A 72,089-nucleotide genomic window follows, 5' to 3' on the forward strand; every position below is an offset into this window, starting at 1 on the left:
TAGGCTTCAGCAGTATGTGAACCGAGAACTACCGGAAGTACAAGCTGGGTTTCAAAGAGACAGAGGAACTAGAGATCAAATCACCAACATTCGCTGGATCATGGAGAAAGTAAGAGAATTCCAGAAAAACGTCTATTTCTGCTTCATTGACTACGCTAAAGCCTTTGATTGTGTGGATCACAACAAACTGTGGCAAATTCTTAAAGACATGGGAGTACCAGACCACCTTACCTGTCTCCTGAGAAACCTATACGAGGGACAAGAAGCAACAGTAAGAACTGGACATGGAATAACCAATTGGTTCAAAATTGGGAAAGGAGTACGACAAGGCTGTATATTGTCGCCCTGCTTATTTAATTTATATGCAGAGTACATCATGAGAAACGCCGGCTTGGATGAATCACAGGTCGGAATTAAGATTGCTGGGAGAATTATCAGCAACTTCAGATACGCAGACGATACCACCCTAATGGCAGAAAGCGAAGAGGATCTAAAGAGCCTCTTGTTGAGGGTTAAAGTGGAGAATGCAAAAGCTGGTTTGAAACTCATTAAAAAAACTAAGATCATGGCATCTGGCCCCATCACTTCCTGGCATATATAAGGGGAAGAAATGGAAGAAGTGACAGATTTTATTTTCTTGGGCTCCGAGATCACCGCAGATGGTGACTGTAGCCATGAAATTAAAAGACGCTTGCTCCTTGGGAGGAAAGCTATGGCAAACCTAGTCAGCACAGTAAGAAGCAGAGACATCACCTTGCCGACAAAGGTTTGTATAATCAAAGCTATGGTTTTCCCAGTAGCAACGTATGGCTGTGAGAGCTGGACTATAAGGAAGCCTGAGCACCGAAGAATTGATGCTTTCGAACTGTGGTGCTGGAGAAGACTCTTACGAGTCCCCTGGACTGCAAGGAGGTCAACTCGGTCAATCCTAAAGGAAATCAACCCTGAGTGCTCATTGGAAGGACAGATACTGAAGCTGAAGCTCAAATATTTTGGCCACCTAATGCAAAGAGATAACTCACTGGGAAAGACCCTGATGCTGGGAAAGATTGAAGGCAAAAGGAGAAGGGGATGGCAGAGGATGAGATGGCTAGATAGCATCAGCAATGCAATGAATATGAACTTGAGCACACTCCGGGAGAGAGCAGAGGACAGGAAGGCCTTGGCGTGCTATGGTCCATGGGGTCACGAAGAGTCGGACATGATTTAATGACTGAACAACAACAATTGGATTTGACTGAAGCCTGAGCTGAATTGGGCCTCTTCAGACCATTTCTGGTGTTTCCTGATGTGAAGTGGGCTTTACTCCAAAGTGAACAGAACCAAAGGCGGACCCGGGACAAGTGTTCATTTGCAATTTGACTTGGGAAAGGCTCAAGTTGCTCATCAACGTTAGGGAATATTCCCCCCTCTAAAGGCTGCATCCCCTTGGTAGTTGGGCGAGTGTGTGTGTGCATAGACTGGTGGTGGGCAGGGTCAAAAGCCAAATACACATACACACATGAGATTCTGTGTGCTGCTCAGCACTTTTCTCAACATCAGATAAGCAGCAGGAAGAAGGAGACTGCAGGAAGCGGAGGTAAAAACCTCACTTTCACCACAATCTCTCCCCTGCTGTTCAGCTGATCACTAGAAAACAGCTGAGCAGGGAAAGGGGGATGCCATGGCTCCCTTTCTCCCCCTCCCCACCCGTTTTCCCACTGCTCCGTTGTACAGTGGGAGAGGAGAGATCACAGGGAGGGAGGTTTAATTGACCCTCCAATGTGATTTTTCCCCAACCCACTCCTTAGCTGAAGGGGGAGACTGCAGGAAGGGGAGGTGCCTGACTGGGGAAGCACTGTGGGCCACATCTGGCCCACCATCTAGGGCAGGCAACTTGTGGCCCTCCAGATGTTTTCACCTACAACTCGCATTGGCCCTAGCCAGCATAGCCAATGGTGATGAATGATGTGAGTTGTTGCCCAACCCTGGTCTAGGGGTTCCCCACCCCTGCCTAAATGTTTGACAAACAGGAATAGTTACCATGGGTAAAAATAGACTGCTTCTGTCTTCCTCTGACAACATGCATATCCCTTTCACAGCTACCTTACTGCACATGATAATTGTCCTGGGGCAACTATTTGATATTAATACTACCTTGCACACCTAAACTCATGACATACAAGTATTTTTCAGTAAGATCACAATACACTTAGCACTGGAGTCCTGTGCAGGTGTTTGTCCACACATGCAAGGGCCAGATCTGTATTTGGGGTTGCAGTGGGAAGGACATGCAAGCCCCACCCCCAAAATCCCAGGGCCTGTGGGCTCCTCTAAAGACTTCTGTACATTTAGCGCTAATGTCTAAATGAGGCTTGTAAGTACTTACTAGCCCTCACCAGACCATAGTGCTACATCCACATAGGTCTCTAGAAGAGCTGGGCTTTGGGGGTGGGACTTTCATGCATATCCCTGGCCCCACCATCCATCCAGTTAGCTGGCTGAACATCTGCATAAGGCATAGGTGTTAACAGTCCTCACTTTTTCTTCTAAAAACATAGATAATGCATGAACTTTAAACATGTGTGACCTGTCTTGTCTTTCATTAATAATATTTTCTATGTTCAGTCTCTCAGAGAAAGGAACAGGGTTCCCTTCACTGTGCACCAACTTCAGAAGTACTCTTTTCCACCTATATGCCAACAATTAAATCAATATGCAGCAGTAGTTTATGGGCATCAAAAACTAAACAGCTTATTAAGAGGTGTAAACAATATATCAATAACCAAGGAAAGAGTTAAAAGGAAATAAGCTTTTGCCTCTTGAGAGAACTAATATTTTCATTTTGGCCTTACATCAATCCCAACTGCAATCTTGAGTGGAGAAGAATACTCTCATTCATTGAATCGCTCCCATTTATTAGCCTCTTAAAGTTTTCCATGATGAGTTTCAGGACTTTTCTTTCTTCTTTAAAAAAGCATTCAATGGTTTTCCTTTGAAATAATGTATATTACCATGAGGTCTAAAATGTGCCTGTGCCATTACATCAATGTTTCCATTCTCAAACTCCATTTGTAGAGGTATATAGCTTTCCTGCAAAGGAAGTGTGTACTGTCAGTTGGCAGCACATTTCGGATTTACTCAGTGGCGTGTTAAAATTTATAAAGCTCTTGCCCCACCCACCTCTGAGAGAAAACCACGCTGAATAGAATCTGTCTGAGCCACAACCTCCACAGCAACCTGATATTTAATTAGGAAGCTTCCCACCTAAAAATTGTTAAGAGCAGACAAAACAAACACATAATGCCTACCCACAGTAAATATTTTCAAAACTTCCCTTTAATACTAGCTGTATGTGCCATGGGCAGACATACTTTGAGGCTAAAGTTAACCTGATACATCTATTTACAGATATCCCACATTGGACATGATGAATGTGCAGGCCTGCATGGCAGCTTGAAGCTCATGTAATGGCTGGCCTTTTCCCCATGCAGGGTTGGCTAGTGTTGCCCCATTTATCCTCCACTCTTTATTTATATTTATTTATTTCATTTCTATACCACTTCACCATACTTTTCCTAACCACTTCACCATACTATAAAAGCTGTGCCCTTTCCTGCAAGTGATTGACTATGAACGATTTGCAGTAATGGAAGGTGTAGCCTGTTCTACTCAAATTAAGGTGTTGCCACTTTGGCCATCCAGAAAACTTGGCTGGATATCTGTTTGTTCTATAGTAGGAGTGCCGCGGGGAACCTCTTTCCGTCTGAGGGCCAAATTCAATTTTGGAGAAGTTCTTGGGGGGACGCATTCCAGTGGTGGGTAGGGCCAAAGGCAAAGGGGGTGGGGCCATTTTTTATTTTTGGTTAGGGGCTAAAAACAACATCCCAGCTTATTTTAACTTAAAGCTGTCAGTGCCAGTAACTCAGCCATAGAAGAGGCATTTCAACTTTTTAGAATGGGGGGAAACTGCAGAAAAGGTGGGAAACCACCAAAAGATTGTTGGTTGAGGGAAAGGGGGTGGGACCAGGGGAGGGGTATGTGGCCATCTGGGAAAACTGGGAAGACCAGATTGGGAGCCCAGGAGGGCTGAATATGGCCCCTGGGCCTGAGATCCTCACCTTTGTTTTACAGGAAGCTTTCTGGTCTTGGGGGTTTGGCTCTAGCACCTGCAGCATTAGATTTTGAGCTTGTACCCCCCCCCCCCGCCGAGTTCTCTGCAGAGAGTGCTGAGAGGTAGTCAGGGCCTTGTTATATGTTACTTCTTATGGCCTTCTTGAGGCCATAAATGGAGAATGGGGGAAACCCTTCCCAAATACTCATCTTCATACCAGCTGAAGGACGAGATGCAAACCCCACACTTGTGATTTCCAGATTTTAACACGTTACATTTTTACTTCAGCCATGCAATTGACTCATCCGCCAAAAGTGAATTCTTTACTATCTAGCATGGCAGATGGTACTTTAACCTGGCATTTATTATTTCTTCATTTATTTGATTTGTACCCTACCTTTCTATCAAGAAAATGGCACTCAAGGTGGTTTACAATCATAGAAGCTATTAAAATGTTAACATAAAAACTTGGCTAAAACAAGAATAAAGCAAATACATCAAAAACACAATTAAAAACACAACAATAACAGAATGAAAACAGCACCCAACCCAGCAGACCAATTTACACACAGAAGTCATGCTTAAATAAAAACGTATTTGCCCGCTGGCAGAAAGACAGCAGAGAAAGAGCTAACCTAGCCTTCTTTGGCAGGGAGTTCCACAGCCTGGGTACAGCCACCAAGAAGTCCCTCTCTTGCATTACCACCAAATATACCTATGAAGGTGGTGGTACCAAAAGAAAGGCCCTCCTGAAGATCTTAAAACTCAGGCAGGTTCATATGCGAGAAGGTGGTCTTTCAGGTAGAGTGGTCCCAAGCCATACAGAACTTTATAGGTCATAAGCAACACTTTGTGCCTGGAGTTGTGCCTGGAAAGAGACTGGTAGCCAGTGAAGCTGTTGTAACAAGAGAGTCACATGCTCCCTGTAACACACACTTCAGATAAGGCATTCTAATTAGTTAACAAATGCAAAGTGAGATTACGTGTGTGTGTGTGTGTGTGTGTGAGAGAGAGAGAGAGAGAGAGAGTGAGAGCAAGGGATTTTCCAAAAGAATCTGCATTTGTTTCCCTTTTTGTTTGGATGGCACTATTCCAGTGTGTTTGAGAAGATGCCATATATGAGAGCCACACTTCACAGTGGGTTAAAACCAGATTCAACCCAAATTAAGCCATTTCAGGAATCAAATGAGGAGTGGGACTTGTATCTGCTCACAAAAAAGGGTTGATACTATATTTTCTCTATGTTATTGCTTTCCTGCCTTTATTACCTTTTTCTGCAACTATCCCCGAATATTAGAAAAAATATGAATATGCTTGATTCTGCACACACAAAAAGGACCCTTGTATTTTTTATTTTATGGATACAGAGAAAGCATTTGATCCAATTGAGTAGAAATTCATGAGAGAAAAAAATGGATGTAGTTCTTAGTTTTGTAATTGAGTAAGGAGTCGATGGGGTAAGCACCATGGTCTTACTCAATGGTCTTACAGGCCCCTTCCAACCCTACTATTCTATGAGTCTTTATAATGCCCCTACATCCAAGATTTTAATAAACAATTACTATGCAGAGAGGTGTCAGACAAGGATATACCCTTTCACCATTTCTTTTTTATTTTAGTATAGAGTCTATGGAATAATAGATTATGTTGAATAGGGATATAAGAGTTTTTAAAGTCAATATGAGATGAAAATTATGTTGTAAGCTCGTGACATGGTACTTACAAGACCTAATACAATTGGTTCTTAAATTACTGGGTACAATAAATAAATTTAGGGAGCAATCCTATGGCTGCTAGAACTGACCTCCCCCCACTTCCACGTTGCTTCGAAGGCAGCCCCATCCTCCATGCTTGCAAGAGGAGCATGGTGCGGCCAGAAAGGGGCATGGCTGGGGGTGTTCCAGGGTGGGGAGAGCGTAGCTGCCTGCATGACACATCCTATGTGTCATATAGGGCAGAGGGAGATACGGAGGGCAGAGGGAGATACGGAGGGGGGAGACAGTCACACTCTAAAGGCAGAGTGTGTAACAATAGGGTGCTGACTGTCCCTAAACTGTCCCCCAATTCAAATAGCCTGGATGGCCCTGGCAACAGACCCCCTGGGTTGAAACTGCTGCTGCTGAATGCCAGGTCAGTGAATGGTAAAACAACTGCTATCCAGGACTTGATCTTGGATGAGCGCACTGACCTGGCTTGTATTACAGAGACCTGGCTGGACAAAGCTGGGGGGGTTAATCTCTCTCAGCTCTGCCCTCCTGGGTTCTCTGTTCAGCAGCAGGCAAGACCTGGGGAGCGGGGAGGTGGAGTGGCAGTTGTCTATCGTGATTCGATCCCCCTTACCAGGTGCCCTATCCCGCAGTCTGTTGGGTTCAAGTGTGTGTATTTGAAGGTGTGTGCCCAGGACAGAATAGGGATTCTGTTGGTGTACTGTCCACCCCGCTGCTCAACAGTCTCCCTTCCTGAGCTAAACGGGGTAGTCTCAGGTTTGGTGTTGGAGCCCCCTCGGCTTGTTGTGCTGGGGGATTTCAATATCCATGCTGAGGCTGCCCTGTCAGGAGCGGCTCAGGACTTCATGTCCGCCATGACAACCATGGGTCTGTCCCAGAAGGTAACTGGCCCCACCCATGCTGCTGGGCACACTCTGGACCTCATTTTCTGTGCTGGATGGGGTGATAGTGATCTGAGAGTGGAGGAACTCTCTATAGTTCTGTTGTCATGGACAGATCACTACCTGGTGGGGTTTAGACTTGCTGGCACTCGGAACCTCTGCAGGGGGGGAGGTCTGATTAAGATGGTCTGCCCAGGAGGCTGATGGATCCAAATGGTTTCCTGACGGCTCTTGGGGATTTTCCTGTTGGCTCGGCAGGCGATTCTGTCGAAGCCCTGGCCGATCTCTGGAATGGAGAAATGACCCGGGCCGTGGACACAATCGCTCCTGAGCGCCCTCTCTCACAAAGTGGAGCTGCACCAGCACCCTGGTTTTCTAGGGAGCTGGCAGTGATGAAATGAGTGAGAAGATGACTGGAGCAACGTTGGCAGAAAACTCGGAGTGAATCCGATCGAACATGGGCTAGAGCTTATTTGAAGGCCTACTCTGTGGCAATACGGGCAGCAAAGAAAATATTTTTTTCTGCCACTATTGCATCTGCAAAGAGCCATCCAGTGGAGCTGTTTCGAGTGGTTAGGGGTCTTTTACACGCTAGCCCGCAAGAGGATAATTTAAACCCCTCGACAGCCCGCTGTGAACAATTTACTCAGCACTTTGCAGAAAATCGCTTGGATCTGCTCTGACTTGGACGCTATAGTTCATACAGACCCAGAGGATGTAACTTTGGCCCCTGCTTGTCCAGTGTTGTTGGATACTTTTCAATTTGTACAGCCTGAGGATGTGGACAGGATCCTTGAAGAGGTGAGAGCCACCACGTGGTCCTTGCCCTTCCTGGCTCATAAAAGCAGCCAGAGGTGGACTGGCTGACTGGATAGTGGTTAATGCCTCCCTTAGGCAAGGCAGAATTCCAGCCTGCTTGAAGGAGGCAGTGGTGAGACCTTTGTTAAAAAAGCCCTCCCTGAACCCCACTATATTGGATAATTATCGGCCAGTCTCCAATATTCCATTTCTGGGCAAGATATTGGGGTGCGTGGTGGCCTCCCAACTCCAGAGATTCTTGGATGAGACAGATTATCTAGATCCATTTCAATCTGGCTTCAGACCCGGTTATGGGACAGAAACAGCTTTGGTCGCCTTGGTGGATGACCTACGCCGGGAACTAGACAGGGGGAATGTGTCCCTGTTGGTTCTGCTGGACCTCTCAGCGACTTTCGATACCATCAACCATGGTATCCTTCTGGGCCACCTCGCTGGGATGGGACTTAGAGGTACTGTTTTACAGTGGCTCCATTCCTTCTCGGAGGGGCGGACCCAGAAGGTGGTGCTGGGGGACTTCTGTTCGACTCCCTGGCCACTGGCTTGTGGAGTCCCTCAGGGTTCTGTTTTTCGCTGATGACACCCAGCTCTACTTTTCCTTTCCATCTAATTCCAAGGAAGCTGTTGGGGCGCTGAACCGGTGTCTGTCCTCAGTAATGGACTGGATGAGGGCAAACAAATTGAAGCTTAATCCAGGCAAGACAGAGGTGCTCCTGGTCAGTCGAAAGGTAGATCAGGGAATAGGGATACAGCTTGTGCTGGATGGGGTTACACTCCCCCTGAAGACACAGGTTCGCAGCTTGGCTGTACTTCTGGATTCAGCCCTGAGCCTGTATGCCCAGGTTTCAGCAGTGGCCAGGAGTGCATTTGCACAGTTAAAGCTACTGAGCCAGCTGTGCCCATTCCTTGAAATGTCTGACTTGGCCACAGTGACACATGCCTTAGTTACATCCCGTTTGGATTACTGTAACGCGCTCTACGTGGGGCTGCCTCAGAAGAGTGTTCGGAAACTTCAGCTGGTTCAAAGAACTGTGGCCAGACTGCTGACTGGGGCTGGTTACAGGGAGCATACAACTCCCCTGTTAAAACACCTTCACTGGCTCCCAATCTGTTTCCAGGCACAATTCAAAGTGCTGGTTATGTCCTATAAAGCCCTATACGGCTCGGGTCCAGGTTATCTGAAAGACCGTATTCTCCCTTATGAGCCTACTCGTGCCCTGAGATCTTCAGGGGAAGCCCTTCTCGCCATCCCACCATCATCACAGGCACGCCTGGTGGGAATGTGGGAGAGGGCCTTCTCAGTGGCTGCCCCAAGGCTCTGGAACTCCCTTCCCAGGGAGGCAAGAGTCCTTGATATGTTTTCGCAGGCATGCCAAAACTTTTTTGTTCCAGCAGGCCTTTGGGGGTAACTAGTCTGGACCTGGAAAAATGCGATGTATGGATACCATTTTTGTTGTTCTGGTTGTCTTTTAATGTTTTAATATCTTTACAATTTTAATATTGATGATTTAATTATATTTTTAACTTTTATACAGTTGTATTTATATTTCTATTTATAGGTTTTAATTGTAGCAGTTTTAACATTGTAAGGCCACCTTGAGTCCCAGTATTGGGAAAAAGGCAGGATATAAATAAATATAATAATAATAATAATAATATGTGTCATACAGTAGCCTCCTTCCCCGATCTGTGCTCCTGCGGTTAGACAGCCACAATCGGCTGTCTAGCAGAAAAAGCAAGGCAGGAGGAGCATGGAGGGAATGATCCCCTCCGTGCTTCTCCGCCCTGGCTTTGGATAGGCAGTCACCTCCAAGTTCGGAGGCGGCCGCCTATCTAGATAGGATTGCACCCTTAGTCAGGTTTGTGGCTATAAAATTAGGAAAAACAGTTATTATCTATTAACATGAATTATTATCCCCTTCCCGTAGAGCTGTAGAAACTATGACAACTTCCAAATGTAAAGAAATTTGAACATGATATTTAGGAATAAGATTGTTGTATGACTCTATGACCCTCATAGAGGACAACTGTATGCCTATGCTAGAAAAGGCAAAATGTGATATGGGCAAATGGGCAAAACTTCCAATTTCATGGCTAGGGCAAATGGCTAAATGGAAATGAAAATACTACCAAGACTAATCTTGTTATTTCTGTCATTGCCATAAAAGGTACGGTCCAGATATCACAAAAGGTGCTGAACAAATGTTAGTCGCAACTTAATAAATTCATTTGGAATTACAAAGTCCCCAGAATAAAAGCAAAACTTTTGCAAAATGGTGGGTTACCATTTCCTATTTTTTTTCAATGAGGCTTACTCCTCAGAAAGTCAGTAGATAGCTTCTGGGTTCCCGTTGTAATTTTTTTGTTTGTTTTAAATCTCCACACAGCATCGTTGTTGTACACTCATTCCTGCAATGCCCTTCCCCACCCCTCTTCCTGATTCTCAGGTAGGCAGAGTGTTATTGATTTTAAGAGCTGATGGCCCCCAAATGACCCCTAATCCTGCCAGGACCATTAGTATTACTATTAGCACTGCTCCTGTTCAGTCATTCACAATATTGCTTTTCCGGAGGCGTGTTGTTGCACACCTTCACATTACTTCACCAGGGCTTAGGGGCGCTGCCGCCACCAGAGGGAGAGAGAGGGGTGGGAGGGAGGATATTTGCATGTCTACTAGGAAGTAACTCCTCCATTGCATGCAAGTGAGGCGGGGTGGGGGGGAACCTGTTGATTCAAAGCTGCGTGGCGGGGGGGAGAGCAGAGGGCTAAAAAATGGAGATGCGCAAGTAGTGCTTTATTGATTTTGAGCTGATGGTTTGAATGTGCACATATAGGGGATCATCCCTAACACACACACCCTTCTCATCCATTTCACTTGACTGAGCATAGAAAGAAGAACAGGGGGAAAGTAACTTGGTGTCTTCTATTGACTTAACAAGGCACAGGAGTGTGGAGAGCCGGGGGCAGGGGAGAATGTTGTCTGTCCACATACCCACAGCAATTTAATTAATTCAAGTACTTTAATTCACCCTGATTTCTTAGTTTCGAGAGAGGGAACATGCGAGGGGAGGTGTTCACTAAACATGCCTACTCAGAAGTAAGTCATTCACATCCATTGTACTTGACTCAGCAGGGAAAGGAGACCAGGGACAGAGAGCAGGCCTCTGCTCATTTGGTGCCCCGCATCTATGCAATTCATGACCTTGTTCTACTCGCCCACCCAACCCCAACCTAATGTGGCTTCCCATACCATTTGCCCAGTGCAAGCAGTTCTACATCGCTTTACTGGCTACCATGTGCTGCTAGAGAAGCAAACCCGAATGGATTAAACTGGAAGCAGATCATGAAGCATCTCCATGTTAATGGGGCCCTGGATTATATAATTACTACTAAAGTTGATTATGTGTGATGTGTCTGACAGCAATAAAATGAAATGTGGATTTAAAAAGAAAAGTACCTTATCACAGCCACCTGTGTCAGCTCTAGGCTTTTGAGGGCCCTTGGATAAAACACCCTCCATGGGCCCCTACCCTCTAACCCCCATTGTCACCAGCTTCTATTATTCTTTGCACACACGCGTGTGCACGCACATGCACGCACGCATGCACACATATATATTTCAAATCTCAACTTCGGGACAAATGATATGAACACAGGTTCAGATCTCAGTCAAACTGGAATTTCTTGAATTCTGTGAATTCAAATTTCTTGAATTCTTGAATTCACAAACATACAGGTTTGTGTCAACCTGTAATTTAGCTGAGCAAAATGAAATATTCCCCCTCTTGAAAAATCTCTGTGCTACAGCCTGAAAAGCATGTTAATAAACACAGGATTGATAGGAAAGCAACTACCGTTTCGTGGGGGGGGGGTGCCTGATTTGTACGACAGTGTATGCCTATGACAATTCTGCTTTTATATGCATTAAGCTAGTAACTTGAGCTGTTGCCAAAGAACATAATTGGACTTCAGCTCCAAGTAACCAGGTGAAATGCAAGGAATTTGAACAGTAACTGCTCTGCATATGTACAATTCAATAGCAGGGTTGTATAGGTCAGGCTTGCTTTTCCACTATGAAAAGGGAGAGACTGTTTCAAGTACAATATCATCATTGAAATTATAAGAAGATCTGGAGTGGCCGCAAGGCACTGACGATGTACAGAACAGTCCATGCCTACATTGAAACTAAGAAGTGCTCATTACTTTCCAGTATGTGCCATATTTATAGCTCCCTGGACTTCTGTGGCAGCACCTCAAACAAACATGAATCTACATAGCCATAAGAGGCTAGACAAGATACAAGTTCTCCCAAACCAGGCTGTGTGCCTTAAGAGTGTCACAGAAAGTGAAATATTCACTGATACAGGCAGTGTCAAAGAAGGATCCCAGAGTGCACATAGGATTGCAGCCTATTGTTGTTCAGTCGTTAAGTCGTGTCCAACTCTTCATGACCCCATGGACCATAGCACGCCAGGCCTTCCTATCCTCCGCTCTCTCCCGGAGTGTGCTCAAGTTCATATTCATTGCATTGCTGATGCTATCTAGCCATCTCATCCTCTGCCGTCCCCTTCTCCTTTTGCCTTCAATCTTTCCCAGCATCAGGGTCTTTTCCAGTGAGTTTTCTCTTCGCATTAGGTGGCCAAAATATTTGAGCTTCAGCTTCAGTATCTGTCCTTCCAATGAGCACTCAGGGTTGATTTCCTTTAGGATTGACTGATTTGACCTCCTTGCAGTCCAGGGGACTCGTAAGAGTCTTCTCCAACACCACAATTCGAAAGCATCAATTCTTCAGCGCTCAGCCTTCCTTATAGTCCAGCTCTCACAGCCATAGGTTACTACTGGGAAAACCATAGCTTTGATTATACAAACCTTTGTCAGCAAGGTGATGTCTCTGCTTCTTACTATGCTGTCTAGGTTTGTCATAGCTTTCCTCCCAAGGAGCAAGTGTCTTTTAATTTCATGGCTACAGTCACCGTCTGCGGTGATCTTGGAGCCCAAGAAAATAACATCTGTCACTGCTTCCACTTCTTCCCCTTCTATATGCCAGGAAGTGATGGGGCCAGATGCCATGATCTTAGCTTTTTAATGTTGTGTTTCAAACCAGCTTTTGCACTCTCCTCTTTCACCCTCAACAAGAGGCTCTTTAGATCCTCTTCGCTTTCTGCCATTAGGGTGGTATCATCTGCGTATCTGAGGTTGTTGATAATTCTCCCGCCAATCTTAATTCCGACCTGTGATTTATCCAACCTGGCGTTTCTCATGATGTACTCTGCATATAAGTTAAATAAGCAGGGCGACAATATACAGCCTTGTCGTACTCCTTTCCCAATTTTGAACCAATCGGTTGTTCCATGTCTGGTTCTTACTGTTGTTTCTTGACCCTCGTACAGGTATTGCAGCCTGAGACCTACACAAATGTCTATAGCACACGACTGCACACTTGGTTATTTGTTGAAAGAAAGCATAGATAAAAAGGTCCAAGCATGCATGGCCCTTAATCCCATTGTGTTATACCATTTCTTCAGTATTTTAGGCAATTGAAATTCACTGCCCCAAATCTGGCATCCTTCCCAATTAAATGGGCTTCCTGCTTATTACGAACATTCTATGAGAGGATTTAATTTAAATTTACATTTACTGAGGATTTCTGAAGAGATGATTTGTACTTACACAGAACATTTTTTTTAAGGGATAATGCAAATACACATGGATATCTGGTGGAATATTGATATTTTCAGTTACGCTAGTGTTTAGCGACCGGGCTTTGCCTTAATGATGCAACTAACTTAAGTCTCATTGATTTGAATGGGTCTGCTCTAAGTATGGTTGACCTGGTTCAGACAACACGACAACCCACCATGGATAATCAGCTATGGTGGGTTCTCGTGTCATCCGAACCCAGCATGTTTTCAGCAGGGTGGTTTATTTTTCTCCAACAGGCCACCCAGAGAACCCATGGTTTATTCTAGGGTTGGTCATACTCATGGTGGCTTGTTGTGTAGTCCAAACCTGGCAGGGCAAGTTCATCATGGGATGTTGAAAAGGGCTACACAGTCTCTCAGCAAGAGTGGCCAAACACCGTGCCATTCCTCATCAGTGATCTTACTTGCTGAACTCCGCCTAGCAACAGACTGTGCTGCTGCAGCTTCTGTCTTCCCTCCCTCCTTCCTTGGCATTCTACCCCTGTCCCCAACCTGGTTTTGCTGCTTTACTTGTCAGCCACCTTTTTTCTCTTTCCCTTGTGAGCCAGCTGTGTACTCTATACAGTGACCTTGAAGGAGCCCGCAGTTCTGCCAGATTGTATCTGTGTTGTGCCCTGCCTCTACACACCTACATCAAAGTTGCTGAAAGACTCCAGGAAAATACATTCTAATTTTTTAACTGAAGTAACTTATGCTGTACTTTGACCCTTCATATTGTACAATTTATTGAAATGATCTAGTTTGTAATTCATGGTTCAGACATGGTAATGAGGAGATTAATTCCAGTTTTAAAAAAAATTGGGCTTGACTCTGTACAACTTGCTTTCAGCATTAGGTACCTCACTCTCAGCATTACCTTTGGAGTACGGAAATCAGAGTAGTTCACAGAACCCCTGCATACGAAATCTTCAGAGAAACAGTATATATTCTGGACGAGCTCTACCTGTCTGACGTCATAAAGGTACGGGATAAGAGGAAGAGCATGCAGGGGTTCCATGAACTGGGTTTCCTTCAGGTGGGGGGGGGCACTGGATTCTTCACAGGTCCACATTTGAGCTCTGCTGGGGAGAGGTGAGGAGTACTACAACTGATTTTTTTTTTTTGTATTACACGGTGCTCCAGGCACTTGTGGACTCTCAGGCAGATTTATGGTTGTGTATGCTGGGGTTTCAGGGAGAAACCATGACACTGCTATATTCTGGAATTCACTGTTGGCAGGTAAGCTAGCCACAGGGTCATTCTTCACCAGCCCCGCTGCCACAGTGAATGGACTCTCCATGAAGCCCTTCATTCTTGGTGACCAGACTTTTGAGCTTCAGCCATGGTTCGTGGCACTGAACCGTGCTCCTAAAATGGCCAAACAGAAAACTTTTAACTATTACCACAGCCATGCTAGACTCCCTGTAGAGTGTGCTTTTGGTTGCTTAAAATCATGGAGGTGCTCCCTTTACACTGCTACCACTGGATGTGGAGAAAGACCTTGTACCAGATGTCATTGTTGCTTGCTGCGTCCTGCACAACACAAATCAAGGGGGAAGTGTTTCTTCAGGACAACCCACAGCTTCCAGAACCAGGGGCTGAGAACGACGCTGTTGCCATTGATGGTTGCCCAAATCAACCCACACTGCTTCCACTGAATCCACCATCTGAGACTGTGACACATTGTGAAGCTCAAGAAATCTGCACAGCTATCAATGAGTGGATCTAGAACCATTACCCATGTGTGTACCATGCATAAGTATTGCACAGCAGATCTAAAGGACTATTCACTGTAGAAGTGCCTGTCCCGCCTGCAACTGTTATACTTGATAGAATAATGTAGGTATCCCTCCCCACACCCCACATCCCTTGAATCCATTGTAGTCATATAAGCATCCTTCCCCATTACTATACCTGTTGCAAGCTGGGGCCGTATACGTTTTTCCCCTCTCCCATTCATCCACTTGAAAGCATTCCCCACGTAACCTCCCCCCCCACCACTGCATTAGTCTATTAGTGCCTTGTTTTTCAGAGAGAATTGTGCCTCAGTCACCAGCTTCATTGGTTATCCCAATATCCAATTTTAAAACCAACCACCCCATCAGTATTGCTTTAGGTAAGCACTCCCATGCCACGGTGTAGAAGTCAGACTCTAAACAGTGCTTTCCAAAAACAATATAGATTTTTAGTTAGGAATGTTTTCACAGTACAAAGATATAACACGCTTCTAATCATGATTTCACAATAAAGATTTTTAAGGAGTTGTACAGCCCGGTCTGCTACGTGCTTCATAGGAAACAACAGCTATAAAAACCAGTGAACCAGTCCACGGTGGAAACAAGAGTGGTTTGGGTGGTAAAACTAGGCTGATAGCATGGGAGGGGTGGTGTAGAAGGAGAGGATGGAGGCTTCAGTCAAACCATTTTTTGAGCATTCGGACTGCGGTTTAGTTGGGGTAAACTTGGCAGTGTGAGCAAAATAAGATTCCCTGGTCTTGATGGGAATCCCAGGAGGAGTGGGGGTGGCAGCAAGCAGGTGAGGCAGGAGACTGATCCAAAACCGCTTCTTGGCAATTCGAAGAATGGCAGGGAATGGGGGGGGGGGAGGTGAAAAAGCATCGCTTCTGTGACTGACAGCAAGCAGAGGTGGGAGCAAAGGCAGGAGGGTGAGCAAAAGTGGCTTCTCTGAGGAGCGGAGGAGGGGCAAAGAGGAAGCCCAAATGAAAACTGCATCTTGGGGAATCCGAGATTGGCAGGGGAGGAGGGGGAGAAGGATGGTGGGCACTAGCTGTTTCTACAAGTGTCAGAGAATGGAGGGGGGATGCGAGGGAGGGACGATGACTGAAACCCGCCTCTTGGGCAAGCGAAGACAGGAGCACGCTAACCCTGAACAAAGTGCCAGACAAAAATAAAAAACACAAGAGGGCTTGTCAGGGCTTACAGTTTTTATTGGGTAAACAAGTATAGGCAAGTATCAATCTGCCAAGGGGCGGAGGAGGGATTGGAAAGCTTTCCATCAGGAGCCAGCAAAGTGAAAACATGCCCAGAGCGCTCAGCAGACCAATTGCAAAAAGGCTGCGGACATAGTGAGGGAGCAAAGGACTGCAGGATACGAGCTGTGCTGCAAAGGCCCCTGGGATACATGCAGAGAGCAGGCAGGAGGAGTAAGTTGGAAACAAGCTGATCATCTGTCAGCACCACTAAGGGTTGTTCAGTGAAAAAATAACCCATCGGGGGTTATTCCCAGGGTGGTGCATTAAGTCTGGATCCCACCCAATGTCTGCATTTTTATTTGATTTTTGCCACCTGAACTGCAGCTGTTCACACATGTGGCACAATGGAGGGATAGAATAGATTGTACCGCTGTGGTTGGGGAGGCGGGATATTATTTTTGAATGCTCCTGCATTAAAAAAAAAAACAATCAGAACGCTTCCACATTAGGGGGGCAGGCCCTAACCCAGCCCCCTTTGCCTCAATGGTGTCTTTCTCTATAGAGGCAGTTTCTCAAGTAGGGGAACATTTAAAAATGTGATTGTCACCTACAGTCCAAAACAGTGAAGTCCATTCTACCATCTCATTCTACTGCATGTGCAGACCAGGCTGAGTCCTGTTATGAAAGTCTATTTTCCATCAAATGATTATCCAATTAGAATTTAAGGGCATTTCAATGTGCAGTTTCAATCTATACCAGCAGCAGGCAACTTTTTGGGGCCTGTGGGCACAATTTTAGAAACTGTTGTGGACACCATCACAAAATGGCTGCCATCAGAGGCATGGTTTGTCATAAAGGACAAGTAACCTGCCAAAATGTAACCTGTATACAAGACAGAATTGGCATCTGAGCCCCAGCACACAAGAGGATGGCCATGTGTCCTGCTTTGCGGAGAACAGTCCTCTGTTTAAAGTGTTGCCAAAGGACAGTGTCCTATTTGAAGGAGCCCTCTGTTTTGAAGGGCAGTCTAGTCCAAAGCCTATTTAAAGATAAAGAACCATAAGAAGGGAGAGCAGGGGCACTGAAGTTGCTCATCAAAAGTAAGCACCTAGACAACAGCTTACTGAGCAAACACACAGGTCCCCTGGTCCCAGTATGGGCAGATGTATTGTATTTCTATTTAAATTATAGTAACTATTTCTAAATTTGCATCTGTACATATAAATTAGCATAAGCAAGTATTATGCAAATCTATGTCCTCTTCTGGTGAAGCACGTCCTCTTTTCTGGTAATGCTTAAGTGAACACCCTGGCGCTAAGCAACTCCTTTGACTCCACAGTTCAAAGTCCTTTTTTCTTTCCCTTCTATTTCTTGGTGACTGGGTGTGCTGCAAAGCACTGGTCTGCAGCCACCCATCACCTTCTTTTCCTATGAATGTCTCCGAGCCCCAGGTGTGACCAAGAGACATTCATGGGAATGAGGTTGACAGCTGGAGGCCCTCACTTTGCTTTGAAGTGATCCCTACTGCTGGTAAGAAAATTTGATAATTAAATTATCAAATTTAATTTGGGCACCAAGAAGTGAATCTGGGGTCACACTGGTGCCTGTAGGCACCATGTTGCCTACCCCTGGCGTACACACATTCTGTATGTTGTAGACTGCCCCTCATTTCAACCTTTGATAATTTACTGGGAATCCCTTATTTCAGGCAGCTGTATACAGATCAAACTTACTACCATGGTTTGCTTATGGTCCTTTACTTTTCAAATTTGATCTGGCAGATTGTATCAGTTCAAGGTAGTGGAGAAATCTCTTTCTCTTTCTAATGAACTCTGCAGCCATTTAGTGGTCATTTCAATTCCTCCTTAAACATCTGCTGATGTGACCTCTAAATCCCAACACCGTTAACTTCAGTTAACAGGATTTTCGATTTAAAGTTCTTTACTGGGCAGAAATATCGTTCTGTATATTTATCTTGTTAAAATGGGTGACTAATTTAACAGCCAGAAGTCTACAATATATAGACCTATCTGAATTGTTTCTTTAAAAGTACCTTTTATTGATTTAATCATGAGAGAAGTAAAGATCTTAAAAGTTACATCTGTTTGCGGCACTGGGTCAGTGATTTCATCCCGTGCTACATTTTTTCATGTCAGTTTAATGTTCCTGTGGCCAGTACATGAACACCAGAGTTGATCAGAAAGTTGGACTAAAGCCAGTGACCAAACTAACACCACTGTTCCCTGCTGATTGCTTTATGGTTTGCCTGCAGCTGCAAAGGAAGTAAACCTCCAAATGCAAATATGACTCATGTGAGAAATTTGGAAAAACAGACGACTTGACTTCTGTAGTAGTAGTTAAAAGTGGCATGAAGGTCAACACATCCTTAAAGGTTTTTCTGTTTCCTTACATTTGTCTTTGCCTGAGTAAGCACTTGCATTAAGAGAGGAACAGCATGTATTTGCTGTATGTGTCCAAACTGAGTATATAGGTTGGACCCAATGGTGCCATTTTGCCAGCTGGCAGGACTGATTTTCATTCCCCCCCAAAAAAAATCTGCTCTAGAGTATTGGGGGATGGCCCCAGAGCAGATTTGGGGGGCACACAGAGGATTGCAGGGGTGAGGAGAGTCCAGTGATCCAGCTGTATTTTTTTATATGACAGTGCAGGCACCATAATCCTCTCCTCCACTACATTCCACATGGCTGTCTAGGAAATTGCTTTATTTACTATTTATTAATATTTATATACCATTTAATATTAAAAATCTCCAGGTTTTCCACTGTAGTAACTTCCTCCCCCTTGCAAATAGTATAGCATGTATCTGAAATCCCCCATGCACCCCACTGTCAATTTTAACCTGAAGCCACTGCAGAGTCTCTCTCCCCTAATGACCAAGACCGAGACAGGTTTCAAAATTACACGTATGTTCAGCATAACTTCGGGAGTTAAATAATTTATTTGCTCTGAAAAAGTGGATGGGTGATGCAAATGGGGTGAGAAGGTAGAGGACATTTTCCCTGGCCCCTGGTACCGTCTTGTTTGTGTACTTGAACATTAGTACCACAGTTAAGAAACAGATTCATAGAGTCTAGCTCTATACAGCCTAGGTTAAAATATTTATTATACCCAATCAACAGTAACGTGAAACATTTTTTAAAATATAGATTTGAGCACTTAAACTGAAATAAAATGGCATATTACTAAACCATCACTATCAGCATCTTGTTAAAGATATTATACTCATTTAACCTTAAACAATGTTACCACTCATTCTTAGATGAGGCCATTTTCAATATTTTTCTCTTTCAGTGTGGGAATCTGGACTAGGGATGTATGGATTTTGTAAAAACTATTCTGTCTGCACTTTGTGGATTGTCAGGTGCCTTTCACTCTCTCATCTGCTCATTGGCACAACTGGATTTTTTTTCCTATTTCCTGAACTTGCACAAATTCACATTTACACAAATCTGCAAATCCCCCCCATTTGCCCCCCCCCCTCATTTTCATGCTTTAGCCTACCGGGGGAAATGCGCATTTTCAGCCAGTGTTTTTTTTAATGTATTTTTCTACAACTACATTTGTAGAAATTCTAAAAAGTAAAAAGTGGTCCGCAAGTCTACAAAATCCGTGCAACTCGGGAAGAGCTGATCCGCTGCAGAATCCACAGGTCAGATTCATTGAAATGCAAGCTCATTTGATCTTGTTGCAAATTTCTCTGACATCCCTAATCTGGGCTTCAGAGTCCAGCTAGGCTTCAGAGTCCAAAGGGCTTAAAGCTCAAAATCCATTGATATTGTAGAAGATCCATATTGAAAAAAACATGTCAGTATTGATTTTAGTTGCATGCGATTCTTACTGTCAAGAGGGTTGGGCATAGTTAGTTTTTTAATGAAAACTAACAATCAAACATCTGCCAGCTTTAAACATGACTTCCTCCCCAACTTATGTGTTTCATTTTCACTAATGTGAAGCTTACAGAGAAGACCTCTTCTCTGTTCCATTACTGATTAGCATATTTAAAGCTGCAATTAATCACTGGGCTGAAACTGAAGACTGCTCTGCTAGCCAAGTGATTAATTAAAGCTTTAAATATACCTACCAAATTAAAGGTTTACACCCTGATGCTAGCCTCACTTACCGGGATGAAGTTCCACTGTGGACCCCTACCCCCACGGGCCGCACTCTGCAGAGCACCCCGGCACTCTGCCAGGGGTCAGGGAAGAAACCCCCTAGCAATTTGCCACTGATTTTCACTGGCAAACTGCTAAGGAAGACTGAAAAGGCCAAATCTTGCTTGTTTTCAAACTAGATTTGGCCACTTTAGGCTTCCTTAGCAGTTTCCCACTGAAATTGGTGGCAAACCAGCAATGTTTTTGCTGCTGGTAAGGTTCTGGAGATGCAAAGGTTTACCAGAAAATCTTCAAAAAGGGCAACAAAGCAAGGGTGGGCAACTTGTGGCCTTCCAGATGTTTTGACCTATAACTCCTATGATCCTTTATGACTGGCTATGGTGGCTAGGGCTGATGGGAGCCGTAGGCAGGGCAAGGTATTTGGACAGCCACAAGTTACCAACCCCCAATATAAGTACTGGGAGAAAACCTATGGAAATGCAGTTCCACAGGAGTGCAGTTCCTGTGCGCAAAAGAAGAAAACAGACCAAGCAAGCCTGAGGCATCCAGGTCTTTTGTGCCCATGATTGATTCAAAAAACAAATTGGTAGGTGAACCGCTAGCACCTTTGCCTTGAGGACCACAGTCCCCAACAGGATGCTCAAGTCAGGGGAAAGTGACCACATTTCCTCTTTGAGAGACTGAGGGCGCAGTCCTATTAGATCTGCCTTTGATACTTGTAAGCCTCCAAACTCTGAGACATAAGAGTACCCAAAGTACTCTTACGGGCATTTTCACCCCTCTAGCTGAGGCACTGGAAGGGGGAGGAAAGGCGGCTGGGAGGGCTGGGGATATGGTGTAAGCTGTCCCCTCCCCACCCACCAGCACACCCCTCTCCGAGCTCGTGTCTGTGAGCTCGTGGAGGCAGCCAGCACATTTCTCTCCACACCAGCTGTGAGGGGGAGGAGGCAGAGAGCTGGACTCCTGGATCCAAGGGCAGAGTGCTGTCCGAAAAATCCTATGGCCTCCCAGACACAGTCTAGGGATCACAGAATTGCTCTCTGAGCTATATTATACAATATAAATGTTGGTAGCTTTCTAGATCACAGCTCATCCTGCTCCATTGGACTCAAATAGATACCTAAGTTTTAAAATGCAACTGAATTTTTTCCCTTTCCTTTTTGTTGTCAGATTTCTGCTTTTTGCATACCACTCTGGATATACACCTTGGAGATAAGCACTACACAAATGTAAAAATTAGAACATACCTTGCTGTTGCCAGCACACATAATTATATACAATTCAAATGGAATGGCCTTCGGAGTATCCGAATCTGCTCCATGGCTTTGAAGCCCCCCCTTTGGACCACATGCCACTCCCCAAAGGCTTTGGAAGTGATGTCAAACTTCAGGACAAAGAGAGGTGCTAAGGACAGGACAACAGGAGACCCCTGGTGTAAGTGGAAGGACTACAGGCATCTTTGGAGGCCAACCATGCTTCAGATGTACAAATAATTCAAACAGTATTAAGTCGCAAAAGAAAATAAGATACAGAAGCATAACAGCAAGGTAACTTTAAAAATAGTAAGTGTTTTAGTTTAGATAATTCAAATATTTTTAGTGGCAGATAGTTTTTAAAAAATGGATGTGACCGTACTCATCATGAATTAGCTCTTTTGCCAATTTGCTTGATCTGCATGCAAACCATCTTCATGCAGCTTTATGGCTTATTGAGAAGTGACATCTTTGTATTTCTAAACATAGGTGACCAGCCTTTGGGGTGTGTTGTTGTTGTTGTTGTTGTTATTATTATTATTGACTGCAAACTGTAGGAGACACAATCTATACTGCAGATGACAAAGGCATTCCAAGCTTACCCCCACCTCAAGTTTTCACATAGAATTTGAAAAGTGAACCTGTATAAATCATACCAATGAAGAGTTCTATTCCAACAAAAAAGAATTTCGCTGACATAGCAGAATGTTTTAAAAATATAATAGGTTTACAGTAATAATAATTTTAAAGATTTCATTATGACATTTCACACTCTGGTGATTGAAAGGAATTGCTGACTTCATATTTAAAGTAGTCAGGACTAGCATTACTAAGTCAGAATCTCACTTCTGTCAGTGTAGGAAGTATTTCAAGACGTGTGTCAAACGTACAAAAGCTGTCAAATTGTATACAATAAAGCATTTAAACTAATAGACTATTAGTAAATAGAGGCACAATTAATATTTCCCTGAGAATATTTTAGCTGGCAAACGTTTGCTACATCACCTTTGAAACAGCTACAAAATGTGATTAAGAATGGATTCTGTTCCTAAAATATATGCTTTAAAAAAAAACTTTGTGGTTTCACTGAAGTACATTAAATACAAATGTGTGTACATTGCTGGTGTCTTTTTAACAAACTTCAGAGCTGTTCAGAAACAGAAGGATTTAGTTATTTAGCTATAGAGACATGTGCAATCTTTGCAAATTGCATAGCTTTGGGATTTTCTCAACTCCCTTTTCATTTGTTGATAAACTCCTTCTAGAGATCCCCTGAGTTCTCTTGTCCTGGCCTCTCTCCTCCCTCTCAAATGCCCTCCCAACACACCCCATTATGAAAAAGAACATCTTAGCAGCCACTCCACACAAGGATGAAGATTATTGGGATCTCTAATAGGATTCTTTAAAAGGCAGAGTAAGTGGTGGGTTATCCAATTCAGAGGGGTTTAACTTGGTAGACCTGAGGTCTTTGTTTCAAAACTTGAAATTCTGCTAACCTTTGCAACAGAATGTATGTGATGGTAATTCTTGAGGGAAATGTAGACAACCAAGAACAAGCACAAAGAACATAATCAGCTAGACAACCATCATAAAAGGCTTGTTAAAAAAAAGAAAAGAAAAAAGTGCACCACACACTTAATATCTTTTTGACATCCTTATCAGAGGAAGAGGATTTGTACCATACAGAAGGTTGCATTTTAATGTCTGTGTTGATACAGAGCTTTGTCTCTTAAATACTCTTCCAAGCACTGAACTGCAAAGGGGTCAATGTCTGTGTCAAACTTGTTGGCAAAGAAGTGGTGTTTTTGTAACATCCAGTTCAAGTCTCCCACTCCAAAGACACACACAGAGCGGATGTGAATTCCACTGCAAGGTGGGTAGGGGGCACCCTTGGCCACATCCCCCTCAAAGTAATGCCACTTAACAAACCTGGCAAGTGCATTCATGTCAGAAACGTCATATTTGACACTGGAGGAGACTGCACCAGGGACGTCAGGAATTCGCTGAATAGTAGCCCACAAATATTCATCAGGACTGTACGTGTCTTTAGCCCATTCTATAAAAGCAAGGATTTTGCTGTTCTCTAATACATATTCAACAAACCTCCTGCTAACGACAAAATAGGCACTGCCAGAGAAAATGGGTGTATTGAGAGGTGGACGTTGTTTGTCTATCCCCATATTCTTTACCTTACCATCAACAACGTCATGATGCTTCTTCCACCGTGCCTCCTTGTTTGCAGGCATTTTCTCCGTTTCCAAACTATTTTCTCCCTTGAGAGCTTTCAGCTTCTCTACTATTTCCTGGTTGGTCTTGATAGGGAAATCCATGCCACAAAGGTTGATCAGGTACTTCCAGCTCGTATTCTTCCTGTAGAGATCCTTCATGCAGTTGAGATCAGCTTGCACTCTGCTCCATGAAGCATACACTACGCTCTCCAACTGACTGGCAATGAAGACATTGTCAAAACACGATGCAATCCCTTTAACTGCAGCCAGGAAGGACTCTGGAGACTTCTTATCAACATGAATGCAGTAATGGTTTTGAGGAGCATAGATGGATCTCAAAAGTCTATCAAACATATAAATCTTGTGGTAAATTACTATGGAATATGCAATGGGAAACTTTGCTTCGTCTTTGCTCAGAGGTTCCATAATATATTTCCTATTCTTAATAAAGGAGGCACAGTCCTTCGTCATGTTAATATAATCATTTGAGGTTAGCTTCGGGCTCTTCCTAAAGGAAACGGTTAACAGCTCCAGCTTTACTTTCTGAATTTCCTCTTGGTCACCCTGCAATATCTTGGAACAGTTTATATTGTTATTGGGGTATTCACCAGTCAACTCCAGATGCTCATGATGCAGATAGTTTGGTTTATGATGGATTTTGATAAGGGACCAGGTTCCAACTGTAAAAATCAACACCCAGAGGAGCTTGAACCGTAGGATGTGACGAAGTTTCCTTCTCAGCATTTCAGAGTGCATTCAGAACCTTCAATACATCTAAGACAATTTCTTGGTATACATGATCAAGTCCCAGCTTCTGAGCCTTCTTTTTGCATGTCTCAGAAGTAGGTTCCTATAAATGAAAGCAAAACTATATGTAAATACAGAGAAAAGTAGTTGTATTTTTTAAAAATCTGCACCTTCCCACCAAAGTTGACCTCTGTCTCTGTAATTGCTTATGATTCTTGTTGCCTCATACCCTTAAGACCAAGTGTGATGGCGATCTACCTGCTGCCCTCCTTGATGATATTCTGTTGCTGGATCAAGACATGCCCGACCCATTCCTGGCACTTTTTTCTTTTTTATATTTGGCCCCGGGGGAAGTTTATTATTATTTTTTATCTGCCTTTCTTGTCTTTGTTCTTTGCATTTGTTTAAGAATTTTGACTGTTTTTAATTAGGCTGTGAACCATATTGGGCATTTTATTCAAACAGAAAAGCAGGATAGAAATATTTTAATAAATAAATGCAGGCAATACAATCACTTGTAGTTCTGTTTTGGCTTGTCAGTTCTCGCATGTCCAGCCCCTACGGTTTTCATATATCCACTTGATACATTATGCTGAAAACTCTTGTGAACAATTTTCAACTCACAGGAATTATCCATTTATCTGAACAGCTTAAGGCAGCCTTCCCCATCATGGTGCCCACCAGATGTGTTTGACTACAACTTCCATTATCTCCTAACAGCATGTCTGGAAGACACCCAGTTCAGGAATGCTGGCTTAAGGCACCGGGGCTGTTCCCACCTACACTCAGTGGTTGGGGGTGGGTTATTGTTGAACCGTGGGCTAGCATAAGAACATAAGAAGAGCCATGCTGGATCAGACCAAGGGTCCATCTAGTCCAGCATTCTGTTCACACAGTGGCCAACCAGGAACCACAAGCAGGGCATGAGTGCAACAGCACCCTCCCACCCATGTTCCCCAGCAACTGGTGTACATAGGCTCACTGCCTCTGGTACTGGAGGTAGCACATAGCCATCAAGACTAGTAGCCATTGATAGCCTTTTCCTCCAGGAATTTGTCCAGTCCCCTTTTAAAGCCATCCAAATTGGTGGCCATCACTACATCCTGTGGTAGCGAATTCCATAGTTTGACTATGTACCGTGTGAAGGACTTCTTTTTATTTGTCCTGAATCTCCCACCAATCAGCTTCATAGGATGACTCCAGGTTCTAGTATTTTGAGAGAGGGAAAATATGTCTCCCTATCCACATTCTCCACACCATGCATAATTTTGTAGACCTCTATCATGTCTCCCCTTACCCTCCTTTTTTCCAAGCTAAATAATCCCAGCTTTTGTAGCCTTCTCTCATAGGGGAGATGCTCCAGCCCCTTGATCATTTTAGTTGCCCTTTTCTGCACTTTTTCCAGCTCTACAATGTCTTTTTAGGTGTGGTGACCAACATGCTGTCTGAACCCAGGACATTTTCCACAGGGTGGCTTATTAACCATGCAGTGTGGCTTGTTAACTACCCAGAGCAACCCAACAACAAACCATGGATTCTCAAGGTGGCTTGTTTGAGAAAAATAAGCCACATTGCATGGTTAGCAAGCCATCCTGCAGAAAATGTCCTGGGTTCAGACAACAAGTGACCACACGGTTCAACAAATAACCCACGGTTCAACAACAACCTACACTCAACCACTGAGTGTGGATTAGCATGTTGTGCGAACCCTGTCACTGACAGCCAGTGTGGTGTAGTGGTTAGAGTGTTGGACTGGGACTCTGGGTTCTAGTCCCCACTCAGCCATGAAACTCACTGGCTGACTTTGGGCCACTCACTGACTCTCAGCCTAACCTACTTCACAGGGTTGTTGTCAAGATAAAATGGAGAGGAAGAGGACCATGTAAGCCACCTTGCAAGAGGAAAAAAGGTGGGATATAAACGTAATAAAATAAATACATAAACCAATAGCTCAGGGTGGTAAGCCACATCACCTCTTACACTTTCTGTTGCTCCAAAATATCACTGTTTTATTTAGAAAATATTTGAAGTTACCATGGACTGTACTAGTTTATACTGGATACAAGAAGAATAGAGAACAATAAAGAGAAACTAACATAAAACTGCTCCATTGGTGTGATTTTCAACCTTGCCTTGTTATGTTTCATTTAATGTCAGATCGCAACAGCTGCCAAAGCTAAAAATCAGTAAGCTACAAGCTCACACCAGTTATATGATTCCCATGAGTAAAAGTAGTAACCCAATGATAGATATGCGCTGGCACAGAAGATCAAGTATTTTTGTTTAATTCAACATAAAGGACTCCTCACTAACATTTCTCAGGGAAATGAAATATTACTGCAGAATGACCAATGAGTTAAGCTTCAAGATTTCTTTCAGGAAAAGTCTGCAAAGAGAGAGATCATTATTTCTGAATGCCTCTATATAAAAAGATGAATAAATATTGCTATTACTTAAAAAAAAAAAAAGGCTTACACTCCTCTGGAAATTCTACTGATTTCCTTACTGAATGAAACAGTGTGATAATTTTACCATTTTTGGCAAGTTCTAACAGGTAATTCAGAGGGTTACAGCAAATAAACTGTCAGCCAGACAATGGGATATCATTATTGATTTTACCATCATCTATGGTAAGATATCCACCATGTACGCCTGGGAGGAGAGGATGATCTGAAAGTAGCCCATAAAGCTCCATCACTGAAGCTAAGCAAGTGTGGCCAGTATCCAAATGGAAGAACCCTATGCTCCTCTGAACTCTGGGACAGAAAGGCAATATATAATTATAAGAAATGAATAGATGACATCAGTATGGCTTAGGGCAGGACTTCATGGGGACAAAATACCAACTGGACTTTTGCAGCAGTGGGGATATTCTGATGAAACAGCAGATGGTCCAATATTTCAAGAAGGTAAGAAAAACCCAGCAAGAGGTCAAACAGACTGGATGAAACTTTACAAGTAAGCAGAAAGTGGGTGGTTATGACTGAACTGCACTTTGGTGGATCTTCTTCCTAAGAGAGTTTACCTGTGGTTAACATGAGAGTTTACTCATGATCTCCAACAGTAGTTTGATACTCATGGATCTCAGTAGTCAATAATGGTGTGTTCCACATTCCTAGAGAAGCTGTGAAAGCAGAATACTCTTCTATCGCTGCTTCTTTTGCTGTGGATGAAGATGGCAAGCAGCAGGCATGCAGCAGGCATAGTAGGAAAGACCAACACAAGGCACTATTATCAGAATAGCAGATTATTAAGTTGTAAGTGAAAGAGGTGATTGACCGTGATTCAGCAAGGGCTAGGCAGGGTGGGTGAAGGAGAGCTTCCAAAAGGGTATTTAAAGATATGTTTTTTTAAAGTCACAACTCTAAAACAGTAGAGTACTGGATTCAGATTTAGTCATACTTAGAGCAGACCCATTGAAATAAATGGGACTTGTCTGTCAAGACTTACATCCCATTCATTTCAATGGGTCTAATTCTAAGTATGAGTAAATTTGGATCTAACCCATAGTGTATCATGACATTAGGTGCATGCTCAAAGATGCAAAAGTATAGTTTGGTATGGTCATGATTTAAACATAACAACTCCCCAAACAATTCAACAGAGTGACAGTGTCTCACAGTTAATGATGTATGGACACATGTAAAAAAAACAATTTCTGGAGACAAAAGAAAACCATGCCTGGGCCATCTCAAGAATTCTGTTTTTCCTCTCCCACACACAAAACAGTAGCACTATATGCAAGGACATTTAGCTAGATTGGCAAGCTTTGTTTATTCAGAAATAGGAAATAATTTCTGTAGAGCTGCATTCAGAATTCCTGTCAATATATAGGCACAATGAGAGGCGACTTACAAGGAAGGATAAATATGTGAATATGCCAGACAACTTTTTCGCAATGATACATTGTTGATAGGGACACAGTAGTTGCATCATTAATTTCCCAATTTTATAAACACACACCAAAAGTTTAGCCTTACTTGCACATGTCAGATATGCAATAGCGTTAAGAACTGCATTTTAAGTAGACTAGTTTTGCTATTGCATTTCAAATGCCATTTAAATTAAAAGCGTTACTGTAATCTGAGAAATACAGCGTGCAAATCCTCCCAAAGCAGGGCAGGTTCACACATCACCTAATTAGGTAGATTGCACATATGAAGGCATGCAGGAGCAAGCAATGGATCTGCATATCCGTTCCAACCACATGTAGAATTTTGAATGTGGACTGGGCTTTATGCATGGAAACCTTGTTTTACAAAATTGCTTACACAAGCTGTCTGCCACAAAAAAAAAGGTACTGGCTGGATTGCACATGGGGTTTCCAAAGTAGTGTCTGTGAGCACTAATGTGCCCATAGATTCATGCCTTGGCACTCACTAGGCTCACTGCCCCTCCTGATTTTTATTTCATTTCTTAAGAATTTTTCTATTTTTAAAAAATATTTTTTAAAACTAGGAGATTGGCATGCTGCAAAGCAAGGTGCTGTTCTCCAGCACCATCCTTATTTGTCTTTAAAAGAGTGGGTTTGCATTTTGGAGCTCAGTGCCTTGAACTTGAGTTAATTTTCTTTTAATTTCACCAGTTTACCTTCTATAAAATGTGTGTTTTGTGATGGGTCAGGCCTACCTTGGCAGCCATTTTGTGGAAGCACACACAACACTCTTTCAAAATTGCAGATGTGCCTATAAACCCAAAAGAGGGGGGCTGTTTCATGTATGTAGCACTGGTTCCTACATTATGTTTTATATTGGTCCTGGAGTGATAATTAGGGTATTAATGTTCTCACTTGGGATAATGGAAGTTCCTAGTTGTTAGGTTCACCTTCACAGTAGGACAACCCTTTTATGTGTGTGTGTGTGTGTTTTAAGAGGACACATCCAGCGGTGCTGAAGAAAAAAGGTTGCTGAAAACAAAAACGGTACTTCTGCATTACTCCTTCCCCATTTGTAAGCCGTACCTTTGAGATGCTTTGGGCATTAGGGTTGCTTACAGAACATAAATTAGCCATGTGTAGGAATCAAAGTATAGGAATTGTGCTTCATTACTTGCATTATTGTTTTCATTTTATGAATTTGCATAGAAACCTTTTTTTAAAACAAGTACAAAACTGTAGTTACACAAAGGAGTTCTTTACTCTTGTATAATAGGATCAATTAACCAAATTAAATATGGGTTACTTAACCCATTTTAATGTTCTTATTACAGATTAGAAGGCTCTGTTCAGATTAGCCCTATGTCCAAATAAGGTAAATGTTAAACTCTGGAAAGACATTACTTTAATCCACATAAGTGTCTGTGTAGAAGCATTTTGGGTGTCAGTCATTTTATACTAACATATTTTATTGAAAGGAAAAATAAGATGAGACAAGCTCTAAAGCACTATTTTTATTTCATTACCAGAAGTGCCCAGAGTCCCATTTGTATCTATGAAACCTTGCCATACTACAGAAATAAGATGAGAGATAAGAGCTACCAACCATCATTCAGACTTGTTGATAAAGCAACATACACATTGGAAGTGTCACTTGATCACCTCCATAGTGTTAAGGGTCAAACTGCATGGTAAGTTAATCACCCTTCTTTTTTTTAACACATGGGGGAGCAATCCTATGTCCCCTAGACAGCATCTGCAGGGGACACAGGATTGTTTGGTTTCTGGGCTCCGAGGTTGGAAACAGGGCTCCAGCCTTGGAGACCAGAAACCATGCTTCCTGCCCCCTCCCCCCATAGCCAACACAATTCTGGCTATGTCTCTGCGCACAAAAACGGAGCACAGAGAGGAGAAACGAAGGCATTCCCAGGGGGTGGGATGGGAGGAGACTAGGGCATGGGCCATATGATGTTTGCTATGACTGTCCCAGCCTCCTTCCCTCCTGCTCTCAAGTGCCGCTGCTAGATGGGTGAAATCACCCATCTAGCAGAAAGGCAGGATGGTTGGAGTTCGGAGGCGAAGATTGCCTCCGTGCTCCAGCCACCCTGCATTGGACTCTCAGCAGCCTCCGAGTTCGGAGGCTACCAACTATCTTCATAAGAGCGCGCCCTTAATTTTGTGAAGGGCCTTTATTGTGAAGGACAAGAATCTGCAGAGCTCCACAAACAGCACCTTTGGGGACAAAGAGCAGTAGGCTAATTTTTTGGCAGGAAACAGGTCAGGGGCCGCAATCCAAATCACAGCACTGAGCCAGAACCCTGTGGATGCTTTTCTTTCAAAAGAAAAGAGGCAGCATTAAGCTTTTTTTAAAGTGTCATTAACCTAACATGTAGCTTTGCCCCCCAAAGAGAGGCATCCTCATCTAAGCTGAGAAGAGAAGAGGGGCTAGACACCTTACAGCTGTCCCCTCTTCTGGTTCTTCCCCCAACCTGATGGTTCCTGGCAGCCTTACCAGTCTGCCCTCGGGGCTGGTGGTGCTGCTGCTGAATGCCAGGTTGGCCCAAAATAAGACCTCCCTCATCCATGATTTGATTGTGGATGAGGGGGCTGACCTGGCATGTATTACTGAGACCTGGGTGGGGGAACTGGGAGGGGTCACTCTCTCCCAGCTGTGCCCTCCTGGGTACTCGGTGCAGCATCAACACCGACTTGAGGGACGGGGAGGGGGGGTTGCCGTGGTCTATAGGAATTCAATCTCCCTCTTCAGGCTTCCTGCTCATTCGAGTGCAGATCTTGAGTGTTTGTACCTTGTGTTGGGTACCCGGGACAGATTAGGGATTCTGTTGGTGTACCGCCCACCCCGCTGCCCATCAGACTCCCTGCCTAAGCTGACGGAGGTGGTCTCGGACTTGGTGTTGAGGACCCCCAGGATGATGGTCCTGGGGGATCTCAACTTCCATGCCGAGGCCGCTGTATCCGGGGCGGCTCAGGACTTCATGGCCACCATGACAACCATGGGGCTGTCCCAACATGTCATCGGCCCAACGCATATAAAAGGACACACACTTGATCTGGTTTTCTCGACTGGGCAGGTGGATGGTGATCTGAAAGTGGAGGAATTAACATCTGTCCCTTTGTCATGGTCAGATCACTTCCTGCTGAGGTTTAGACTTCTGGTGGCCTTTCCCCTCTGCAAGGGTGGGGGACCTATTAAAATGGTCCACCCCTGGAGATTAATGGATTCCGATGGATTCCAGAGGGCTCTGGGGGATTTTCCTGCTGGTATGGCTGGTGCTCCTGTCGAAGCCCAGGTCGCTCTGTGGAATGCAGAGATGACTCGGGCGGTTGACACAATCGCGCCCAAGCGCCCTCTCCCACTGAGCAGAGCCCAGCCAGCTCCTTGGTATACACCTGAGCTGAGGGCAATGAAGCAAGAGGGGAGACGGCTAGAACGCAGGTGGAGGAAAACTTGTGCTGAGTCTGACCGAACACAGGTAAGAGCCCACTATCGAGCCTACTCTGTGGCGGTGAGGGTAGCAAAGAGGCAGTTCTTTTCCACCAGCATTGCATCTTCTCAGTGTCGTCCAGCGGAGCTTTTCCGAGTGGTTCGCGGCCTGTTACATTCTGGGCCAGGGAGAGAGATGGTGGAACCCTCGGTAGCACGCTGTGACAAGTTTGCGCGGCACTTTGAGGATAAAGTCGCTCAGATTCATCATGACTTGGACACCACCATTAATGCAGTTCCATTGGTAGAGGTGTTCAGAGCACCGTCTGGTCCAGTTTTATTGGATGAGTTTCAGTTACTGAGGCCTGAGGATGCGGACAAGGTTCTTGGCCAAGTCCAATCGACCACTTGTGTGCTTGACCCTTGCCCTTCATGGCTTATTAAATCAAACAAGGAGGGGTTGTCTGGCTGGGTCCAGGAGGTTGTAAATTCCTCCTTGAGAGAGGGAGTGGTGCCTGCTGCTTTAAAAGAGGCAGTAATTAGACCACTCCTGAAAAAGCCTAACCTGGACCCAGAGGATGTTAACAATTATAGGCCAGCGGCCAACATCCCCTTCCTGGGCAAGGTGCTTGAGCGGGTGGTTGTAGGACAGTTCCAGGCACTCTTGAATGAAACGGATTATCTAGATCCATTTCAATCGGGCTTCAGGCCTGGTTTTGGAACGGAAACTGCCTTGGTCGCCCTGTGGGATGACCTCTGCCGGGAGAGGGACAGGGGGAGTGCGACCCTGTTGATTCTCCTGGACCTCTCAGCGGCTTTCGATACCATCGACCATGGTATCCTTCTGGATAGGTTGTCTGGGTTGGGAGTTGGAGGCACTGCACTACAGTGGTTCTGCTCCTACTTGGATGGCCGATTCCAGAAGGTGGTGCTGGGGGATTATTGCTCTGTGCCATGGCAATTGTGCCATGGGGTTCCACAGGGCTCTATTTTATCCCCCATGCTGTTTAACATCTACATGAAACCACTGGGGGAGGTTATCCAGAGGTGTGGGCTGAGATGCCATTAATACACGGATGACACCCAGCTCTACCTCTCTTTCTCATCAAACCCAGGTGAGGCAGTGGCTGTTCTGAATCAGTGCCTGGGCACGGTAATGGACTGGATGAGGGCTAATAAACTGAAACTCAATCCAGACAAGACAGAGGTACTGTTAGTGGGTGGTTCGTCTGCCCGGCTAGGTGATATTCAACCTGTTCTGGAGGGGGTTGCACTCCCCCTAAAGGATCAGGTTTGTAGTTTGGGGGTGCTCTTGGATCCAGAACTGTCACTTGAGGCACAGGTGAACTCAGTGGCACGGAGCACTTTTTATCAGCTTAGGCTGGTATACCAACTACGCCCTTATCTGGACAGAGATAGCCTAGCTACAGTTATCCATGCTCTGATAACTTCTCATCTGGATTACTGCAATGCGTTATACGTGGGGCTGCCTTTGAAAAAGGTCCGGAGACTTCAGCTGGTCCAAAATAGGGCAGCAAGATTGTTAACAGGGACTGGCCTGCGAGCTCATATTGCGCCAGTACTTTTCCAGCTGCACTGGCTGCCAGTCCATTTCCGGGCCCGATTCAAAGTGCTGGTGTTAACATTCAAAGCCCTTAACGGCTTGGGGCCAGGTTACCTGAAGGATCGCCTCCTCCCATATGTGCCTGCCCGGACCTTAAGATCATCATCAGCGGCCCTTCTCTGTGAGCCCCTGCCAAAGGAAGCGAGGCGGATGGCTACTAGGAGGAGGGCTTTTTCTGTTGTGGCACCCCGGCTCTGGAATGAGCTCCCTAGTGAGGTTCGCCTGGCGCCTACATTGTACTCCTTTCGGCGCCAGGTGAAGACCTTTTTATTTTCCCAAGCATTTTAGCTTTCTAAATTTTTATCTTTGCTGTTTTAAATCTGTATTTTAAACTCCTGTACTGCTGCTAGGTTTTATTGTGGTTGTATTGTTATATTGTGGTTTTAATGTTCTATATATTTTAAATTGTTTTATTGTGTGTTGTTTGGTTTTAATTTTTGTGAACCGCCCAGAGAGCTTCGGCTATTGGGCGTTATAGAAATAAATAAATAAATAAATAAATAAGCTCTCAGCTTAATATAACTGCAGTGTTAATAAACTTCCTTTACTACCTAGCCAGCCAGTGAAATTCACTTTTGGACAGATAAGACAGGGTTCCCAGTCTTGTGGAACTCCAACCACGTTCAGCTGAATGTGGCTATATTTTGGCCAGAGACCTTCCCCATCAACATGGGGAAGTCAAGGTGGAGGAGGCAGGGCCCAGAACATGCATCCATAATTCCCTCCACAAGTAGAATTTTTGAACACCTGACTAGGGCCACTGTCAAAAACCAGCGGCGGAGGAAAGATCAGAGGTGAATACAGGGAACATGTCAACAGTACTTACACATTCTAATGGTGTTCCTACATAGATCTTGGAAGATGAAGCTGACCAGATCTAAAAACTGCTAGATATCATATTTGAGAACTTATGGAGAATTCGTGAGAGCCCAGAAGGCTGAGAAAAGGGCAAATATGGTGCCTATCTTTAAAAATGGGGAAATGAAGAGAGCAACTTGCTTAATGGTATGCCTCGAAATATTACAGCAAACAACTTTGTGAGTACACCTTGTGGAAAATTTAGTAATTGTCAGCAATCAACATGGTTTAACAAATGATAACTGCAGACAGGAAGTTATCTTTGGTAAAGTATTGGCTGTACCTGAGAATGGGAGTGCAATTCATCCATTTAGTCCCAAGACATTTTAAAGAAGTCTTGAGAAAGGTAGGTTAGACAAAACTGTAACATAATTAGTAAGCAGCTGGCTAAAAAACTGCATGTATGGTGTATTAGTAATGGAAAGATAGACAGGAAAGATAACCAGCAGCATTCCACAGACACAAATGCTGGTGTTCTTGCATTAATTACTTGGACAAGCCTTGGACAAACACACCGATGACACCAGCTGAAAAAATACGAACAGAAACACGAAAACAGAACAGAAAAACAGAAATACGAACTCTTTAAAGGATATGCTACAAAATCGCAAACTGAAAAGCTAAAAGATAGCAAAGAGGGGAGAAAGAGACAGGGTGGCCCCACTCACTTTGGCTCTGGCCTCTCCTACCACTGCTGGCTTTGGCATTTCCTCAACAAATAATCCCCAACAGAGTGCAGTCCTTGACAAAGACAAGAGCTACCCAGCTTCTGAACATTGATATCTGTGGTAATTAGAGGTGTCTGCCAGGCAGCTACGTTTTTCTCAGTTTTCTGTACTTTTGGAAGGTATAAAGCTATTGGGTTTTCCTCCCAGTTCATAGCAAAACCTCAAGAGCTCTTCTCCTACTCTGTAATCGTTCTCTCCATTTTATTTTATTTTGCACCAAGAATCAATCATGTGTGTTAGGTGGGGGGATTTCTCCATATATAACTCTAATTTATTTCTGTTAGTTGTGAAAATTATTTCCAATAGGGCAGCCAACTATGAAAATAGATATTTTTATTGTAAGTCGATTTCCCCATTTCAGCTTTTTTGTGTTCTGGAGCCCTTGCACATTCAGCTTTTAAGGAATACACAAGAAACATTTTACAGGAACGTGTAAAACAAAGCACATGCAAGTTGCAGATTGGGATTTTCCCCTGGTGACTCATAGATGCAAACATGCCAGAAAGCAAGGATTGCCTCCTACTCCTGATGCATTTGCTGACACATATATACACAATATCTACCACCCCATAATGAGTGGAACTGTTCCAACACAGTCAGATTAATACATGTAAAAATACTATTACATTTGAATGCTGTCCTTCCCCCAAGAAGCCAAGGTTGTTACACATGGATTTCTCCTATAAGCATCCTGTGAATTAGGTTAGACAGAGACAATGCCCAGTTTGCATGTAATGAGAACCCTGAGTATGGGTTAAGTATGGGCTGTCATTACATGCAAACCCTGCACTATGGCTTAACTATGGGTTGTTAACCATCAACATCGAGCAAAGGGCTGGATGTGCCTGATCTCATCTGATCTCAGAAGCTAAGCAGGGTCAGCCCTGGTTAATACTTGGATGGGAGACCACCTGGGAATCAGGCTTTCCACACTGAGCAGGGTGTTGGACCCGAAGGTCTTGTAGGCCCCTTCCAACTCTATGATTTATCAAAGCCTTTCCTCAGATTGTGGAAAAGAGAAAAAATATAAAATATAAATAAAATATAACAACCCAAGAAGATGTCACCCATGGTTTGTTATTGAGTTGTGAACTCTGGGTTGTTCATGGTTAACAACCAATAGTTAACCATAGTGCAAGGTTAGCATGTAATGACAACCCATGATTCAAAAATAACCCATGATTCAATGACAGCCCATACACAATCTGTACTCTGGATTGTTGTTGTGTGTGGACCAGATCAGTGACTGAATCAAGGTCATTCAGTGAGGATTTGAACTCAGGTCTCCCCTAAATCCAATACTATGAATTACCAACCGCGCCTTGTTATTCTTATTTTGAATTCCATATGTACTTTTTCCTAAATGAGAAGTCAACGCAGTATTTTTTTTTGTTTATTTGAAACCCAAATCATGAATAAAGAGCCCAGATTGCTCCATTGATTGTACAATTAAATGTCAAATTGTATGACACCATAGTAGCCACTTAATCTTCAAGCTGGACAACTTCAGATTTGAACTAGCCACGTATTTCATATTTATTGCTTTCATAAATCTGTAGCTGGATTAGAAAAGGACAAGTCACTATGATATAATTACAAGCATTGTAAGGGTTAGAGAGGAGAGATTAACAGAAGACTGGTTTATAGAAAAGTGAAGCCTTTTCATTATTTATTGGAATGAAGAAGTCCAAGAAGCACATAAACCTTTTTCTGCTGGGGTTGATTTATTGTTAGCTTGTCTGGTTAAAATACATATTGTAACTGTTGTTAACATTGTTCCTCTTTCCTATTACAATTTTTGGTGACAAACTTTGATATCATCTTTGTATTATGATAATGAATGCAATACAAGAAAAAAAAAAGGAAGGGGTTATTAGTGGGAGAGAGATTCATGCGAATTCTAGCATGAATTCAAAGGGGGAGATTATTACAATGTTCTTTCAAGCTGGTGACCACTTGCTCACAAACTGTCTGCAATTAATAATCAGCACAGAAATATATCCTAGTCATCATTCAACATGTATGTCTTCCACTTGAAACAGAGAGAATGGGAGGAAATTTCAAAAGAATGGTGGGAACCATAGGAAACATAAAATGCTCACTATTTATTTAGATTTGACCCAAGTCTGACTCAAACATGACAGTTTCTGCACGATACGCCAGTGTTCCAAAGAATATGATTTGAAGCATCAAACAAAAGAGCTTACAGTGAGGGAAGGCTCTGGAGAAATCTTGCAAATGCCACTTATTTGAGACAAGAGATTGTACAGATTTGAAGGGTTTATGAACACTGCCAGATCCAAGATTGCTCTTGAGGGATTCAGATCATGACAATACAACAAGTGTGGTCTCTTGAGAACAAACATCTCATAAAAGGGGAAACAATATGGGTAGCTTCTTTAAAGGGTATCTGTTCATTGTGAAAGGTTGGGTGGGACTGCATAGTAGTTCTAGTTACTCTTCAGCCCTTTGTGATTTCCCACAATGTTTGTCTTCAAAGAACCCTTCCCTGTGGGTGCAGTCCATTGAGCACTATTGCTGTGCAACCTTCATTCTCACCTGGGGGGCTTCCTTGATAGCCTCATACAAGCTCCTTTGAAACAGATGGTGGTTCCTCAGCTAGAATGAGATGACAATCAAGGCTTCCACTGACACCATCTTATTAAAGAAACCCAAGCTTGTCTTTACCATCCTGTGATGGCAGCATAATTACTTCTTACAAATTAAAAAGGAAAGGAAGAGAATTTCAGCAAGGGACAAATCAGCCAAGAGATACCAAAAACAGAGAAGGCCTTTGTGCCACTACACAACAGGTTCTATTGTTCTTGGCAAACTTGAAACCTGTTACCTATAGCCTTATTTAGAAGACCTGTTTGGAACAGCAGAGATGCCAAATGGGTAACTCACACCCCTGTTTAAAAGCCATCAACCCCCTCCTCTTCCCATTAAACAGATATCCTTTTCAGAACAACTTAGAAAAGGAGGCATGGTGCCAGGTAAATACTGAGAGGCCTGCTCACGGCCACTCTTTCTGCCTAGGTACACAGAAAGCTGCTTAGGTACTTGCTGTCATCGAGTGCCAAGTAGTTCATCACAGAGATGCCATTCAAGTTCGGGGTGCAGGGAGATTTCAGTAATGACAAAGGTTCACTCTTGGATGCATTCGAGGATTTAAAGATTATTCAGGTCCAGATTAAATTTCAAGGGCATTTTATGAATATTTGTTGCACTGGAAGGCAAAGTCACTACCTTCTATTATGCAGTAGCAGATTGACAGTCCACACTCCCTGTCCCTCTTTGAACTCACACTATTATAAACATGAATTTTGCAGAGACAGCTATATATATGTACATCTGGAATATTTGTCCACAAGTCGTCAGAGTGAAGCAGAGTGGATAATCAAACACCACCCTGAGACACTAGCCCAGTTTGCATGTAATGAGAAGCTACCATGGGTGAATTTCTCCATGGGGCTTCTCATTGCAGCAACTGCCTTTTTAAGTTTTCGGGGAGCAGCAGGGGGGCACAGAAGTTTCTTGTTATGTTTGAACATGGTGAGGGTGGGTTGTTGGGGTGGTTGTCAAGCCACCCAGAACCCATGGGCTATCTTAAGGTTGCAGGTAATTTCTCAACCACCCAAACCTGGTTTTCAATTATCATAGGGTGATTATCAGGCCACCATGGCTTGTAAACCACCCTGCAATTGCTAGTTGGGTACCAGTCAGATTTGTATAATTACCCTCACTGGTGCAGCTTCTTGTGTTGTCCAAACCCAGCAAGGGTGGCTAGGTTTGGGTGGGTAACAAACGAGCCAAAACTCATGAGCTGCTGCAGCGCTGTGGAGTGGTTTGTTAACCACTTCAACAAGCCACCTATTATGTATTCGGGGGCGGGGGGAGGACTGTGGGTTAGTTATTGTTTTTGAAACTTGGCAGCTCCTGTAGAGTTCAGAGTAGCAACAGTGGATGGAGCTTCTCCTAAGTTCTTCACTTCTGTGTATGCTGAATGAAGAACAGTTGTGTTTGAGGCCTGCTGATTCTTGCAGTCATTCCTACTACCTATACAACACCACCCTCACTGGGTTTAGATGATATGAGGAGCCACACCTGTGAGGGTAATTATATAAATCCAGCTGGCATGCACAGCGTGGTTAACAAGCCATGGTGGCTTGTTAACCACCCTGTGATCGTGTGAGCCACATATACCTCCCATTCCCTATATCTGCCCTCCAGAACATTAATGTGATGTTATGTCTTTGAGGTATTCGGTAAAACTTAGAAAAAGATCTTAAAACACTAAATAACATTCATAGCAGTTATTTTATGCTATCGACACAGCACAAACATGCACCTCCTTTTAAAGCAAAGGGATCCATGGGCAGTATCCAACTGTGCCATTCCACTAGCACAAATGACGTTGCACTTGTGGAAACTAGGTTCCAAACTATGCACAAGAGGAGAATCCAAGTGAAGTTATTTTTGCAAAAATGCGTTTACGCAAGCAGCTGTGCATGCATAATGCCAAACCCTTGTGCAATAGAAAGATTCAGAGAAGCTCACTAGCGCTATTTGAGTTTGTGGAATGACACCGTTGGATACTTCTCCATGTCTTTGTCATGCATACCTAAAACACAGACCAAGTTAATTTGTATCAGTATTCGGTGGATAGAAACTTACAAGTTAGCCCGAGATATAATCACAAGATTTAGAACTGGGGGTGAGGAGTGAGGCAGAGAGGGACAGACTGCCCTCTAACTGGTATCTTTCGTTTATTAAAAGTTGCATCCTCCATTTACAAAATGGAAAAAGGGCTCTCTTCAAAGTATGAGAACTTTGTCTAATTGCACATAATTTCTGGATTATGGCATGTTTTCTAATTAATATCAGAAATGCCTGGCGTTGTTGAGACATGAAATATTAGGAAACCCATGATAACAGAATAGCCATCCATTTGTTTTTACATTCTCTATCAGTCTTACATGTTTGAAGGGTTTCAGAATAACTGAGAACAGCCTTATACAAATTATTTATTCAATGATGGACAAGAACCGTAAAAAGGTTAATTTACTATTGTATTAAAAATAATCTGCTTTTTTAAAAGCATTTTTGCATTTACACATGTTCATGTTTTTAAGTTATATATAACTTTTCCATGAGATAGTACAGAAAAGTAGCCAGCTCTCAGGAATGAACAGAGCAAAGTTACTTTAAGTAGAGAGCAGAGATTATTTAGCTACTTGGTTATAGTTCTGCATTCAGATATCCCATATAAATCCCACTTTAATCAGTGCAGTAGCACTTGCACATGAAATGCTAGGTGAAGGATTTATTTTATTATTACATTTATATCTATTATTAGATATAATAGATATAAATGTAAAGGATGGCAGCCTTTGTGTCATCTACTTGTCTAAGCTAGTACTTTAGTACTCTGAATAACAGGCAGCAGGACCTACTAGGAGATTTTCACAGTACTAGTTCTACACAGGTTGAGATGAGGCAGGCAACAATCTTGAATGAAGAGGCTACATTATAAATCAAGTAGAACTCAGCAGAGGCAGCTTCAGTTTTATACAGCTCCTCTTGGAATGTGTAAACTTTACATTGAAAAGGCATTTTAAAATAAAATCCATGCTCCTCTGGTATTGGAATTCACAATGCATGGGATGCATCCAACAGCAGTCTCCCACTAATGAAATGAATTCCATCAGTGGGACAAATTCTTTGTTTATGGATGACCTGCCATGCGGGACCCTCTGGAGAAGATTTGGGAGGGGTGTGCTTGGGGGAAGAGAGACTGGGACAGTTCTGTTGCATGAGCAGAATTAAACTCATGCAATGTTGGATTTAACCCATGGGGACCTACTGGATGCCTTTGTAACTACACTCACTCAAATTAAATTATGTTTTATCATGTTTGCATTTAGGTTTAGTCTCCAATACTGCTGAAGAATCCCCACTCACCAGTTATATAAATAAGGGCACCATTTGTGGCAGTAACTTTCAGCCCACTCTCAGTTTTAAGAGGCACCTATATTGGGCTGATGCAATGGGTTGTATCCAGTGGGTTGTATCCAATGTTTTAAAACTTAGGGAGCAAGACTATGGCTGCTAGTCAGTGGCTAGACGGCCATAGGATACGTTGGTTTCCGGGAACCAAACTTGGAGCCTGTGCGCCAAGGTCGGTTCCTGGAGAACCGACCTTCCTCCCGCTCCCACACTGCCTCGCAGGCAGCTCAGCATGGCCCTGCGCTCTGAAGAGGATTACAGAGGGGGGAAACAGGGCGTTCCAGGGCAGGGAAGGTAGAAGTACTGGTATGACACATCCTATGTGTTGTCTGGCAGCCGCCTCCCCTGCTCCACCTTCCTGCGGCTAGACAGCCAAAATCGGCTGTTCAGCTGTCCTGCATTTGCGGCTAAAGTGCAGAGGGGACAATCCCCTCCGTGCTTCTCCTGCCCTGCACTGGATAGGCGGTTGCTTCCAAGTTCAGGGGTGGCCACCTATCCCCATAGGATTGTGCCCTTAATTTATTTGTTTCTTGTATGTAATAGGAGTTTGGAGTGAAGTGGGATTTACTGAGTAGATGTGCAAGGAATCAGAATGCCTATCACTGAAACTCCCTGGCCTTTGAGTTTGGAAAACAATTTCAGCAATAACTCAGCAACAAATCAGATTTCACTATTCGGCATGGACTAGGACCCAGAGAAACAGATTCTGGGTGGCTCTATGGGTCATCTGACTCTGCCTGGGACTGATTAAGTGCACCCACTGGATTCGGTGCCATGCATACTACAAAAACAAGAACAAGAAGTCCATCCAGTTGCAGAAATTGTCCACTGGTACAAAACATTCCTGTTTATAGAACACTTTGGCTCACTTCTATGCACAATTACTTAGGAGTACGTTCCCACTGGACTCAATAGGACTCACTTCAGCATAAACATGCATAGGAAGGATTGTGTGCTGTTTGGGTGATGAGAAGAGAGGAGAGAAGAGAGGTGGAAACTAAGTAAATCAAACCCTCTGCTATACACATGGATTTCAATCATTATCACACTCATTTATTGCAAGATTAAGCAAATCTATAGATGGCATAGCAACTAAGAGACATGGTCAAGAGGAAAATGTTCTGCCTCCCAAACACATAGGCAACACACAGTGCCTGTGGTGGAAAATGCTTACGGAAGGATAGGCAGACATGGATCCCTGCTGCAAGACACTCCAGCTTGAAAGCCCCCCCCCCCCATCCCCGTCCCTTTCTCCTGCCTGTAGTAAGCACCACAAACTCCATTACAGCCCATTTCCTGGTGTCTGGCCTGTGTTGAGGTCACTCTCCATCTCCACCAGTCTGTGCCACGTCCTCCTCCTGATCCAGTGCAGGATGCAAAAGAGTTTCTCACTCCAGCGGCTGCCAGAGCTGTGCTAAGAGGCACAATCTTTCCCCACACCCCGCAGGTAGCAAAGCACATTTTAGATTCCTCCCTCTCGCTTTCACATCTGGCGCCTCCTGATGCTGCCATTGCGCAGCACTGAACACACCCATTCTTTCCCTCTTGACCCAAGGCAAATGCGCCCTGGCTTTGCATGCGCCAGGTTTCTCCTACTGCTGCCCTTCCGTTAAGCAGAACCACGCACAACCCCCCCCCCCCGCGCGCCCCTGTCAGTGGAAACCGCAACTGATTCCCAAGGGTGCGAATCAGTCAAGTCTGCTGGAGCAACGGTTCCTCCCTCTTCTAGCGAACTACCTTCCGAACTGAAAGAGAGGTCTTGCCTCGTTATGCGAAAGCTGCTGACGGAAACATTAAGATAGCGGCTGTTCGTATACAAGCACGAGTCACAATGCCCGGAAAACACCCACCCTCCGGGGAGTTGCCACCAGTTTAAAAGTGACAGCCTCTCTCGCGCAAAGGGGCCGTCCGCGTTGCTTTTTAGCGTTGCTTTTCCCATAAACTGGTCTGGTCTAAACTGGTTTATTTTTCCGATAAACTGGTCTGGATCCAAGAGATAGTGACCCAAGGGCAGAGCGGGAAAGGTTATTCAAAGAGAAGTCGCGGAGGAGAGGGAACTTTGCAGCAACCTTTAATGCACGTGATTTGATTCCACAATGAGAAGGCGTTCGGAGGAAGGATCGCATTACGCAGGAGTAAAAACTTTTCTGCCATGCATGTTCCTCCTACCTTTCCATTAAAATCATGACCATTTGGAAGCAGTGCCTAGAAATGAACACTCGGATGGATTATTTTAGGGCGCGCGCACACACACACGCACACACACACGCACACACACACGTAAGCCGTAGGTGCTACGTAGCATTCACAAATGTAAAACAGCGGGTAGAAATGAGGCCAACCCAGCGTAAGCAAGGAGATGCATCACAGTTAAGGGGATTTCCCGACCTGCAATCGGTAAAAAATAAATAAATCGAAAAGCAATAACCGAAGCCCACTCTCAACACAGACTGTACACAACTCTTGAGTAAAATCCAACCTAAACTCTACTTAGAGTAGACCCTTTGAAAGGAATGAGACTTAACTTAGTCATGACTGACTTAAATCCCATTCATTTCAATGGTTCTATTCCGAGTGGGATTTATGCTGGATTTCACCCCTTGCCAGCGCAGCCCTTTCGCGCTTTTAATCAGAAAGAAGGGAGTCTCCACTGTCCCCAACGAGGGACGCGCCGTCGAAAGCGCGTTTGGGGCTGCAGCCTCAGAGAGGCGTAGCTGGGTGGGAGCAAGCACGCGTTCAATCGGCTGGCTGGCTTCTCTGCAGACCGGAGAGTGAGAAGGAAACCGCCAGCCTGCGCAGGAGGAACACAGGCAGGAGGCGTCCCTACCTGTACCGAGCCAGCCACGAGCCCGAGGCACGGAGAAGCTCCGCAACAGCAGCAACTCCCCCGAGTCAGGCGTCCGAGGCGAGGCGCGTCGAGGCGCGGCGCTGGACGCTTCTGCTCTCGCCTACCCTTCCGCCACCCTTGCTCGTGCAGCAGCATCTAGCTCCTCCCCCGGCATAGAAGCCTATAGCTTCCTGCTTGACTATAAAGCCTTCGCCTCCCACCCACCCACCGTGTCGGCGATGGAGGGGAGGGCAGGGCAGGGAGGAGGACCGCTCTCCGCTAAGTGGAACTTTGGGGAGGGCTTCGAGGGTTGCTGCTGCGGTTCCCGTCTTCTACCGCACACTCTGGGATGGGCGGAGGCTCTTTTAGAGCCGCTCGCCCAGATACGTAAAAAAATCGTCCTGTGTTTTATGGAGCTTAACGCCAAAGAGAGGCTGCAATTCTGTGCGGATTTACTACGTGTAAGACTTGATTCCCCCCTTCGTCCGAGTCTAAGCTTTTACCACCATCCACGTGGAAGATGGAGGATTTCTTTTTCTCCCCCCACCCTACCTTTTTTTTTTTCCTCTTTTTTGCAGCCGTGCGATGCATGCTTCTGGAGGAAGGCGGCTGCAATCTTTCTATGCGTACTTACTTGGAGCAAGTCCAGTGGGGCTTTCTTCTGAGCAGACCTGCCCAGCATTGCGCTCTTGATCCTCATTAGTGACTGCGAGCAGGGCTTCAGGCGCAGGTGATAGTTATTTGGGGATTAATTAATGGAGATAAATCCATTAAGTGTATGTGGTAGAATTACCTCCCACCCACCCTTCCTATAGGGTTCTTATGCTTTCAGCACAAGGGGCCACCCTCAGCCTTGTTTCATGCAGGTGGGAGAATCCAGAGGGAGACAAGGAGGCTGGGAAGAGAGAAAATGGGGGGAGGGAGGTGAAACAGATGGAGAGATAAAAGGGAGCAGAAGCTCTCTGGCAAGAGCAGTCTGTTAATCCCCCCTCTCCTGCAGCAGGTTGGGTGGAGTAGAAAAGGGGGTGTAAAAAGAGAGAGAAAAGCGGTGGCCCTGCCTGCTTTGTCTCACCTCCCCACCACTAACATGTGGCCTTGACAGTAACCCCTGAGAAAATGTGTCCCTCAGCAAGAAAAAGGTTCCCCACCCAGCTATTACAGCTGTGTAATAGGCAGAAATTCAACATGCTAAGTTTTTTTCTAATATAGAGGCTGGTGAATTTTTTTTCTCCCATTGAGTTCATATGTCATGCTGCAGAGAACATCTCCCAGGGGGGAAAACAGTACCTTGCTCTGCCTGGTATATGATGTGGATCCCTCATCCCCAGGTGCTTGTTATTTTGAGCAACATTGGAAATATTTATTTATTTCATTTCTATACCGCCCAATAGCCGAAGCTCTCTGTGTGAGAAATATGTCTCACTTAGCCAGATGTAGTCTTTCTGGTGCCACATCATAGTCTTGTATTTGGTGATAGTTAATGTGGAAGAATTTCTTATCCCTACTTCTGTACCCACAGTTACAAAAGTGGATTAGAGCTCACTTTGCCAATAAAACTATATTGGAAGCTATAGGAAAAAAGATGCCATTTTGCAACCTTGGTCATGAGTATGATATGAGGTTGAAGGATCACATCTCTTAAATTATCTCGAGTGTGTTTCCTTTAAGCTATTTAAAACATCAGTATTTTAAAAAGGAATGGCTATGGATTAACTACAATGATGTGGTGTTCTCAGAAAAGGAAGATCCATTAGATCCCAGATGATTCTGTTATTCTGTAAGTAAGGACAGGGTCTTTTGATTTCAAGGCTAAGACAAACCTCAAACCTGTAAACACTGTGAAATAACAGTAAAATGCCTTTCCTTCACCACATGGTAACTATAACTGATCCATAACATTTTTTTTCTGGCAGGGGTCCTGTGCCTCCTGCAGCTAATTAAAGGCAGAAATTCAACAGAGTGAGCTTTTCTCCGCATAAGGATGCAATGATGAAACAAACTTAAATTGTAAAAATTTCTGCCTGCCAGCAGTTATAAAAGAGAATTACTCTGCTGGGGGGGGGGAACTGTGGCACATTTCTATGACATGCAAAAGTGGTCTTTTCCAGATGTTGGTTGGCATGACATAAGTCCCCAAATGTTAACTACTATTATTACTTTTAGTTACCGTTGTTACTTACAATTATTGTCATTGTACAGGGATAAATGCCTGGCCTGTACTACAAGTTGGGTGCGGAATGATTGTGAGACGTTTACACAGCATTTCTTAAATGCATAGCTTTGCTTTTAGTTTAGTGACCTGAATCAACTGACCCAGGCCTGCTCCTCACAAACACAATGGTTGTGATATGGTGTCAAAGTGGCACTGCTAATGGAAGCAGCTCCAGCCTGCTGTGATAAATGAAAGTAGTTCACAAGATCATATTGAAAATGCTGTCTGCCAAACCCTTCCCAGAATTCTTTCCCCCAGTATAAGGATGCAACATAAGTCAGTTTGAAGATGGCTGTGCAACTTATCTGCTTACTGTGTGTGTGCGCGTGTGTGTGTATAGGTAAAGTAAACAGCAACTGGGGAAAGAAAATATAATGGCTTGGATTCAGAGTTGTGCAAACAGTTCTGCTTATAACACCCTTCCCAACCTGATACCCTCCAGATGGTTTGGACTACAGCTCCCAGCATTCCTTACCATTAGTCATGCTGGCTGGGGTTGATAGGAGTTGAAGTCCAAAACATTGGGCGGGCACCAGGCTGGGGAACGCTGGCTCACACAGTGGGGCTTTTATGACCCCTTCTCTCCACCACAGGCCCTCTGTGCCTCCCAGGGAGCTTCTCCTGAGGGTCGAGGGCCCTCTACATTGGTATATGATCATGTGGCATGGAGGGCTGAAGTAGAAGGGGAATTAGGTGCACGTGCCTCACCCAAGCAGAGTGTAACACAACATTGATTTCATGGCGAGCGCAGGCTTGTAAGTGACAAATAAGCAAAGTAGATATAAACTGTTTATAATAAATATATATAAATATAAATAATAGATATAAACAAAGAACACTTGAAGGGACAGGCATGTATTTCTAGTTAGTGTTGTCATGCTTTTATTCTATCAGGGCTCCTTTGTGCTTACAGCTGCATGGCAGGCAAAAAGTCAACAGAGGGAGCTTTTTCCAGCATGGGAATGCAGTGATGGGGAAAGCTTCATCTAATGAATTTGTGTTCTGTTAAAGGCAGAGGAGCCTTGCCCACAAAAAGTGACAGCCCTAGCACTGGGTTACACTTGTGACCCAATAGCTATTTGTTTGCTGAAGTGTGCAGAATAGGGCACAACACCTTGTTGGTGATTAAGTGCAGTTGGAAGTATTCTGAATTGTTCTACCAAAACATGGATTGTAGGCACTCCACAAGTTTTTTTCCCCCCTCCTGTCACTGCAGCACAGTGATAGGTAAAGCTGCAACATTCTCCCCTTAATTCATCTTTTAACATTATAGGATTCACTTTAGGATCTGGATCTGGCAACCTTACCTGGATGGTAAGGACAAAACAGCGACACCACCACCACCATGGTTGCCAGATCAACTATTTGGGGGCACAGCTCCTGTAACTTTAAGAATGGAATGAAGTTTTGCTGGCTGCATGTTTCCCATCACAGTGCTTTTCATCATCATAACAACAGGAAAAACTGCACCTCGAAGAATTTCCCTTAGTCAAGAATATTGGTAATGGACTTAGCAATGCTCGATTCAACACTAAGGCTGCCATCTTTTTGACTGACCCTGCTTTTGTGCCACCAGCCGTAGCAACGTGAAAACACAAAAATTAAGGAGACAAAATGGTTGGTAGCTGTATTAGTCCCAGGCAGTGCTGACTTAAAACCACACCTGTGACATTTTGTCATGCAGCTGTTAAAGACATGGAAACTTGCCAGAAAGAAAGGTAAAAACTCTAGCAATAATTGAGAAAACTACAGCCTCAGTTAGACCCTCATTCACACATGACCAAAAATAACTTTGAATAAATGAAAATATTGGGGCAGGGTGGGGTTGGGGAAGGGAAAGAATGTCACCATCACTTTTCTCTTAGCACCAGTGATCTTACATTCACTTTTGCTGAGGGTTTACATCTCAAAAATTCTTTGCTAGATTAATCAAGACCATAATTTTTCTCATGGAGACATGTTCAAGTCCTCTAAAAAGAAGTAACAAGACAGCTCCTTCTCCTGCAGAGCTGAGAAATTCCACAGGTAATGATGGAGTCTGCTTGCATACTAAGTTCATGAACTCAGCAAGGGATAAATGGAAAACACTTATGCCTTGATTCAGGGGCAGTTTCTGAAATAAGAGATATTTCTGATCCCAGTGCTTTAGGAAATTTATTTGGCTGCTGTAAACTAATCATTTTTTTCAACCATAAAATATGAACCTGAACATCTGATTTGGTCTGAAAATTCTGGCAACATCTAGATTTCAATGATCATTCTGTTTTGGTTATGATCCCTTCCTTTTTAATGCTTTCAAAGCAAAACTAGAATTGTGTGTGTCCTATGAAATGCCCTTAGTGCATAGACGTAATCCTATGAAATGCCCTTAATGCATAGGCGTAATCCTACTGGGATAGACAGTCACCTCTGACTTCCTCTGAAGTTGGAGGTGAAAGCCTATCCAATGCAGGAAGGCTGAAGTATGGAGGAAAGGATTCCTTCTGTGCTTTGGCCGCCCTGTGGTTTTCATTAGATGCCTGATTTTGGGCATCTAAGCGTGGCTTCGGGGAGGGGGCTGAAGATCACATAGGAAGCTATCTAGAACAGCTTCTGCCATCGCCTCCCTGCCCCTGGGAACACTCCCTTTTCTTCTTGTCCATGCTCTGTGTTACGAGCATGAAAGGGCAGCTGCCGTGGTTCTCTTCACCCTGTCTATGAGGGGGCAGGGAGCATGGTTTCCTGGCTACAAGCTTGTAGCGCTGTCTATGAGCTCGTAGCTGGGAAACCAAAAAATCCTATCTCCCCCAGACATTGTCTAGGAGACGTAGGATTGTTCTCTAAGGGCACAATTCTATGCATGTTTGGACAGAAAAAGTCCTATAACTCCCAGCATTCTCTAGTCAATATGGCTGGCTGGGGAATGCTGGGAATTGTAGGTCTTTTTTCTGTCTAAACATGCATAGGATTGTGTCCTAAGTGATATAAAGATAAGCTACAGAGAGGCTCAGGCTTGTGTGCTCCCCTCTCTTCCTCCAGCATGATTGGAAGGAGAAGATCAGAAATCTGTGGTTTCATTTTAGATTAACCATGGTTTAATGTTGCATCCAAACCCTAATCTGTAGGTAATCTTAACGCTGATCAATAAAAACAAGCCAGTTTCATAATCTCTCGTTGAAGTTGACTTGTTTCCACCAACCATAGCTGAGACTAACCACAGTTTGTCCAAGTTCGGATGTCATGATATGCGGCAGTTAGTCTAAAAGAGAAGCGAAAGCTCCCAAACGCCTCCTCATGATTTTTGTTGTGTGTATTGTGTGAATGTGTTTCTCCATCACCCCCTTTGCACCCTATCAAACCCTACATGCTTGTAAATCCCTCAGAGCAGCTCTCCCCACATTCTTTCAGACAGAGTGGGGCTGTCTGCCTGTCTCTCCTTTTCAGAGTCAAGAAGCCCAGCTAATTACTGTAGATTTATGTCAAGAATGGGGAACATGTGGCCCACCAGTTGTTGTTGGACTGGAACTCCCAACATCCCTCACTATTGGCTGTGCTGGCTAAGGCCAACCACATCTGGAGAGCTACACATTCCTATCTTCTGCTTTATACTATAAGCAATGGGAGAGGAGGCAGCAGAAGTGGCAAGACCTGTTCTCTCCACCCACCCACTTGAGCTGTGCTCCTTGGTTGCCTAGAGCTGGTGGCCTGCTATTATAAATTGCTGACAGGCACCACCCTTAGCAGGAAGGTGGGAGCCTGCCCTCCATGTACTGGCAGCTAGGGAGGACATGATGGGAGAGCTTGAATCAGGTGGAATGTGCCATACTGATTGGGGAGCAGGTGTCAGCAGCCAGGGACACCAGGCATCTTCCAGTTAGTGGTGGTTCTCAAGCTATAGTTGAAAGCCCTGAGTGTTGCTGCATGCTGCCATCGGTGCCACAGCAGATGCAGTACCAAAAACCACTGGAACAGCTTCTGATAAATTCCCTCTACAACTTTCCCCAAAGCACTATGATTGGAAGTAAAAAAGGGAGCTGTGGCAAGGTAATTATCTGGTTGGAAGCTGCAGCTGTCAATCACAGGATTATACTTCACTTCCTTCCCACCTCCCTCCTGCTTGGCATTTTCCTTTTATGGAAAGCTTGCCTATGGGAGATTACAAATGACTGGATTACAAAAACCTGATCTCAAATTCAGGTTGGCAAGCTAAAACTAATAACTATCCAAAGCTCAAAGCAATTCTGGAACAGCCCAGCTTCAGACCATTTCAGGCAAGGGCTGCTTCAGATGAAGTCCAGGTGCACCCAAAATGGGCCATTTGGGGCCTGGTATTTGGGCCTCATCTGAAGTGGGTTCATGCCCCTTCTCACTGTTTCATCACCTGCTCTGCCAGCAGAATCAGAAGAGAAAACAGTGTCACCTCTAATTTTTGAACCAGCTCCTTTAACACCAGATGATCTACACCAGTTAGCAGATGATAATGTTTGGCTCCCAGCCCTGCAGGTCAAACCTCAAACAAGACAGGGTAGTTTTACCAGTTTGTAGCTATGGAAAACAAATGTGTCTGTGTTGGTTCATTATCTGTTTCTTGCCCATCCCATGAACTCAAGGTATCATACAGAAGATTCCCCAGTAGGTATTGGTCAGGCCCAGACCTTCTTAGCCTGAAAAACTGCACTTTGGGTGTGATGGGGTGGCAGTACAGACACACTGAAGATAACAGTAAAGTTAGGAAACATGTAGATCTACTTTGATTTAGATAATGCTTCATGGTTATGTCCCAATTCAAATGCTATCCTGGTACTCCATTTCTGTCCCCCCCCCCCCCACATGCTGTTTTTAAGAGGTTTTGGTGGTCCAGGAAAAAAGCATTGCCTAGTGAACATTTGTCCTGCTTCTCCTATGGAAAGGCGCTGATACCATGGTTTGATTTCTCAACAGCAAGCACACCTCTAGGCCTGCAATGTTTGATCAGGACCTCAGAGTGAGATTGACAATGGAGAAAATGGAAGAGAGGAACGGGAGACCTATCACAGGCTGAGTTTGAGAGAATGGAAGAAAACAATTTCTCAGCTGACATTATGTTTCCATGCAGAGCAATACTTCTTGTTCGATAATGTGCATCACTTTGATTTATTTGACTGCCATGTGGACTTGTAATCAGCACCAGACATGTACAGGAAGGAATTCAGTGGTGAGATATGAAATTCATTCTTGGGCTGTGTTTCCACCAGCAATTTACTCCAACCTGGCTGTGTGGTGAGGTCTCTGTGTTTCAGTGTTGTCGTGGCCATTCAGCACCAGCCCTGCATTTTAATGTGGAAAAACCACTTCTTCTGAGACTGGTTATAGTCCGATTTTTCCAGCTTACTTCGGCTCCATTACTGACCTGTTTCCACAACCGCTGTGGGTTCAGTATTATAGTCCTGCCCATGGGGCATGTAGCCCAGCCTTTGTGGGTGTGTCGCTCCGATCTCAGTGACCCAACCCTTTCCCTCCCTGTTTTCTGGAGGTTTCATCACTGTTTTGGAGCAGGATGTCAAGAGACCAACTTTTAAAACACCATTGAAAATAAGCACCAGAACCCCAGTCAAGGGGTGTGTTCTCCCATTGTGCTGAACGAGGCTTGCCCTCTCAGTGCCCAAAGAAATAACAGATAAGCCCCTTAGTTGGCATGGCACATATCAAAGCCCAATTCCTTAAATGCGATCAAGCATGATGTTGAGGCTCTGGTCCATTGCGTTAGGACGTAACTTATTCACAGCTTCCATATAGAGATCCTGTGCATTAAAATGGGGGCTGGTTTCCGACTCTTTCTCACAAGAAACCCATTAGTGTCTCGTCAGAAGTAACTCCCATTGTGGTCAATGAGGTCCTCTGGGTTAAAATGGGGGCTGGTTTCCCCCTTTGTGTTCTCCTCCCACCCCTTTCCCAGCACAAGCATATGTGTGTCTACTTGGAAGTAACTCCCATTGTGCTCAGTGAGGCTTGCTCCTGAAATGCAGGTGCATCTGGACTTTCAGGGGAAAGGAGAAAGTGTGGAGAGGGGGGAAGCCTCTCTTCACAGCAAAGCTGATTCCTTTTTAAAAGTCCAGTACTCCTCCATTCGCTTCTCCTTCCGTTGTCCTGGAAACGCGGCCGAGGAGGCGGGATCACTGATGAAGTAATGAGACCTAACCCAGACTCCACTCAGACTCCACCCAGCTATCAAGAAAATAATTTGATTAGAGCTCAGTGGGAATAGCACAGAGCCCCAGGCTACAGTGATGATAAGCTGGGTCTTTAAGGGCTGTGGAAACAAGAAAAGGAGAAGATGTGATTGGGGAAACATCGCAACAAGGTTGCAAACAAAGTGAAGCTGATAGCATGGAAACATGCCCTTGGAGAGTGAAAGTATAAGGAGGAGTAAGGAACTGCTAGATCTGTATGCAGCTGCTTCATGAATCGCTTGAACTGCAGGTGGGAGCCTTTTCAATGAAGAACCTTCTGGCACCGGACTGGCTGCACCTATCTAAGCTGTCCCAGTGGATATTCCTGGACAGGAAGGAGCATAATAGTCTTCCTGTTTCAGCTTGAGCAACAAGGTCTTCCTGAGCTCTGTATCCTTGGTCTTGACCTGGCTTGCTTCTCGATCCTGCCTCCTCTGGGCTTGTCTTGGTCTTCACTCCCAAGTACTGGTGTGTTCCATGGCTCCTGGTTCACCTCATGACACAGTCCTGACAGAGTGGTAGGAACAATGGGGCTGTGATCCTATGCATGTTCACCTGGGTGCAAGCTCGACTGAATATAAAGGAGTATAGGATTACTATGTTCAGCCTGTACATACCCAACCTGTAAATAACCCAAATATTACAGAAATGCCTTAAGTCTTCAGTGATTTGACCTTCCAAAACAAACCAAAGCCAGGTAAGCATGGCTCCTGGAACTTCCAACTGCTTGTGGAAGTGTGGTATGTGACACTGGTGTTAACAGTGGGCTTGTGTTTCTTTGGGGAGAAACCATGACCTGGTGCAGCGAATCAAAATGAAGGGAGGAGCAGCAATAGTTCTAGCCCAAATTAAGTTGATATTCCAGCAACAAAGCCAGTGGTTTGAAGCAAAAATGGAGGCCAAGCACCAAGGCCAAGAAGCTGATGCAGAGACTGGAGGTGACATCCTTGGGTGATGATGAGGAGCTACAAGGGGTCAAAGCCCAGCTGGGGACCCAGTTGTGAGTGGAAGAGGCGATTCACAAAGTGGGCCTGGCCTATGGAGTTTCACAGTCAGTAGTGGAGAGAAGCAAGACACTTTGTCTGCTTAGGAGTCTGTCAGCAATAGCAAGGCAGAAAAGCCTAGGGACTGGAAGAAGGATGTACAGGCAAACATGCAGCCCAGGGTGGAAGCAAGTTCCATGGGAGAGAAAGAGAGAGATTGCAGATGGAAACCGAGTGGCTGCTCATAGATATTTTTTTTCCACCCCAGGAACACCCAGGAAAAGAAAGTGCAGGAAGAAATGTTGGGAAGTGTTTGGGTGGGAAGATCAGTTACTACCTGAAGACATGGGTGGAGAAAAATCCCTAACTTTGTTCCATGGGTACCTCATGATGGGCTTAGTGGATGGGATTGAGCCCCTGCAGTTGGTGCACCACAAAGCTCCAACAGTGTAAGTAAGCCAGAAGCCTGTGATTTATGGAGACAAAATACTATGAAGGTTGTTTGCCTCAGTTTGGAATCGTGTAATATATAAATGGCTTGGATGATGGACAGAAAGCTGGCTTGAGTAGATTGGCCTAGCAAGTCCTGCAAAACATGCCCCTCAGATAAAGACTTATGCAGTTTGAACCAAGGGATGTACTGGATTGGGAATTGGTTCCAGAGTGACAAGTAGGAGAAAAAGGTACAACTTCCCATAGTTGGACAATGTGGGTGGAAGCAGCCCCAAGACAAAAAAAACACTTAGAAGAATGCACGCTAGGGTGGGAGCTGTGTGTTGTTGTTTTTTTAGAAATCATTCTGATGACTTCTCTATAGTATAGTAGATTAGATATGTAGGATAATTAGGGAAGCGTGCCTTCGCAAAAACAAATGTAACTGCTAAAGCATTGGGTTTGTTTGTGGTTTTTAAAAAAGATTTATCTTTCTGTGCTGTGATAGCACGTACAATTAAGAAAAATGAGGTTCAAATATCTTAGGTGAATCTTTCTTTTTCTGATGCACCCCTGATGTCATAAAGTGGAACTTTCATATCTAGTTTTGCTTTAACCATGTCAATGAAGCTCATGAATTTGTCAAATTATGTGGATTGGGACAGCTATTTGTATCGAAAAGATTCAGACTTTTTGTTAGAGCAACCAGAAAAAAGATGGGAACCTAAAATATGTTGATGCTTTTGAGCATCTTTTCTATTGCTAGGGTTTGAATATGAATAGCCAAAAAAAGTATTCTTAATCTTAACAAATTTCTGTTATTGGTGAAGTATTTATGTGCTTTAGTTTCATTATCCATGTATGGTTTCTGATGTCTTTATAAGCCTGTTCATTAATTTTCTTCTACAGGGAAAATTCTTAGCTCTTTAAAAATAGCCCGCAGACCAGACTTCTCAGACCGTGGTGGTGGAGATAATGCTTTAGGATTCGTATCTACATATGCCTTCCCCAACCTGGTGCCTTCCAGATGTTTTGGACTACAACTCCCAGGATTCCTGGCCATTGGCCATGCTGGCTGGTGCTAATGGGAATTGCATTTCATTTCATTTATTATATTTCTAAACCGCCCCATAGCCAAAGCTCCCTGGGCAGTTCACAGAAATTAAAAAAAACAATTAAAATACATTATATAAAGTATAAAACCATTCACATAATGACACAGAACAAATAGCACACACACAACAACAACAACATGTATCTAAAGCCATTTAAAACAATCAGCAAGAGGCAATCAAAGAGACTCATTATATGCTGCTCAATGCCTGAGAGAAGAGGGCAGTTTTAACCTGTCGCCGGAAAGATGACAATGTTGGTGCCAGGCAGGCCTCATCAGGGAGATTATTCCATAAACGGGGGGGCAACACTGAGAAGGTCCTCTCCCTTGTTGCCGCCCTCTGAGCCTCCCTTGGAGGAGGCTCCCAGAGGAGCGCCTTAGATGCAGAGTGTAGTGTACGGTAGGGGTGTACAAAACCCCACTTACCTGGCTCCACCGGGTTCCGCAGGTGGGGGGAGGCGATCAGTTCCTCCCCTTGGAATGCTCGACGGGGGGGGGGAGGCGATCCGTTCCTCCCCCCCAGAATCCTGCCAAGCTGGCTCCGCTCTGCAGCCAGGCCATGGAGCCACCGGCTGGTGCAGACGCAAATGGCATCCTGCGTAGGGGCCGCCATTTGCGTCCCTACGCAAGCCTGTGATAGGCTACATAAATATTTACGTAGCCTATCACAGCTAAAGCGGGAATGCAAATGGCGTAGGGGACGCCATTTGCATCTCTACTTTAGCCGTGATAGGCTATGTAAATATATACGTAGCGTATCATGGGCTGGCCTAGGGACGCAAATGGCGGCCGCTACGACGGCTGCCATTTGTGGCCACAGCAGCCCGGCAGCGGCCGGAGCCGCAGCCAGGTAGGCTTCGTTTCGCAGGGCTTTCGCGGGGTGGTGGGGCGGGGGGCTCCGTTCCGCCATGGATTCCGGGGGCCTGAATTTACTGGGAGCCGTGGTGGAATTCTCTAACATCCCTAGTGTACGGGTTGTTTCATGTTGGGAGAGGCGTTCAATCAGGTACTGTGGTCCTGAGCTGTGTAGGGCTTTATAGGTCAAAACCAGCACCTTGAATTGGGCTTGGAAGCATATAGTTGAAGTCCAAACCATCTGTAGGGGACCAGACTGGGGAAGGATCATATAAAAGAACAAAGAAAACTGCAAATTGAGTTGGGGAGACAAACTGAGAAAGAGATGGAGAGAGCTACCTGAATAGTGGTAAGTGCTGTTCTAGAGCAGCTTCTCTGGGAATCTGATGTGGGTAGGGATGGCGGAGAATTTCTCCCCGAAACTTCGGGGGGCCGAGCGCCAACGTGTTCGGCCCCCCGAACACGTTTTGGGGAGAAAACCTCCGCACCCCCCCCGCACCCCGCGCACCCCCTGGGACGGGACTTACCTTCGCCGAATGTCCCTCCCGGCGGCAGATCCGGCCGGCGGTTCGTCGGGTGTTTGAGCGGGGCGGGAGCGGCAGCCGGTCTTTTGACCGGCCGCCGCCGCCGCCGCCATTGCAATAAAAGAAAAACAAAACAAAACGCCCCCTGATAGGCTACGTGACGATTAACGTAGCCTATCACGGCTAGATCTGCAAAGTCAGCCGTGATAGGCTGCGTCAATCGTCACGTAGCCTATCACGGCTAGATTTCCAAAGTCAGCCGTGATAGGCTACATCAATCTTCACGTAGCCTATCACGGGTGACTTAAAAAAAAAAAAAAGCGCGTACGGATAATGGCGGCCCCCATAGGGAGCCACCATTCCCGTTCCTTATTTGGTCGCTGTAGTCTACGTAAAGATTTACGTAGACTATGGCGAAAATAAGGGCAACGCTATTTGCGTTGCCCTTATTTTCGCCGCCCTTATTTTCGCCGTAGTCTACGTAAAGATTTACGTAGACTACAGTGACCAAATAAGGAACGCAAATGGCGGCTCCCTATGGGGGCCGCCATTAGCGTACGCGCTTTTTTTTTTTAAAGTCACCCGTGATAGGCTACGTGACGATTGACGTAGCCTATGACGGCTGACTTTGCAGATCTAGCCGTGATAGGCTACGTTAATTGTCACGTAGCCTATCAGGGGGCGTTTTTTATTTTTTTTTTAACTTTCGCATTCGCGGCCGGGCGAGGCGGGAAGCCTCCCTCCCGGCCTGAATTTCAGCCGGGGCGAGGCGGGAAGCCTCCCCCCCGGCCTGAATTTCGGCTGGGGCGAGGCGGGAAGCCTCCCCCCCCGGCCTGAACTTCGCGGGGGGAGCAGCGAAGCACCTCCCCCCACCACAAACGTCCTTCAAGGACAGGTAAGGGACTTTCGTCCACCCCTAGATGTGGGGCAGTGGATTTCCTGTTTCATAGGAAACAGTTGCTATGCTCCTACTATACTCAACTGGTTTAGTTGTAAATAAACACCATAAGTCTCCTTCCAAGGGAAACCAAACCTAGATAAGCAGTGCCCAGAACTTCTCACTCAGGGAATTAACAGTAGGAAAATACACAAATATTTCCACCAAATGGAGGAGGCACCTCCTTGCAGAAACATTACAAGAAAGATGGAAATGCAAGAACTTGTTATAGTTAATATAACTACATTAGGGCGCAATCCTATGGGGATAGGCAGCCGCCTCCAAACTCGGAGGCAACCGCCTATCCAGTGCAGGGCAGGAGAAGCACGGAGGGGATCATTCCCTCCACGCTTCTCCTGCCCTGCGTTTGCGGCTAGACAGCTGATTTCCACTGTCTAGCCGCAGGAAGTGGGGGAGGCGGATGTGTCGTACCAGCATTTCTGCTTTTCCTGCCCCGGAACACCTCCCAGAACATCCCGTTTTGGCCGCTCTGTGCACGGGCTCCAAGGTTGGTTCCCGGAAAACCACTTATCCTCTGGCCATCTAGCTGCTGACTAGCGGCCATAGGATTGTTCCCTTATATAGTTAAAATGCATGGAATTGTTCATTGCCAAGGCATTCCATTGAAAGTAGGGTGTTTGCTTTTAAATACTTAGTTGATTCTGTACCTTAAATATGCTGTCTGACCATAGAAACATCAGGTCATTTCACAAAGTTAAGTCTGATGTACTGGCTATTGAGTGTAGGAAATGCTCAGATTTATTTATTTAGTAGATTTATATACTGTTCAGCAAAGGAATTTACCAAAGCCCCATACAATACAAAAACACAACTAAAAATTAATTTTATACCCCCTTTTCTTTTTGATGTTTAAAGTGTCCTTAACTTAAAAATATAGTTTGCACATAATTGGAGGGGCGGAGTGTGTGTGTTACCGCTGAATAAATATTTCAGTTATTTCAGAAGTGCTTTTGATAGCAAGAAGGAATGTAACACAGGCAGACATGCCATCCATTCTGAATTGTTTCCTAGATTTCATGTCCTATTTCTTTTTTATTACCACTGATCACAGCTATCTATAGTTGTTTGTTCTTTGGGGAAGATATAGTAAAACTCAGCAAACTCATTTGCATAGCTTCTGCTTGAACTATTTCCTTTCTTCCTCCCATTTCCAGAAAGGCATTCAGTGACACATTTCCTATCATTGATGGTTTAAATTTAACAGGAAATCATGCTTTCCTGCTCCGAGAATGAGCCATTGGGTTCATGTACTGCCCTCTGTTCCTCTTTTATGCTTGTGAAGATCAGAAGCCACCACTTTTGATATTAAACTAAACAGGGCCAGCACCAGGCTCAGGGTAGGCCCTTGGCCCGCTGCCACTTATGATGTGTTCCCCACCACTGTGCCACCCTTGGCAGAAGTAAACATGCTGTCACCTTCCTCCTCAGGTTGGGCAGGTAAACTTAACTGGCAGCACTCATGTAGCCACCAGCAGCAGCCTCCTCTTCTGAGAAGGCTGCTGCTGCAGTCAGCTGGAAAAACAGAGCCATCAAAGCTGGGCACCTGCCATTTTTATGCTTTTGGGGCTCAGGTTTGCATTCTGGGCCAGCTCTACCAACAGGCTCTGGGCCTCATTGTAGTCGGTCCTCTGGCAGAATAGAACTGGGGCTGCAGTGGAGTGATGTCCCCATAGCGCTAGAGTTAACACCCCCACCCAGCACACACACACACACCACTCTAGGAGGGTAGACTTTGTGTTCTAGAAGGCTTATACACTGAATATGGAGACATTGTTTTGGATGTGTGTAGAGACACATATCCTGAGCAAGTGTAGTCACAACATCTGGTTCCTCAATTTCCCTGCCTACAAAAAGGATCCTTCTCCTTCACAGTGGGTCTTGAACCTTTAACCAAAGGAGGGCTGTGTAGCCTCTTTGCAAGCCTCCTCCCAGATGAACCTGCCAGGTGCTGTGTTGTATTTCCTCTCCTTCCTTCCCTTTGTGTGCTGTGGTCAAAGCATGTGAGTACTAGAAGGGATTGGAACTAGGAATAGGCAGTGGAGGCTGGTGACTCTGATTTCCATGGGGCTGTAAATCCATTCTGGATTTCAGTCAGAACCAGCCAGAACTCTAAAGGAGCTATCCAAGGTGCTGAACCTATTTTGGGGGATAGGGTTCAGCATCTTGGATAGCTCCTTTAGAGTTCTGGCTGGTTCTAATTAAAACCCAGAATGGATTGAAAGCCCCACTGAAATCGGAGCCACCAGCCTCCACTGGGGATGGGTGAGAAATTTGCTCCATCCATCAAAGGTTGTTGTTGTTTTAAATGGATTTACCCAATCAGCACCTCCCAGAATCAAGCACAGAAACAGATGCAATTTGCCATCGGAAATCCATACAGTGGCTTTGGACTTGGAATGAGTTCCGCAAAAGGAAAAAGAAAGTTCCTTTCATTGTCATGTTCAACATCATACACATATTTGAAAAATGCACAAAACACAGTGTACATTTCTAAAATGCTCACAAACATGATTTACTCAATGGAGACATGTGTCCATTAATGAGTCCATTTGAGAAATGTTCCCAAAAATATGTACAGATCCCCCCCCCTTTTTTTTAAATCCACACAGAACTAGCATGGAATGAACTTGGAGGTGGAAAAAGGAGGAGATCTGTGGAAACAGACTTGGCAGGTACATCCATTCCTAATTGGAATCTCTTGCTATTCTTCCTGATGTGGCAGCCCTAGCAGGTTTCAATGTCCACGCTGTTTTCCCCATTCCTCACACATTATGATGGATCACCCATTCCTCCCTGAGAGACCTGACCCCTCATGGTCCATGGAGATGTGCTCTTCCTATGTTGTGTTCTGGAGGCCTGCGGGTGTGCAAATGGTTCCTTTTTGTGCAAAGTTTCTGTCTTCTTTCTCCACCATTCCCATCACCAGCGTTCCCCTTTGTTTACCCTAGGAGCAGGATCCAACAGGGCTACTCCACTTCCACTGGTCTGTGGCACCTGCAGAACCCACCACTTGCACAATTTTGGCACTTCTAAGAAATAACCTCGGAAACTTGTTTCTGGATCAGGACAGGTCAGCAGAGCACCCTTCTGCAAGCTCCCCTGACCTGTCCCATTCCTGAAATAAGTATTTCTGCTTGTTTCAGATTATTTTTAGAAGCACCAAAGCCCAGTGTGCACAATATGAGTCTAGAGTGCAGGGGTTCCCAATCTTTTTGGACCCATGGGCACATTTGAGAATTTGAGTCACTCCTGTGGGCACCACCACAAAATGCCTAATCAGTGGATTGCCACTTTGGCATCTACCTGTCGCATCTATGGATCTTAGGCTGCGTCTTATTCAGCAAAAATGTTTGTTTTGTGTCTTCTGGGCACTGCGATGTCTCTTTAATAAGGAATTGTCTAATGCAGCTAATTTCTGACAGTGTAATACAGCTAATGCTTCTTTTAAACTTGTGTTTTGGCAATGTCCAGTAGGTGATTCTTTTTGCAGAGAGGTTATAACCACACACAAAAAATGTACAGGAACAGTCCTTAATATTCACTGATGTACACATTTTAAAAAATTATTTACTGGCTTCATGGAAATTAACCAATAGTTAGTGCCAATGGATTCTCTGCACTCTTTTGACAGTTAAAAACCTAATATTAAAACATTGGAAGGATAAATACTCACTCCTAAAATGCAATGGATTGAGGGACTTACAAGTTTACAATATTTGAAAGGGTAGCATATAGTTGCATCCTTCAAATGGATATTTATTTGGATGTTTGGTCCCATGTGTAATTGCTAGAAAGCTGTATGCATTTCATACAAATCCAGGTATGTATATTTAAAAAAATGGAAATTTTTTTATGTATTGCCTTGGGCAGTCACATTTTTTCAATGCCTTGGGCACCACATTCATTGGGGATCCATTCGTGGGCACCATTGGAAGTGCCCATGGGTGCCATGGCGCCCATGGGTGCTGCATTGAGGACTCCTGCTAGAGGGATATAGGCCATACTGCACACCCTTTAATCTGAGTGTGGTCTTCCTGTTTGTGGGTGAGATATGGGCGTTGATGTATTGTGATTGTGCACAGAGTTATGCCAAATCCTATGTTGTGGCATATAGGTATGACGGGAGGAGAACAGACAGTGATTTTTTGGAGAGACAGTTTCCCCAGTACTACCACCATTGAGTCCAAAGGGTGAAATTTTCTTGAGCCTTGATCTTTAGTCAGCACAAAGGTCTGACATCTTTGGGGTATGTGGTCAGGGTTGGAAGGAGTATGGATTTGGCATAAGTCTGTTCTTCCTCTGTCCCACCCACAACTCTGCCCTGTTGGGGCTGCTATGCTGGTGGGGTTGTGCTAGCAGTGCAAATATGCAAGTGCAATATGGCGCCATTTCTGTGGCATTGCAGCTGGGTATCCACAGCAGCATAGGCATAACTCACGTTCTGCCAATGTAGCTGGGCTTCTGCCATATCCTATAGCCCCTCAGCGGGCAAAACTGGAGTGCACCCTAAAGTTGGTCTAGAATTTTCACAGTATTGCAACATTTACATTCATGTTGAAAAATAATAGTTGAAAGCAACTCAGGATTTGCTCTAAAAACGTCAGCATTTAGCAAAGTGTCTGAACAGCTTTACAGAAATTCCAACAAGTTTAAAAGAAGTGAACCAGTTCTTTCAGCATCCATATTTCCTTTAATTCAGCCATCCATTAATTATGCAGCAGCACTCAGAAATGAATGTGGGCTTTAAGAATTACAAGAGGTTACATTACACAAACGTTATCTGGCTCTGTAAGTCTGTTTTACCTGGCTTGAGTTGTACTTGTGTCAACATTTTCAATCTTACAGTGTCTCGCTTGTATGTTAAAAGCTTATTTCCTGTAAAATCTCAATGTGGAGAAATAGAAGGGTTCTATGAACACCCGCCTCGATAACTAACATGGCTTTCCAGTGATTATTGGAACTAGTGGACCTGATGAGGCCCAAGGTCTCCTTGCTGCTTGTATTCCAGAGAAGTCATGCTATGCAAGTGCTGGGAAGAGTTTAGGCTTGCGGGATCTACTGTGTTTTACCAGAACCCTGAGATTCAGAAACTAAAGCCTGGTTTAAAAGGCATACAACTAAAATTAAAGAATTCTGGCCCCAGGAATTTGTTTTGAGTGCCACTCAGTCCTTCCACCAAAAATCCACTCCCAGTTATGCCAAGCTTCCTTCACTTCAGCAGTATAATCAAAGGTGGGATGTGTGCCGTTTTGTTGCTGCTGCTATTGTTAAATAATTAGGAGTCAGAAATCCTTGCTGATCTACTACAAATCGTTCAAATCTACCAGTAGAGCCAGATCTACCTGCTGCACAACCCTGTGCAGTGCTCTTTGTGGACATGTTCATAAAAACCAAAGGTGGGCAACCTGTTTTTGTCCAGAGGCCAGATTGCCCTCCAGACCAAGCAAATGGACCAGATGACATTGCAGGGGTGGACCCCTCCCCTTCTGTGATGTCATCACACTCCACCCACTTCCCCCCCCCTCCATGCAGGGAGAGGCACAAAGAAATCAACTCAGCCAGCCCTTGCAGGAGCCAAGTGCCATCTGAGTAGGGCGCCTCCTTCCTGGCCCACTTGCATTCCAATTGGGATGTGACTGGTGTGGGAAGGGGCTCGGCTGGAATTTGCAGGACTTGGTTCTGCAAGTCTCAGCCAAGTGGGAGAACTCCCATGTTAACAAAGCGATTCCCTTTCACAGTACTTGGGAGGGTGCACCGCTTACAGGGTAATTTAAATGTTATCTCTGATCAGAGATGATATGGGGATTCCTCTACCCACATCACGGGGTGCGGCCTGGGGTGGGGACAGGGCCCACGGAGGGTGCTCAGCCCTCTGCATGCCAGAACAGACAACGCAGAGGGCCAGAGGTTGCCCTCCCCTGATATAAACAGTTACTTCAGTCCGCAGTGTTGATAACTCATGTGTTGTTCACACTTAAGAGTTGAAGTGCAGAATGAACCATAGTATGGACATCTTTTTAAAGAAGCATAATGCACTAACTCCAGCACTGTATATGTGAACTGTAGCCAGTGAGGGGGTATTTCTTGTGGAAGCACATACTCCTTTTTGTTTTAGGTTCCATTCCATGTGCTTTCCCAAAAGAAAAGAACAAACCAGCAGTGCAATTCATTAATGTTTAGAACAGGTTGTTGTAAATATATATATATATTACAACAACCTGTTCTAAACCTTAATGAAAATATCTATCTATCTATCTATCTATCTATCTATCTATCTATCTATCTATTTATCATCTATCTATCTGCCATTTCTAGCTCTTGCAGGAGGCCCAAATGGAACCTGTTCCCATCTGTCTCTTAGTGTGGCCTTGGAGGTGAGACAGTGTGCCACACAGCTCCACAGTGTTTTCTCATGTATTGTAGAAACAAAATTCTTATGAAGATACCTGACTCCATTGTGTGTTGCCTGTTGAGCAGAACCTAGCAATGGGCTGCAAGCTGAGCAGGTCACTCCACCCCCACCCCAATATTAACCATGCCCTTCAACCCTGTAATGGCCTATGGCCCATAGGGAGTCATGGAAATAACTGAAGGTTTTAGCTGTGGATGGAAAGACATTGCCTGGACACCAGGTCTGCCCATTGAGAAACAATAGAGGGGCAGACCTAGTATGCAAATTTCTCAGAGGCTAGATCTACCTATCTTGGTAGACCAGTGAGCAGGCCTTATCGCTGCTCAGTCACCAGCTCTACCAGAAGTGGTAGGCCTGTTCTCTGATGCTATCAGGGCTTTTAAAAAATGTGCAACCATACACAAAATGTCCAGTTCAAGGAAAAATATGCAATTCCAAAAGAATATCGCTGTACTTCAAAATTCAAGCCATGCAAAAGTTGTATTGTTAGTTGATGTGAAAAGTGGCTGATAACAATGTGAAAAGTAAAGTGAGGAGTCCAGGCTTCTCTAGAACCCTAAAACCTGATCAAGCACTTCTTCAACTGTAGCAGCCATATCGAGGGTCAGACTAAGTAGCCTCATGCAGTCTCATGCTTCATGTTCCTGCTGAGCTCTTGCTCTTTGAAATATATGTTTGTAAGATGACAAGACACAGGAATTTCTTATCTTGTCAACAAAGGCTAAGGTCAGCATAGAATTGTATATCTTGTTCTCTGCTCTTCTCTTCTGTTCTCTGCTTATCATGGCTACCCTATAACTCATTTCTTGTATTATAAACAATGGTGCTAGGAGAAGAAATGTTGAGGACTGCAACCCCACATGAGAGGGAGAGGAGGAGCCATTTCCTGTGTGTCACAATATCTATAAAAACAATGTGCTGATGTAAATCGGGGCTTCTGGCTCTTTGGAAATGATTCCAGCCTGAAGCCCGCACGTTAAATAAAGAAACTCTTTTTCCTTCACTCCATGGTCTCTCTGACTCTGAGTTCTGCAACACAACTGCTAAAAACACTCCTCACAGACTCCGCTGCTACTCTCTAGAGCTGCCCTCCCTAATCTGCTTCTTGAATATAACACTCTTCTGCATTAGTGCTGTTCTCTTCCCAGGACCTTCTACTACTCTGTGTAGACTTCTAAATGTCATAGAATATGATGCTAAGCAACAAAGAGCACACACAAGGAAAATGCACAGGTGTGTTGTAGTGGTATGTGCTATGCACATGAGTTACAACCACAAACTGTGCAACTTTACCCCCCCGCTTGGAAAAATTCCAGCAGATGCCCATGACTGGAATCTCCCTGCAGCTTCCTCTGCCCTCTGAAAATGTGCTCCTGAAGTTTGGGGGACTCTCTAGAGTAGTGTAGGAGAAGGTACAGGGCAGGGCTGGCATCAAGAGAAGTCATGGTTGGGCACTTGCTGAGGACCCACACCCCCTGAGCCACCTGGACTTGATCCTCCTCTTCATCAGTGCAACCTGCTTGTTCAGCTGTCTTGGCTGTGGCCCAGACAACAGTGGTAAGGAGCAGTAGGAGCAGTACCATGGCTATTGGCTGGGAATTATGAGGGTTACCACCATCCAACACATCTGGAGGGTACCAGGTTGAGGAGGGCTGACTTATTTTCTCACTGGCTCTCTGCCTGTCAGGCAAGCAAGTGGTAGCTATGATGAGAATGAGGAAGCGGTAGAGATGGCGGAGAATTTCTCCCCGAAACTTCGGGGGGCCAAGCGCCAACATGTTCGGCCCCCCGAACAAGTTTTGGGGAGAAATCCTCCGCACCCCCCCGCCCCCCGCACCCCCCCCGGGACGGGACTTACCTTCGCCGAATGTCCCTCCCGGCGGCAGGTCCGGCCGGCGGTTCGTCGGGTGTTCGTGCGGGGCGGGAGCGGCAGCCAGTCTTTCGACCGGCTGCCGCCGCCACCACCATTCCAATAAAAGAAAAAAAAAAAAAACGCCCCGTGATAGGCTATGTGACGATTAACGTAGCCTATCACGGCTAGATTTGCAAAGTCAGCCGTGATAGGCTACGTCAATCGTCACGTAGCCTATCACGGGTGACTTTAAAAAAAAAAGTGCGTACGGATAACGGCGGCCCCCATAGGGAGCCGCCGTTCCCATTCCTTATTTGGTCGCTGTAGTCTACGTAAAGGTTTACGTAGACTACGGCAAAAATAAGGGAAACGCAAATAGCGTTGCCCTTATTTTTGCTGTAGTCTACGTAAAGATTTACGTAGACTACAGCGACCAAATAAGGAACGGGAATGGCGGCTCCCTATGGGGGCCGCCTTTAGCGTACGCGCTTTTTTTTTTTAAGTCACCCGTGATAGGCTACGTGACGATTGACGTAGCCTATCATGGCTGACTTTGCAAATCTAGCTGTGATAGGCTACGTTAATCGTCACATAGCCTATCAGGGGGCGTTGTTTTTTTTTTTTTTAAACTTTCGAGTTCGCGGCCGGGCGAGGCGGGAAGCCTCCCCCCGGCCTGAACTTTGCGGGGGGAGCAGCGAAGTGCCTCCCCCCCACCGCGAACAACCTTCGAGGACAGGTAAGGGACTTTCGTCCACCCCTAGGAAGTGGAGCAATAGCAGCTGGTGACAATGGTGGTGAGAAGGTAGACTCAGTTAGGGAGGGGGCCCATTGAGGGTGTCTTGCCCAAGGGCCCTGCAAAACCTCGAGCTGGCACTGACACAGAGGGTTGAAGGGGGAAGCAGAAATAATAAAAATCACCTCCCCCCCTTCTCTTCATGGTTGCTGATGCTGGATCAAAGGCCTTTCTGTGAAAAGAAGGGCAATTTTGGACTCAACTTATTCAAGTCAGTGAAGGATACTCCCAACTAAAAGTGCATAGGCCATAGTTTCATTCTTCTTCCCCATCTCCTCTGCAGACTCTATAATATTCTCTGCACACTTTTCATGTAATATGAAGTTCGCATACACACCTTGGCATGATGATGAGTTTGGATTTTTCACTTCCCCATCCCCTTAATAAACATTAAAAGTGTACGACTGCATGTAATATTTCCCACATGACATAGATTTCTCTGCAGATGTAGTTCCATATGAGAACAATGTTTTGCTGGATTTGACACTGAGATGCTACATTTTTCTCCCTCAGAAACAGAAGGAACTCTTGGGGTGTTGCAGAGGAACACTCATTAAATAGCAAGCTCATTAAATATAGCTTGGCAGTTTGTTAAATATAGCTCAACAGTGTGGGTTCATTTTAAGTGGCATTTTGTACAAGTCTATGGGCTAAAATAACTCTTGTGGTTTGGGCACAAATGGTATCAGTGGACACCAAGCCCTTCTTTCTCTGCTTTTTACTATGGGTATCTGTTCTCTTATCCTTGTACATTCATGAGTAAAATAAGCAAAACACTTTTAAACTACTGCTTGACACTGACAGAATCCCTCTTAATGGCCTCTGATCTTACCTGGTCAACTTCCCCTCAACAAACTACCCCAAAGTTGGTGAACAAAAACATGATACTATTACCTATCTTTGGCTAGGGAAGTTTAAAAAAAAAAAAAAACCACACAGGAAGGGGAAGTGGTGGTGGTGTGTTCTTGTTACAAGTAGGCCAGAATGCATCTATGCAAAGGTTTCTGATCACAGGATCAAGTTCTCAACTGGACATAAAGAAAATTAACTGCTAGAATGCTGTGGTTCCCAATCCATCCTCTGGCACAATGTGTTGTTTTGTTGTTTATTCGCTCAGTCACTTCTGACTCTTCGTGACTTCATGGACCAGCCCACGCCAGAGCTTCCTGTCAGCCATCGCCACCCCCAGCTCCCCCAAGGTTGAGTCCACCTCCAGAATATCATCCATCCATCTTGCCCTTGGTCGGCCCCTCTTCCTTTTGCCTTTCACTTTCCCTAGCATCAGCATCTTCTCCAGGGTGCCCTGTCTTCTCATTATGTGGCCAAAGTACTTCAGTTTTGCCTTTAATATCCTTCCCTCAAGTGAGCAGTCTGGATTTATTTCTTGGAATATGGTTTGATCTTCTTGCAGTCCAAGGCACTCTCAGAATTTTCCTCCAACACCACAGTTCAAACGCATCTATCTTCCTTCGCTCAGCCTTCCTTATGGTCCAGCTGTCACAGCCATAGGTTACTACGGGGAATACCATTGCTTTAACTATGCGGACCTTTGTTGTCAGTGTGATGTCTCTGCTCTTAACTGTGCAAATTGACCAAGAAATGAGTTTTTTGGAAAGCAATGGGTCATCAGGTGCCAGGGCTTAATACTTGTTTATTATACATTCTTTATCATTCAGCTTGGATAACAAAGTTCGCTATTCTATTGAATCACATTGAACTGGAACAAGGGTAGCCATGTGTCCTACTTTATAGAGGGCAGTTTTCTATGTGCAGGTGTCCTCTATTTGAAAGGCTGTTCAGTCCCAGTCCAGTTTAGCATAAAGAACCATAAGAAAGGAGATTGGGGCCTTGAAGTTGCTCATCAACAGTTAACACCCAGACAGTAAGTTGAGCAGGCACACAGGTCACCTGGCCATCCCAACTAAGGTGAGATGTACTGTGTTTCTATTGCAATTATAGCAGTTATTTCTAAATTTGCATCAATACATATAAATCAGCAGAGGCCAATTGTATGCAGATCTGTGTCCTCTTTCTTGATGATGTGTTTCTTCTTTGGCAATGCCAAAAATATTAGGCCACCCTAATTGGAGCTCATGTCAAAGGAAGACTCCTGAGCAAACTTAGCAATCATGGAATAAAGGGAGAGGTCCTCTTATGCATCAGTAACAGGTCAAAGAAAAGAAAATAGAGAGTAGGAATAAATACTAGGGCTGTGCAGGGACACCCTGACCTGCCTTGGAAGCCGCTTCAGGGCTTCCAAGGCGGGCCCAACCCACTTTGGGCTGCTTTGGGTCCAACCCCGCCCACTTTAGGCTCTGGGGCCAAAACGGGATTCGGATGGCCAAAGCCGGCTCCCCCCCCTTGCTGCGTGAGTCCCCTGCTCCATACCTGGACCCTCAGGATGTGCACTGTCACCCTCATCAAGGGAGTCACCATTTTGGCGACTTCCTCTATTTCCAGAAATTGAATCCTATGCAAATGACGGCCGTAAGACCATAATGTAAGCAATGTTACAGGCACCTATAATGTTGCTTACATGACGGCCTTACAGCTTCCATTTACACAGGATTCAATTTCCAGAAATGGAGGAAGTTGAAATGGCAACTCCCTCAAAGAGGCTGATGGTGTGCATTCCAAAGATCCAGGTATGGAGCAGGGGTTCAGGTGGATGGGCGGCTGGGGGGTGGGCATGGCTGGGAGGAAAGGTACATGGCTGGGCGGAGGGGTGGCTGGCCTTCCAGATTGTGCTGAAGTGGTTTGGGCCAATCCTGACCTGCTTTGGCAGTGGCCCAAAGGACCCTGCTACAGCTTGGAATTTGGTTCCAGAGACAAAGTGGTGCACAGCCCTAATAAATACTATCAGACCCACAGTATCCTATCACCCCTGGGAAATTATTGCCATCTTTCTAGAATTTTCTCCCATTTTTCACTTAGCTAAAGGTTTGGGTTTTGTTTTGTTTTTTGCTACTGTGTCCATCAGAATGGCCTTCCTTGCACAAACTTTGCAAGTGTATATTAGCATCATTTCAATCATCACTCCTAGGATTTGCAAGTATCCTAACTGAGTTTCATCTGAAATTTCATTGCCCAACCCTGTTTCTGAATCCAAAGATTCAGTCGTATGGCAAATCTTTGTGATCTCTCAAACCCCACCATGTACTATAAGGGAAAGTACTGTTTAAGTCATGTTGTATGCTGAGAAAGTGAATAGTATAGTCTGTCTTCCAGTCTGTAAAATAGGAATCCCTCAAAGGTTGCGCTCCTATCCAGATTTACTTGGAGGTAAGCCCTACTGAACATAGTGAGACTTGCTTCTGAATAAACATGTGTAAAAGTAAGTTGCACAGGATAGTGAAGTATTGCTCGAAAGTGAAGTGGGAAAATAAGTTCCCTATAACCATTGTTATATATTGTTTTCATTAAAAAAAACACATGAAAAAAATAACACGTTGACCACCGGACAGAAAAAACTGTATGGAACGTCTACAAGATTAGATATCACATAAAAGCCTCAAACTCCTGCGTTCTTTAAAAGTGAGAATTAACTAGTATCTGCTTTGCAATCTTCAAAGACACACTGATGTTGCAAACAGGGGGTTGTGACACTGCTGAATGAGTCACGCTGTAACCACGACAAGTTGCAGCCTTTTCTGACGCAGTTTCACGAAGGTGGGAGGTTCAACATATCTTCTCTCGCTCACTGCCATGCTGGTGATTTATACTGAAAGTTTTCTGTGCTGTTAACCTTATTCTGTGCCTCTACACCAGCCTTCCCTAACCTGCTGCCTCCCAGTTGTGTTGGACTACAATTCCCATAATCCCTCCAGCGAGGGACCTTGTTTCTTTTCTCCTGAGGGAAGACAAGCACTCTCGCAGGGTCAGAATCCTCCTGCTGTTTTTCTTTGGAATAAATAAATATGAATGCTGGAAGAAGAGAAAGCCCACACGCATCAAGGCTGGGTCCCAGCTGAGGAGGCAGCTGGAGTGCAATAGCCACTGCCTGGGTTGGGACAGCTTTCCCCATGCTACACTCACCCCATTGGGAAGGAATGTTGTATGCACCACCTCAAGTGGTGGCTGGAGCTCCAGCCTGCTCTTTGCCCAGGACCACATGATGTCAGGTGTGTGGCCACATTTCCTCATGTAGGGCTTCTTCACACGGAGCTTTTATCCTACTCTTGAGACTGATTGCTCACAGAAGTTTGTGGGTCCTTTAGATCAGTGGTCCCCAGCCTTTTTGGCACCAGGGACCAGTCTCGTGGAAGACGACACTCTCTGGGTGGTTCACAGAAATTAAAACCACAAGGTACAGCATAAATGGTCTGTGATGACTACCATGCAGCTGTTAAAATGTGCCTTACCATGCAGTCCTATACATGTCTACTCAGAAATATCTCCTTGAGATCAGTGCAGTTTATTCCCAGCTTAATGATTATTTATTTATATATTATTAACAATTATATGCCTCCCTACATGCTTAAAACCAATAAGGTGGTGTACAATAATTTAAAACAATAAAACCTGAAAACAATAAAAACATGAACATTAAAAACAGTGAAAACATTAAAACCACACATTTTGCAAGGTCAAATTAAGAAGATGTATCTTTGCACCCTTTCTAAAGGCCAAGAGAGCGGGGGCCAATCATAGTTCTTCAGGGGGCATTTCGGGCTTTAAAGGTTAAGACCAACACCTTCAGCCCAGAAGGCAATTGGCAACCAGTGCAGGTTTTTCAGGAAAGGTGTAACATGGTCCCAATACTGTGTACCACTTAGCAGCCTAGCTGCCACATTTTGCACCAACTGAAGCTTCTGGACACTGTTCAGGGGTAGTCCCATGTAGAGCACATTGTTTATTCGGTCAGTTGCTTCCGACTCTTCGTGACTTCATGGACGCCAGAGCTTCCTGTCAGCCGTTGCCACCCCCAGTTCCCCCAAGGTCTCGAGTCCGTCACCTTCAGAATATCATCCATCCACCTTGCCCTTGGTCGGCCCCTCTTCCTTTTGCCTTCCACTTTCCCTAGCATCAGTATCTTCTCCAGGCTGTCCTGCCTTCTCATTATGAGAAGACAGCATAGGATCAAGGAGCACTCCCAAGCTATGGAGCTGATCCTTCAGGGAAAGCTCTACCCCTTTCAGAACAGGTTGAATCCCAATCCCTGAGCCAGGCTTTCTACTGACCAACAACCCCTCTGTCTTGCCTGGATTTAACCTCAGCATGTTCACCCTCATCCAGCCCACACAGCATTGAAGCTTACTCCTGTGCTGTGCAATCTTACATATTTTTACTTGGAAATAATGTTCAGTGAAGCTTACTCCCAGATAACTGTGCATAGGATTGCTACCTTCATGAGCTAAAATTCAATGGGTGTATTCCCTATCAGTGGGGGGCAGGGGAGGTGTCAACACAAGGTGGAAAGGATGAATTAAAGTACAACAGAGGGCAACAAGTAAGTGGAGAACTGTAGATTTATTTATTTATTTATTTTTGTCATGGTATTTGAACATTTCATTTGTGGAAACTCAATGACACAATACCTCAATAGTAATAAATCAACTATCAGTCATCACAGTTTGAGCGTTGCACCTTTGTCTCTGATGGATAAGCCAAAAAAAGCTTGCACAAGATACTAGCACATTCCAGATAACCCATGAACTTGTTTTTATTAGCAGAGTAGTTGCCTAACAGAGATCCTAGATATGAATTACTTGATGAAGCTATACAGCGGTCTGTTCTAAATGTTAGTCTTCTTCTCCTGGCCTGAAATATCTTTACATTGTTTATACAAAACTGTCCTCCTACCTATCCTTTGTTTCTCAGAAGCGCAGATAATCTGTGCCACCTAGTGGACATAAGAAAAACATTAAGAATTAGCCTGAATTCTTCAGCCTGGTGTCCTCCAGATGTGTT

At 44.7% G+C, this 72,089-nt stretch overlaps 1 protein-coding gene across 2 annotated transcripts; it reads right to left on the reverse strand.

Moving 5' to 3' along the window:
* Positions 1-21,428: 21,428 nt before the first annotated feature.
* Positions 21,429-44,031, reverse strand: GCNT1 (glucosaminyl (N-acetyl) transferase 1). 2 transcript variants are annotated; one of them, XM_084834255.1, is made up of 2 exons: positions 43,857-44,031; positions 21,429-24,594 (listed from the first exon to the last, which is right to left on the reverse strand). In XM_084834255.1, exon 2 carries the CDS (start codon positions 24,498-24,500, stop codon positions 23,214-23,216), a length of 1,287 nt encoding a protein of 428 aa, XP_084690381.1. In that variant the 5' UTR covers positions 24,501-24,594; positions 43,857-44,031; the 3' UTR covers positions 21,429-23,213. The 2 variants fall into 2 exon arrangements, with proteins under 2 accessions (XP_084690381.1, XP_084690382.1); XM_084834256.1 differs by lacking the exon at positions 43,857-44,031 and adding an exon at positions 27,517-27,654.
* Positions 44,032-72,089: the final 28,058 nt, after the last annotated feature.

The sequence above is a fragment of the Heloderma suspectum genome, chromosome 2, assembly GCF_057233095.1.
Source record: "Heloderma suspectum isolate Gila_16-S chromosome 2, 16-S_ref, whole genome shotgun sequence".
Lineage (NCBI taxonomy): Eukaryota > Metazoa > Chordata > Lepidosauria > Squamata > Helodermatidae > Heloderma > Heloderma suspectum.

What these genes read in the sequence shown, in the direction of transcription:
- GCNT1 (XM_084834255.1), bottom strand. Translation starts at nt 24,500, where the DNA reads ATGCACTCTGAAATGCTGAGAAGGAAACTTCGTCACATCCTACGGTTC.